The 72,089-nt window shown below is 40.4% G+C and overlaps 1 protein-coding gene across 1 annotated transcript; it reads right to left on the bottom strand.

Moving 5' to 3' along the window:
* Positions 1-12,512: 12,512 nt before the first annotated feature.
* On the bottom strand, positions 12,513-41,701 carry brinp3a.2 (bone morphogenetic protein/retinoic acid inducible neural-specific 3a, tandem duplicate 2; the record flags this gene model as incomplete). The annotated part of the gene is made up of 8 exons (XM_079158615.1): positions 12,513-13,283; positions 14,585-14,927; positions 18,375-18,597; positions 20,915-21,151; positions 21,316-21,421; positions 27,620-27,810; positions 29,588-29,778; positions 41,478-41,701. 8 exons carry the CDS (start codon positions 41,699-41,701, stop codon positions 12,513-12,515), a joined length of 2,286 nt encoding a protein of 761 aa, XP_079014741.1.
* Between the last annotated feature and the right edge of the window lie 30,388 nt (positions 41,702-72,089).

Genomic DNA, 72,089 nt, shown 5'->3' with positions numbered 1-72,089 from the left:
TTCCACTCACTCCCCTCATGGTCAAACCAATCTGGGAGAGAAACTTGCTCTGCTGCTATGTATGATAAATGTCCCAGAAACTATTTATTTCCGCCAGATACCCATAACGTCACCGTTCTGTCAAATTCATTCACTCTGATCAAGGAGCAATTTCAGCAGATACAGCGAAGGGCTTTTTTTATATAGTTTTTGACATGACATGCAATATATGCAAATTGAACCTCTCTAATAAGCATCTCCTTTGGTTCAATTGGTTCAGACTTTTCTTTCTTGCATCTGACAGTCTGCGCGTCTAATTTTTTCCTTATTATTTCCCTGATAAGGCCATGCCTATTGAGATGTGCTCTCGCAGCGCAATCACCCTATCCATTCAATTTGGATTCAAAATATCACTTGCACTTCTCGAGGGAGATTGTTACCTCTCCACAGCATGTAGGTGCATGCACAGATGCACGCGTACACACATATTGGAGCACCTCATCGTTGTCATTCCGAATAAGACTTGAATGATGGATGGTTTTGCGATGTATTCATTCAAGGCCAAATGAGAACACTGAGGTCTCTAACGCAGCTCTAGCAATTTCTTGCTCTCTGCTCTGCCAGGACGAGGAGCAAAATGTGTGTGCTTGTTGATATTTTCCTCAAATGAAGATAAGACAATAGGTGGTTTGAGTTGGGGGTCAGTGGAACTCACATTAACAACCTGTGGCAGAACAGGATCAGAGACCTATATAACTGTGCCTTATGCCCCAGGGAGGTGCTTATTCCCTCCTGCACAGTCTCTGCACTCCCTCAATGTGTGTTCTCCCCGAGTGGTTGAAAAATGAGCGCCAAAAGCAGATCTGAGGAACTGTTACCGAGCAGCTGCACTGTGAAATTGATATTAATTGAAATTGATTATTCAATCTGGGACACATGGGTCATTAATTTCTTATCTCTCCCTTCAATCAATATATTCCTCTCTCCAAAGCGTCTTGTACAGCTTTTAACTCTTGTTTATGATTACAAATGATTACAATGATAGCATTCCTTAATTAAAGCCGAAGCTACCCTGCCTCATTTGACAGATTTGAATGCCTCTGCAATAGAAACAATTGTAATTAAACTAAAACTCATAATTTGAACTCACTGTTTTGCATCAAAATGTTTATACTTTCTCAAATGCTGCTTCACCAGTTTGATTCATATTAAAGTTAGAGACACATGTGCTGTCTAATCTACTGTATGGGTCTGTATTTTTCTCATGGCATTACTGGCTTTTTTCCATCAGTGCAGCTATGGGAGGGGATAACAGTGCATGATATATAGAAGGCTGTCAGGTAATTTAACACACCCTTTGGCAACCATGTGGAGGTTTGGACAGCAAGCTTCATCAGATTTTCTGACCTACAGACTCACCACAATATGGTTCAGGTTAGCTCTGCTTTTAGTCCTTTTTGTTATTTTTAGATTATATAGACTTCCATTTCTCCTTTGGCCCTCCACAATGACACCAGACACAGTTCTTCCCAATTCCATTCTCCTTACCAGTAATATATAGTATGCACGGTATACGTATTGTCATTGTAGCTGTGTCCCAATTCCATAAAATATCAAATGAGTATACAGTAGCCACTGAACTTTTTTTCATAGCTTACTGTGTTTGCAAATTATTTAAGGAACCCATCTTTTGTATTTACAGGAAATGGCGCACCAATTGCAATGCATGTAAATCAAACTGTGACTTTAAACTTTGCAAAGAGTAAGCACGTTTTGATTTTTTTTCTCAATTAAGGCCTATTGCCATTATTGGCCCATTGTTTTTTGTTGTTGTTGTTCCAAGATCTTTATTAAGCTGTCTCAACACAATCCACCATTTGCCTAAATTACTTTTTTATATCTACTGGTAACTCATCTGTCTTTGGCACATTGTATTATGAGTTAATAGTGTCTGTCAAGAGCACGCACAAAAATCAAGCAGATCGTCTGGTTATTGACATCTTTGAGTGCACTTCATTTAGTCACTTTTCAGTGTGAGCACACCACATACTCTAAACCTTTTTAGAATGTGGCATGGAATTGGGACACAGCTGTTTTCTTGGGGGGGGGGGGGGGGGGGGGGGGTTGCACCAGTTTGGGTTTTGCTCAGCTTTTTATTTTGTATTTTTAATGTTTCTTTGAAACAGAATAGTTAACATCTTTACTGCGAGCTATGCTCTGTTTGTATCAGGAAAAGACAAAGTTCAATGTTAAAAGGTTAGCATCATTTTGTATCATTCATTTATTACAGTCAGAAAGTGAGGAACATCCGATGAGAGTAAAACACATTTTCAAAGTCTTTGGAAGAACTGTAATGGTCTTATTAAGTACTCATATTAGTAATCACTTTTGGCAAGTTCCCATATTGAAGTCGTTGTACTTGGTCCTAAAAAAGGGGGTACATCCCTATTGATAACAGTTGGTTGTTCTCCCATGATCACAACTAGGGGATTGCAGATTGACTAACAGGTCCTCCATTTGATTAGTGCATTGCATCGGTCAAATGGTTTTTTTACTTTTCTTTTTGTAACATATAATTTTCACAAGATGAACAGAATGTCACTATTAATATGTAGCCTATGAGGTCTGGGATAAAGACACCACTGAAAAAGTATACTCATTTCATGTTTGAGGTTTCTTTTGTGCAAAATACTCATTTGAATGCAGGCAACACATGTCATCCCCACCAACAAACACTTGGATACAGAAAATGAAGACAGGCTTTTTCAGGCTTTTTCAGTTGTTTGCCACAATACAGCCTGATTGTGCATTGATTATGTTTGTTGGTTCAACCGTAATTATCCCGGCTGTTTGGTACGCATCTTGTCTCTCTGATTGCTGACGCATATCACCACGAGTTTGCGAGGAACAGCATCCTGAGCGTGTCAACAGCGACATTTCAAGTGCCACTGAGGCTCCTAAGGATCATTTCCCAGCACTTCAGGCTGCTCCAAATGTATGTGTGGGTGTCATTGGATGGGGAGCTTTTTCAACAAACACACACACACAAGTATTGCTTTTTTTAATGAACTGGCCTATTCTTGAATCATCATTTTAAGTACCTGTTTCTGATTGGATTTGTTCTTTTCTTTCTTTTATTAACATACAAAATGATCTATGATCATTCACAAGCATTCATAGATGAAGATTTGGTGCACTTTAACTTGTGATATATGTTGTATTTAATTATCTGATTTATAGCAATTCAAAGAATTAATCAAAATAAAACAATCAAAACAAGCATCCTCAGACCTGTGTGATAGTTCTCCTTGTGTGCGTGTTAACCAAGTAAATTGTTGTTTATTCCCTGTGCTCCAGGATTCCTGCTTGCCTGCCAACACATCTCCGTCTACAGTAACATCACAATAAACCTGTTAAACTTCATCTACCTCCGTGTGATTGGGTCCTCCTACACCCCTCCGGCTTTTATGAGGGGAATAATACATACAAATCAACATAAATAGTGGCTCATATCATGACATGAAGTCAAGATCTGTGATAATGGACCAGAACAACTCGATACATTCATACAATCATCTCATTTGATCTTGGAATATGTTATTGATTTCTGGGGTTTTTCAATTAAACTGGTGTCAAATGAGGAGCAGGGGAGCCCAAGGAGAGATAAAACCTGCTATCTCGTAATATCATAAAGATACAATCAACATGTGGCAGTAAGCTTGATAAGTCATGAGGCATCTCCATAAGAATCACATGAAGATGACTTAGAGGGTTTTCTTGATACCATAGCTTTCAACACTTACGATTTGAACACAATACGGCATATACAGTATATTTGTACAACTAGGTACTTTAAAGCTAACCTGAAGAGTTTTCGACCACTAGTGGCACTATTGAGTGCTGATGACATATTGAGACTTCTCTGCATTTAGGTAAAGTTTGGTCAGTCTTTCCTGATGTGCACTGTGTTTGAGTTAGCAAGTCTGGCCGCACGTGCATGCGAGTCCCTGTTTGTGTTTCCTGCTGGCCAGCTAATAGCCGCCGCTAGGCTCTGTGCTCGTACGGCGGCTACAGCTGTTAACGTCCTCCCGTCCTCCTGTTTCCTGTCAGGTAAACATTGTAGGTTCTGTCAGCACTGTTGCTGTTGTTTGGCGCTGTTAGCGCCGTTAGCTGTTTGCCGCAGGGTCAGCATTGACCATACCAAGGGCAGTCAGTGTGGAGGCAATCCCTCCATCATAGATTTGCTCTGAATTCCGTAAAGAGAAACTATAAGTAGAATATGTGAAATTCCTCCTACCACAGCTATAGAAAGAAAATCACTCATCGCACAGTAACAGCCGTGACATCAGCAATTATGTAATTAAGATGAATAAAGGTAAATTAATAGGCATTTCATTTTCATCAAACTCTTTTTAAAGCTGATTTTCCCTTTCATACAATTTGGGTCTTCCGTCCTATTTTACCTTTATGAATTATTACAGGATGAGCCCAATTTAAATAATTGCATGTGAACAGAATTAGCATTATTATGTCTCGTGTTTGATGAGCATTAAGTAGGTAAGTCATATTTGATTCAAGCATCACAGCACTGCATGACCTCAGTTATCCATATAACAAATAGTGCTGATTTCAGGCTTCACTCTCTTAACACACAGACAGACTCAGTCATTGACTGTGGAGCAGCGTATTTGTAAATGTGTGACACAAATCCAAATAATTCATAAATGACCTTGTCTAGCGCCGCTGCCTCAGTCCTCTGATGAGTACATGTCACAGCAAAGGATTGTCTAATAAGTGATGCATTGGAAAGCCTGGCCAGAGGATCCCTAAAGCAATTCTTTAGTAATTGATGTTGCAGCATAAAATGGCTCTCAGTGGGCCAGGCTGATTAGGTTGTTTTTTTTTGTTGCTGTCTAGCCGCTTGCGTCTCACCAACAGTCACTCACCAGGTGGAATGACAGTTTCTCATCCAATTATCCCATTAAGCCCGGCCGCATTCCTGTGTGCCTTGTCGTTTGTCTTTCATCTCGTCTCTAAATGCGTGTTTGTAGGCCAGAGCAGTATGTGTATTAATATTAAAGTCTGGCTATTGACCATCACTTGCATTGATGCACAGCGGTGCAAACAAACACAGACAAGCTGCTTGAGTTATTCCGGGGTATTGAATGCAATCAATAATTTATCGGGATGAAAATGACGGAAAGACTCCCTTTTTCTCTCCCTCTATCCCTCCTTATTTTATTTTCTGTATTCAATGCCATGTGGACTCTGTGGACTCAATGCAAATGTCTTGGTGTTCCACTTTCTCCTCGATCCAACAGGGTTCATCAAATCTAATCAGATGTGTGCTCTGCGGATTCCCTTTCCTTGTAACAGAGGCAGAGAAAACAGCAGAAATATATGGCTCCGTGTATGCAACCTTATCATTTCTCTCCAGTTTATGAGCTTTACATGCATTGCAAACGCAATATTAGAGTGCTATGCAGTATAACACATCATGATTAAGGCTGTATGGTACATTATACATGCAGCATTGCATTAGTTTGCCATGCAGCTTCCCATTACTGTTAAACCCACCGGCCCTCGCATGCAGCTCGGCATGTAGCATATTATGGCGTCGTAATCATTAATGATAATGTTATAAAATTAGCACAAAATGTGCTTTTGATGACTTGTGAGCGGCATTGGAAGTCAAGCATGGTACAGCTGTCTGTACGGTGTCTGTTATGATGTCGTGTGGGACGGAAGCAGAGTCCAAGCCAGTCTCTCATCCTCTGTGCTGTTGATTCCATGCGGTTTCCTCCACTCTGTGTGCTTGACTTACAAGGACACTCTATTCTTGTGTTTACCGAGACACATCTTCTGTTTGCTTTAGAAAAAGGAATGGCTGAATAGAACTGAGTCATATGAAATCTCGAGGTGCACTAGATCCGTAACATGTGAAATTAGGGTGCATGGTTGCTGTTTAATACTTGAATAATAATATATAGGTTATTTTCATATTGTTTTTCCTGTGGTGGTCTGTGCTGTTTAATTAGCTTCAACATTGAAATGCTGGAGTGATCCAACACTATAAGATACTTTATACTGTATACTGCCAAAAATGCACACACAAAACATTTCAAACCATCTCTCTCTCTCTCTCTCTCTCTCTCTCTCTCTCTCTCTCTCTCTTAAGCTCTCGCTCTCTCTAAATTTCTACATATCCACAGTCGATGCAGCCTTACTTCCTAATGGATGGCATTCATCTGGCACCCTTAGTAATGTCATTTTACAATGCATCATAGTAGCTAATAAACTCAGGATTGATTTGTGCTTATACAAAAACACATCAGGCGGAAACCATCACATCAGTAATAAATTGATGCTGATCTGGTCGTGGGGACGGAGCAGCCAAATGCCAGGAGAATTATATTTATTCACATTTTTAGTTATCGGAGGCTCCTCGGAGCTGCAATCGATCTTGGAGCAGAGCCTTTTGTTCTCTGAAGTAATAAAGCAGCATATTGATTTATTGGCAGGCGACGGTTACCTTTTGCCTCCTGTTCTCCGCTTCGTTCCACTGTCGGGTCCCCAGGGAGGAAAAGTTTGGTCTGTTTTGGAAACTGCAGCCTTACACTTTGCTAGCATACTATAAACATCAATACTGACATTGACATTTGAGCTCCTTGCAAAAATACAATGCAAAAGGTGTAGATTATATATATATATATATATATATATATATATATATATATATATCTGGACAGCTGATTTTTTTTTTTTACAATGGGTGTTACTTAGATCATCATGTACACATATGTGTGTTGGTTTCTGATTGTCAAATGACAAAACAGGCCTAGTTCTAATATCCACTCAGAGATTAATGGTCTCTTCAAGTCGTTATAATAATCGTGAGCATCCATAATTGTGCAAATGTGAGCAGGAAAACAAAGTGACAGATGTGAGAGGAGAAGCAACTGCACAGAGCGGCACCAAGAGGACACATGTCACAATCAAACCCTTTGCTTTGACATAAACTGTAATTATGAAGGGGGTAGTTTCTAAGATGCCATTTAGAAGAATCCTGCTAATTTCCGTATCTATTTTCCCCAATTAGTTCATTTCCATCATTCAGATACACTGTGGAAAATGACAGTGTGGTTACATGGAGCCCTGGAGTTTCAAAGAGAGCGCATTGATTGAATCATTGATGGAATGTGCCAAATGTTCACACAGGTTCCAAGGACCCCTGGAAATGCGTTGACCAACTCAATGCATGGATGTAATCAAGTGGCTTGAGGCAAACTTGTCTATTAGTCTTTTTTCTAACCTTTACCAACTTGTATGTCTAAACCTAACCATAACATGTTGTATCATGCCACAGTTGCTAGAAGGGAAAAATTGTAGGAAAACAATAGCCATATGTCATCAGCAAATATTTACTGGTACACCAAGCTTCTAAAGTTTGTGGCTTAGCTGCAACACATATTTTTTTGTTGATTACAATTTATCAAGTTTCTTATTCTCTTATTTTGTTGCATATTGCAAATTAGTAGTACCGTATATAAATGTAGTTTCTCCAATGACACACAGTGTTGCCCAAGGATGGAATTCAACTACAAAGTTCTTGCAGATAATAAAGAGTTACTGACAAATGTGTTCAGTCAACTCTTTTAACTGAGAAGGAGCCATACATCATGCAAACTGTTAGCCCCTTGTCATCTCTTTATTTAGTAAGGTATTATCTGATGGTTCCTTTTGAAGATTAAACTAACGATGTTTTTTTGGTGACAAATATAAGAACCTGAAAACGAGTGCTTATATTTGCTCTTTGTTCTAATGAAGTGAAACCCAAATCATACCAATTGCTGTTGTCATGCATTCAGATCTAAAATTACATCAAGACAATAACGGCTTATTATACATTTAATATTTAGCACGATTCAGACAAGTTCAAACAAGTAACTGAAAAACTAATGCAAGCCTTGAAGTGAGCCTTTCACAGATCAGCTCTGGATTACAGTCTGTCAAGGAATAGATTTTAAAATGTGGCTTTTCATTTCTCAAAAGACTGAACTACATCTCAGATCTCCTGGAGGAATATGAACTCAGCAGACCTCTGAGGTCAGAGGGCACAGGTCTCTCGGTTGTTCATCGAATTCGATAAAGTGCTTTGAGCAACAATGCTTAACAGATATTTTTCAAACTTCCAGGTGGTGTAAGTTTGTTTCAACGTGTTTGCAATTGCTTCCAAGTCTTGCTTATTTTCTTCACTTTTTCTTTTAGTCAGTTATGTGAAATGTTCTCCGGTGTTCTATGATTTAACTTGTCTGACCTTGTCTGTTTTCCAACTTTGAATGAGAGTTGTTCATTTCCATGAATGTTGATTTAAGCTGTCCAAGGTCATCATCAGTATAAATATATTCTGCCTTTGGGTAACATTTACCTTAAGGCTCACTCAAAGCTGAAAGACTAAAACCAACAACAACCAAGTAACAGAAATCACAAACAGAGAAATGAATCAAACAGGATTACAGTGAATGGGATGGGCTTTTTTTTTTTTTGCCTCTGATGCCTTTGATTGACAGAACTTCTCTAATCAGAGCTCGCCTCTCGCCACCCACTAACACTGTCACAAGGGTGGCAGCATTGAAACACAGGTGGAATGAAACAGTTAGCTATTTATAAGCTCACAGTAATGCATTATGGCTAGCCGGGTCTGGTTATTGCATGATGAGTAGAGTGCTGTTAAACATAATTATGAGTATGCTTCCTTGGGATTTTTAGGTTTTGTGCTGGAGGAGGAACAGGAACAGGAGGAATGTACGGAGGGCAGACTTTTTTTTCAGTCCTTCCATAATTACTCAGACTGTGCAGATGTATAATTATTATTCTTTTTTCATGTGAAGATGAGTAATTGTATTCGTGTTTCAATCCTGCAGTTTCCTGTTGTGCGATCTGTTCACCGTTTGTGCACAAAATTATTAAAAGTTTTGCTAACCAGCCTTGAGAGACTGTTTTTTGGACATTTAGTGACCTTAAAGTTGGAACAAAGTCATCAAAAACGTACAAACATAACATGTCGCTCATTCTTTCTGACATGCTCTTTTCATGCTTTGGTGAAGCACTCATTTCCCTCGTTGTAACTGACACGGCTGTAACCAGGAGAAGACGTGCTGACATTTGGCAATACATTCTAGCACTCGCACATCTCATCAAACACTACTCATCCATGTACAGCCCATCGCTAACGTAGCTTTTGACATAAGTTGGTCGTTGATAGGAGGAACAGACAAATTGAGGTGATGACTGTTAACCTTCACAAGACATGTGCATGTTAACAGATCAGATGTGGCATCTTATATATCACATTAACAATGCAGATATAACCGTTGACCTTCAGTACAGAGGCACATAGTGTTTGATCAGTGGCTATCTCTTTAACATCAATAAATCATTGTTAATCTAGTGACATTAGTATAATTAATGTGAGGAAAAGCCTGAGCCTGCCCATGAGTGAAACTGAACCTACACAGCTGAGTTAAACCTTATACCCTTACCCAATTATCCAACACATTCTCACTCCCAGCTCATCAAATTCTGACGCTTGGGCATTGGCTCTAAGCTTCAAACTATGTCGCTCTGGCTACCTTCTCTAGCATTAGTTTTGGATGCGTCAGTGTCAGTTTCCACTCGTTACATGCATAGTGTCTTTTCAAAATAAGCTTCCATCATCTCCGCAAGTGAGGTTCAGGCAACAAAATGACTTAGAAAGTTTTAAGAATAGAGCGTGGTTGAACTTGACTGACTGACGCCTCACATGAGTCAAATGAATAACGACTGAAGTATAAAAATGTCAGCGTAAACTTTTTGTATCTCACGGGACACAAACAGTGGTCCCTTGGACAAAAGTCCTGTGTTTGTTAGATCCATTCATCTCCCCTCCCGGCAGCCCTGTGTGGACTATCGTTCGCTTAGTACTCGTTGGTCTGAGCGTTGAATAATAATAGATAGGTCAATGTCCAATAGCAGACGCAGGGGGTTCAATTTACCGGGTTCAATTCACAGTATGCTGCAATCACTTCCCAAACATTTAACAGTCAAGCTAAACTCTGGATTGATATTTTGTAAAGTTCATTGGCAACATTTAGCAGTAGCAGGAGGTCATAACAATAGCCTCCCAAAGTGATTCAAGGGAATAACTTCCAAGTGCACTATTTACAGACATCACAGCCCACACTAAAAGTCTGGCTTGAGCACTGAGCTAGCTAAATAGCTTGTTTGCTAGTGGAATTATACACCACATTACATTTTTTTTTTTTATTATCTTTTGCTACCAATAATGGTGTCATTCGAAACACATCAACCTCTTCATCTACTCAGCGGTTCAGGAGTGTAACCAGTGAAGCATTGTGTCTCATCCCTTAACACTGGTACTGTATACCGCCATTCTTTTTTAATTGAATTGAGTGTGTGATGACATGTGTGTGCACCAAAATGAGATGGATTTCAGCTTAAGATGATGTCAACCTGTCTTGATGCACCTCAGTCATTGGTTATCCCTCACGATATAGGTGCATGGCAACTACAGTGCTATAAAGTTATGGTTAAGTTTACACGTCCACTCCAGCAAAGATTGTAGACAACGGCAAATAAACTGTAACCTATAGTCAGTGTTATTGAGGGTATTGAGGAAATGATTGTGATCATGCTTAAATATTAGAAACACAAAATGGCCTCTGATGTTAAAAGTAAAGCTCTTGTTTGCTTCTTCTTCTTCTTAACAGAGTGCCTCCCACACACTGACACAAACACACGCACTGTCTTGCTGGTACAGTTTAACAATAGTGTTGAGCTGCTATGCACTTAGGTTGGACAAAAAGTGCTGCCTGAGCTTAATTGGTCGTTGGTCCCATTACCTTGTCTGAAGCAGCACAATAGCAGCAGCTGCTGTCCTCTCTCAGAGTCTACTCTGGACCCGTTCAGCCCCAGTACTGCTATGCACTCAATATGTGTTTGACAGATCTCTCAGCCCAATACACAAGCATATCTGTTTCTGTAAGGGATTTAAAAAAAACTAAAATGTTGAAATAAATGTCAAAAGGTTCCTGGTTGCAGTTACTAATATGAGTTGATTTAATATGCAGCTGGTTAATGTGAGTGAGGCAGGAGCCACAGCAGGGCTGATGTAGTCAGCTGCACTGGTTAAAATGCAATGCATCTGTTCCATCACGCAACACAATCGGTGTAGGATGTTACTTGCAAAATACTTAAAAACCTGGGGTCAAATCATGTACCGTATGACGTCTGCCCTATACCCGCTTCCTAGCTGCATTTTGAATTGTGCAACACTGTATTAGATTCCGCTGAGAATGAACCGGAGGTTACAGAACTGGTAAGTCAAACTGTAAATAACACACAACTCCTTTTTACTATTCAAACGGCATAGTTTCAACTTAACACTATTCCGCCTCATTGGATTTCACCTTAAGCAACGGCTGTTTTCTCTTCAAGAGAGGGGGAAGAATATAGCCTAATAGTGTCCATAGGAAGTGTAGTCTTAAGGTGCTCAATACGAAATTCAGGGTAAGCAACTTAATTTTTCTTTTCAGGTAGACACTGCGCCATTACATATTTATATTGCCAATAGTTTGTATGCTTTATTAATGCTTTGAATACTGTTCAGAGAACCTTCATTTTGAATAGGTTAGGGTTTGCCATTGTATCCACCATTTTTACAGTAACCCTACCAAGATGAGAGCAGTTTATTGATTGACGTTTGATGTTTGTGCTTGGAGCAGATTCTCCTTGGTGAATTTCTGTTCAGTGAAGTAAGCAGCAAATGTTTTGACACATTGAAGTAATTGCAGAAACAAATTATCCAAAGATCACTCGATGGACGTTACAACCACTTCATCCAATTAATTTACCCCAATTCTAAATTTGTCTTAAGTGAATTTTAGAATGATAAGAACGCTAGTGAAAAGAATATCACGAAAAAAACATTCCAACAGCTGTAATCTGTTATAACATGATGTTTTAATATCAATTTATCTACAAAATCTTGACTGACACCACTGTATTCTGGTCTTCATGGAAAGTGCACTGTTACTGAAGCAAAGGAACATATAAAAGTTACAAACAAACAGACTTAACCATTTTTACCATAAACTGTCCATTCATTTGGCATTGGTACTTACAGTATAAATGAGCAGAGTCATATTGAAACAGGATGGTTCATCTTTAATGTATTTTAGCTGTATAATTATTTTTCGTATAGATTGTTCTTGTGAAACAATTGTGCGTTTTCTCGCTGGTCCACCTCATTCTTTATGATCTAGCACTGAAGGGTAGTTGCCACAAAACAGAAACCAAAACAGCCAGATGAGTACATTCTTCAGCTGTCCACAACTGGTTCTCTCCTGTTTTACCATACAATTTGGTAATCGATAGAGACAGAGCACAACTGTAAGCATCTGCACCACAATGGGGAACCTTCTGGTGCCCAGGAGTGCAGTACAGGCTGGTCCAATTCTTCCTTCAAGCAGCTGTTAACTGCACAACTTGGTGGTCTCGTAATCCATCGAATTGGGCAGACGTGAGCTGAAGGCCTGTAAGGAGGCATGAATGCGAACCACCTCGCTGGCAGTAAGTTTGAGACGGTGTCGCAGAAGACAAGCAAACAGATCCAACCTCTGTTGTCCCGGAGGGGACAGCCGGTTCACCCGGTCTCGTATTTCCAAGAGCTGAAGCATGGCAGTGTCCTGGGACCCTTGGGTGTACGGGTAGTCCAGCTGCAGGATCAAGTCGCGGATTGCCTCTGGGTCAAAGTGCATGCTGTAGCCAAAGACCTGGATGCTGTTGATCTTCATGTAGCCCAGGTTCCGAGCAGGATCCGTTACTTCTAAAGGCTCGTAATATATGCTGTCATTCACGCCATCTTGAGTCTTTATCCTGCTCCGAAGGTAGATGTGGATGGTTTCAAAGAAGGTTTTCCACCTGTTGCCCAGCGTCAGAGTCCAGTTATAGCACTCGAAGGGCAGGTCCAGCTTGGTGGACTGCCAGTCTGGAAACTTGTTCTCATTCACAGGGATGAACCAGCTCTCTGAGTGGCTCCCTCCAAAGGGGTTGATGTAGAGAGTAAGGACAGGCTCCAGGGTGCTGTTCTTGGTAAGGCAGATCTGGAGGGATACTCCCAGCAGCATGTGGACCATGTTGGACTTGTACTTGTTGCTCTTCAGAGTCAGCAGCATCCTCTTTCTCCACGAAGGGTCAAACCAGCTGTTGAGTCGCATGTCATTGCTGATGAATATTGCGTGGACCTACCGGACACACAGATGAAAACAGTATAGATTCATGAACACACCGCATACATGCAGTGAAAAATTGGAATTGTTAGAACCTAAAATCAAGATCACAATCAATTGTTTGAGTTTTAATAAGTGGCTATGGAATAATCATAGACTCGGGGATTTTCACAGAAAGGGATAACATGCTACTAAAGTGCCTGCCTCAAGCGGAAACAGGCACATTGTGGCACAGTATAAATCTTAGACAACATGCAATTGTAGTTGCGGGCCATGTGACACGCTTGAGTCCAAAAGGACTGTTTTTAAAGAAGCAGCTGTTAAAAAATGAAGACTGTCTGAGCACTACAAACACTCTAACGTTCGTATGCTTTGGGCCCAGAAAGCAAAAGCCTGACGAACGTTTTGGTTCCCAGAGAGCAACTTCCATTGCAATGATTGTAACATGCCATGCTGTTCTCTTAAAACACCCATGGGCCAAATGGAAGCACAATGATGTTGTCGAGCCAACATTCACTTAAAAGGTAAAGCAATTTTCATAATTTTGTTGAAATTCTCATTATATCCTTATGTCCAACGAATCAAATGCTCTGCCAAAGAAAGAATAACTTAATTTGGTCTAAATGAAATAATCGGACTGGCTGCCTGTGCGTAATCTGCCCCTTGTACTTATTGCTCAAAGGCAACAAAATAGGTATTAGTTTACTTCTTTATTTTGTATCTTCCTCATTACTCCAACATACAACAACACACAGTCCACCTTGATTGTTTTTTTTCAAAGCATTCCACCACATCCAGTGGCCTTAGAGAAACTCCATCTACTAAGGAGCCGTCTTTTCCGAGGTTTTCTTTTCCCAGCTAACCTATTTTTTTTATTTATATAAAGTATTATTATGTTGAGGCAAAAATAGGTTACATCTGGTTTTAGTCTGAAACACTGCTGGACCAGGTGTTGTCAAACAATGCCTGTGTAATATTAAAATAAATCTAAACTAACTGTTTCTGGCATTAACTACCTCATCATATATCATTGTCTACAGATCAAATCACTACCAAACTTGAATTGGTTTTCTTTATTATTTTCTATTTTAGTCAAAGAACCCCAAGTTCCCTCAGATGAGCACAACATAAAAAACTTGTCTCAACAAATACAATGACAAACATGAGGACATCATGACGTTACTCAGTAGCCCGAAGGGCAAGACTTTGTAATGCTGAGTGGCTCCCATGAGTGAGTCCCTTTCCCAGGATACTGCTTTGAAAGACAGCTCAGCCCTCGGTCATGCATTAAACAAAAGGCTAACGGAAAAATATACCTCTAGCCTGCGGTCACTTCTCTGCAGTAGGTAGCCCAGCTCCAGATCCTGGAGGTCCGTCTCGAATCCCAGGTAGTTCTCCGTAGAGTCCGCCACCATGGACCTGCAGGCCCCCTGCATCAGGGCGAAGCCCGGGTTGCAGCTCCCACAGCGGGTGTGGTTGTCTGGTGCACAGGCCACGCAGGCCGAGCCCTCCCCGACAGAGCAGGGCGGCGGCAGCTGACAGGGGCTGTGGTCGTATCGGCAGCTGCAGCTGTGGAGCTCCTCGGAGAACTCACCAAGCTGGTTGTTCTCTGAGCAATACAGGAGGGACTGCAAGTGACTCAGCCAGTAGGACTGAGGCCTGCACCAGGGAAGACAGAGAGGCAGAAGGAGGATGAGAGAGAGAGAGAGAGAGAGAGAGAGAGAGGTTGATGAACAGGGCTTATAGGATGAGCTGGTTTAATAGCTAGCTGCTTTATTAGGACTGGGGCACCTGGCTGGGTGTACAGACAGCTTGCTCATTAAAAAATAGAAGGCATAATCAGTATGATATAAGGTGGGCAAACAGGCCTGAGAGGATTCAAGTAAGCACGGTTGAGGTGAGGTCAATATCGAAGTTACATAAATCATTATTTCAGCAGCAATAATTGAATTCTTTATATTGCATTGTACACTTTGCACTACACAAATATATAACACACATATGTCCAAAACACTCTTCAACCAAATGAGGTCACTCCTCCAATCCTTCTAGGATTCATGAGCATAAAAAAGGTTTCGAGTTTTATTCCAATTTCACAGCCACAAACTCTTGCTTGTCAAACAAACCAACAGTCTTCCCTTTGCCAGTTGGATATTTTCAGCAGGATAATGACCTTAAGATCGCACGGAAGTGTTTGCAGAAATATCATGAAGTGCCCATTGAGTGTAGGTTACATATGCAAAGAAACATGGGTGTTTGAAAAGGAAAAGAAGACAGTAGAGAGAGAGAAAGTTATCTTTGATCAGTCTGTGACATAAATATTAGAAGTGCGCTGCAGCCTTAGGGTGTCAGACTCTCAGACATACATATAATTCCCCCGTGTGGGCCAGAGTTTGATTCCCGTCTGTAGCACTTTCTTGACTGTGATCCCTTTATGCCTCTCATCCTCTTTGCTCGCTGACGAGAAGGGATGCACGGTACATACCGCCGGCTTTCCTTACGGAAAAAAAGAAGCCTTTTTCTTTGATGAGGGTGTATTGTGGTAAACTTTATGCTAATCTGAAAATGTTTGCCGGATTACATTTGGGGCATCTTTCCTCTGTATCCCAATCTCATTGTATGTTTGGCAGTTGGAAGCAAGTCTAAGTTCAGAAAATCACTGATTTGAATATCAAAAGCCCCTAATGGAAAAAGCGGTCATGGGAAATGATCCGAAAGGGCTCTTCCTTTCCATCACGCGCTACCTGTGGGCAAGGCATTTCACCTCCGACAGCTTCGGCAGAGCAAAGCAGTCCCCAATACAAGACTGCAGCTGCACTGTTAGTTCCCTGGTGTGATCATGTACGGCCTTCCTGCTCCCTGCAACTCTTTCTCCCGCTTGGATCACAACGTGTTCGAACTTCTGCGCTGCTTTAAAAGGAGCAGGCATCATTTTTGGCCATATAAGGTACGAACAAACTTGAGTTCAACCTGAACTTACTGTTGTAATTATCACATTGTAATTTACCTTTCTGTCTTTTTATATTCTTCTATAAAATGTTTTCACATTGGTTTGCTTCTGCCTTGCATTCCTTCCTCCATTGTTATCTGTTTTGTGCATTAGATGGTGAAAAATATCAATGAATGAATAGTAAAAACTTTTACTACTAATCATTTTCTTGTCAGACTCGTATTCATCTACTGTCAGAGGTACAGTATGCATGTTACTGACAGAAATGTGCCCAACCAGTCAATTTGTAAATAAAAATGTATCAATGTGGACAATGTAAGTTAAGGAAACACCAGTGTCATCATTTCCGTGCCTTCAGGACATTTTTCCTCGCTGTGAATTCATGTACTGTACTGTAATTGAAACAGTGTGAGGCCGCAAAGATGAAATTGGTCTGATCTACTGAATCCCTTGACAAGTTAATTAAAAAACTATTCAACATTTCCAGAGTCAAATCTTAATTGCACTCTCTTAGTAGTCAAACAAAGATGAGAGGACTCGCCGTATAAAAATCCGGCACCTTTTCTGTTTAAAGCCTATGGGCACAACAAAGGAATTTTCCCAGCAGATAAAAGCAGGAGTACTGAAAGAATCACTTGAATGACAATGTGCATCATTATGCCTAATGCCAAAAGTTTGAGCAAGTGTGCAGTGCAGTCTTATCATTACCCGCCTAATAAAAGCCAAGCTGACTGCTGCTTTGACTGGATTATTCGCTCATAATTGTCAGCGCAGGAAAAAAAAAGTAGGCCCCAGGACGCAAAATCAATCACATCGCTCTCATCTATCTCAAGTGCCTTAAACAGGATGTTAAAAGGAAGAGTGAAGGCTTTTTCAAGAGCTTCCGTTTCTCTCCCAGGCAAAACTGACAAACATCCCATTCTCCATCTCCCTCCACTGAGTATGGAGATTTCTGTGAAGAGAGAAAAGAAAGGGAAGGCTTCTTCGTTGATGCGGCATTAATAACATAGATAAACACTGCCTGGATGAGGGCGATGATGCTCCCGCTCCTTTTCCTGGCAAGTGGGTGGGAATATCAGCTGCATCAGTGATTCATGTGTCTGTTGGCAATGTTGTGGAGAGGGCGACACAGATTCGTGCTGAGACAGTGAAGAGAAAGAAGAAGAAAAGAATTCGAGAGAGAGAGAGAGAGAGAGAGAGAGAGAGAGAGAGAGAGAGAGAGAGAGAGAGAGAGAGAGAGAGACTGGACATTGAACAAAATGCACTGTATAGATTAATCTGCCGGTTGATTTATGTGTTGTGCTCTCTAGCATCGCCACCATTACTGTGAAAGCGCGGTCCATCTGAGAGCAGTGTGACTGACAGTAATGGCTGGATTCATCACCTTAGACAATCAACCCCTCTGACGGAGGAAGGTAGCCTGATGTGAATGTGAATCTTATGCGGTCTTAAAACACGGACTTGAAATTCGGAAACTGTCCTCACCACCATTGGTCAAACACTTAAAATGACCTGTGTGTGTGTGTGCTGGCATGGGAAGAAATGATTGGCCTCTCTCAGCAGCAAAGGCTGAGGAAAGTAGAATTTCTTTTTTTCTTTGTGGCCAGGAAACCAATGCGGGTTTCAGAGCGGTTTCATGAGGATGAAGTCCAATGAAATGAAAGATGAAGATTTCATGATTTCATGAAGATTTCATGAAGCCCAATACATTTTTAATGGAGCAGAGACTTTTTAAAAGTTGAAGTTTTCTGTTTGAGCAGCCGAAACAAGCAAAGTAAGCCAGGTATAAGGTTACTTATGTTGATCTGCAAAATTAAAACAAATGTACGTGTATAAAAACTGGGCCACATTTCTCTTGCAGTAGATGTCTGGCTTGTTTTATTGGTATTTCACTGCATTTCAGTAGGATGTTATACAAAAGAGATGTACTGTGATTGGATTAATCTTTAGACTGTGTCACACTGTGACTCAATGTACATTAGCTTTGGGCAAACAAATCCCAGAACCTCATGGATGTATAAATCAACAGAAATGGAGGGATTAAGAGATAACTACATTGCAAAAAGACACAGCTTTAATTAAAAAATGTTCTCTGCAGGAGGGTTACACAGGACTTAACATACACATGCGATGTGTGTTCTAGCGGCTGGGCTCACCGTTCTCTTGGTAGGCGCACTTGGGGCTGTCGATGACATCTTTTACTGAGACTGAAGAGCTTGAAGATGACTCTCTGGGCTCGACTGGCAAGGACCCGCATGCTGTTCTCTAACTGCTCATATCGCCACTGGAACAATTTGTCCATCGACCACAAGTGTTGGATGCCTGACACGTTCAGGAAATAGTTCTGGGGGAGCCTCGCATAGAACGCCTTGAATTCATCTGGAACCACAGACAAGACACGGGGACATCTTAACATTTCATCATCAACACAGTTGTTAGCATCTACTATCGTCTATACCAGTTATGTTAAAAGGTTGGGTCCGGAGACACAGGTGGGTCGCAGGATATTTGAATAGGGTTGTATACATTTATATCTGCAATAGACCTTTGAGCCACATTAGGGAACCTGAATGTTTGTATTGTTCCGATATCTGTAGCATTGAGTCTAATGAGTCTAATAAGTCTAGCGTACATTCTGTTTTTCCAACTGATGAGAGTAAATGAAAAGCGTGAGATAGCCTGGTAACTCCACCGTAATGCATTTATTTGGTCTCATTTATGAAGTGCTTAAGATAAGTATATGTTTTCATGAACACATGCATAAAACTAAGTTGTTGTAATCAAAAGGTATACATATCTTTGAAATGGCTGGTAAACCTTTTCATGATAATTTAAGGTGATGGAAATGGCAGTGATGATGCAAATCGTCAGGAACGTTCAATAATGCACAAATCAAGGGCTTTTGAGAATTTGGTTGATTGTTTGTCGATTTTAAAAAAAGTTTAGGAGACACTGGTCTGTACTGCATGCAACATTAAGTATTATGATGGCTACATTGATGCCAGATAAGACAGTATGAATTATGACATTTTACTTATACATATGGACAACCGGCAAACAGTGTGTACCATGTTACCAGTAAATATATCTACGTGGCCTTACTTTGATTTTTCTGAGCTGGGTTTACAACATGTTTTGGAACTCATTTTAAGTTCATGCTTGGCCTCAATTCTTAATGTCATCATATAACATATTTACAAGCCAATGATATAACAGCTCATAAATACAATGTGGTCACGTGATTTTACAACTTGACAAGGATCACCTCAGCGCTCCATTAAACAGACCAGTGCTCATTGGATTGTGGGTTGCTATAAAAACACAGGATGCAGCAGTTGTTTCCTCCTCTTTGAGTCGAAAGATGGCTGTATTTTTCAGTGGCTTTTGAAGGGGCCTTTGAAATTGGACATACCTTGGCAGCCTGTTCTATTTGGGTGGGCTAAAAATTATGGAGTACCTTACATTTGGACAGAGCATCTGGCATGTGGTGCTTTGAAAAGTCAGCTCACACACACAACATTTTGATCGTGTTCGGTAAAGCAAAAAGGAAACCTCCAGACTGACACTAAAGATAATGAAAGACACGATAGGGCCACTTTGAAGCAGAGAGCAAGAGGTTTAATGAGATCTTTGGTTTTATGATACAGAGTGAGATTTGCAAATGTATGAAAATGAATTCAACCATAACCTATTGTTGTTAAAATGCTAAATATAACCTCCCTGATACAGTACTGTCCTCCTTTTGACATTGCACCATTATGTTTTGTATGTGTTATATGTCTGTTATATTTGAGTTTAAAAACGTTAAAATATGTTGATTGATGAGGTTTTGTCACATTCATCATTTTCACCTCATCGTCTGAAAGCCACATATTGTAACAATGAGCTAAGCCCTGCCTAAAACAATAGAAGACTGTTTGGATTTCTGATTCCGTCATGTCCTGTTTTGGCACCATTTGGTTGAAGGTCACCAATAGCATTGGTCCCTTTCTGATCTTACGGTTAGACCGTTTCCTGACATCTTCCCCTACTGATAAAGCAGCCAGCTAGGAATGTGCGGTAGCCCTCGCTGAAGGACACATTTATGATTCTGGGCACGCTCGAGCCCTCACTTCACACCCAGCTATTAAAACATAAACTTTAAAAGTAATTGCACTTAGGGATATTTAAGCCAAATCTGAGGAGCGGAGAAAAAAAAAAAAAATTAAAAAAAGACAGCCATTTTGATTTCATTTGAGTAATAATGACCAAGACAGGGTGACCGAGCACAGCAATAATAACCAAACATTATGCTAAGAGCGTCCGCTGAAACTCTGTTTCCCCGGTGATATGAAAAGCAGGTCTGGCAATGAATGGCTTTTATAGCTGATTAATCTGCTCTAGGCATTGTAAACTACCGAACGCTGTTGATTTTGAAATAATCCGGTCCTGTTGCACTGTTAATTTCCTTTCTGCAGATAGTGTTCCAGGACAGGATTCATAACCAGCTATTACAGACCGCCTATGAATCATAGAATGGGGAGGAACATGTATATATGAACCTCACTCCGATTTAACGGTGCATATAAAGCAGTGGAATTCATCCTTCCTCCCTCTAATGATTTATATTCTAAAAGTTTGATTTCTCTGCATTTAGTATGAGGCATGCAACGTGAAACACTGCAAAAATCCATAACTTTCTAGACGGCTTTCCTACCGGATTCCTCAAACTCTTTATAGAGCATCCCCCATGTCTCTGTGATCCTCTCCAGGCTCTCCTCCATGGCTTGGATGTCCATATAGGGGCAGTTGCACTCTGGGAACTTGGGGTCACAATGGCACCAGCAGTCGTTGTCCTTGCAGACAAATTCACCCTCTCCATTGCAGGCGATGTAGCTCAGAGCAGCCTGCACAAAGCCTTCTCGCAAGTAGTCTGGAAGGATCACCTGCAAGCCTGTAAACCAAGACGGTGCAAGTGGAATCACTGTAGTCATGTATTAGGGCTGAGCTTATCATTTACTTAATACAATATATATATAAACCTGAAGATCATATCATGTGCAAATACTTTTTAGTTTGACTTTTAAAAACTTTGAAAATCACAAAAATCAGACAAACCTTGCAGCTGGACTTTATTTTCAGGGCTCTGAACCAGCACAGAGCTAACAGAGTCAAGGTTGTCATAGTTACTACATCCAAGAGGACCCGTGCGGGTCTCTGTCACCTGGGCAACGACAAATAAAAAGATGATTTATATAATCTTGTTAGTTTGAGGGTGTCTTAAATGTGCCTTGTGTAACATAACTGGCACCCTCTGTTTAAAAAGTACTTTCTACACAACGGATTGAACTTGTGAATGTGACAGAAAGGGAGAACGGGTGTAAGCTCATTTAGATTCCTCTAAGTTGGTGTGTAGGAGTCGTTCCCTGAACTCATTTATCTGCATGTTTCCTTCTCCGTCTGGTCACTGATTGAAGACATTTCGATTGACCTTTGCCACAAAAGCAGCTCCAGCAAAGCGTCCTCTTTCACTTAATTTGCAAGAAGAGCTCTTATTTCGACGCTCTCCTTTTTTTCTTGCTGTGACACAGCCACGAGCATCTAACCGATTCTCATTTTTCTCTCTTTGTGGTTCTGGGACACCATATTTCGTTCAGCGATTTGTCCTGGTCAGGCTTGTCAGAGGACAGTTGGTGTAAAGTGACAGATGGATGAGGCGAGACAATGAGGGTCAGTCGATCAGTAACACAATCAGAGGGCGGAAGGGCTTGGTCTCTCATATGAGGCCGGTGCTCCAGGGAAGGGAAAACTCAGTGTGGGGCTTTTTAATACCAAGCCTAATCCGGAGGAAAAGGGGTTTGTGAGAGGAAGAATAAATATCCTCTGTGAATGAGAAAAGGAAAATGAAGATAATTTGAGTGCAATTCCTTGACAATGATATCCGTATCACACTATAAATCCCTTGTTTCCTTCATAAGGGATTTTAATGCCGATATGAATGTGAGGAAATGAGACACAGCCCTGGGTTTCAGACCACGTGAATAGTGAATCTTTCTAAGGAATTATTTGATATGCCATATGATATGCCATACGGCAAAACATTGACTGATGAGCAGAGCATTCAATTTCCGCTTTGCATAGCAGCTGCTATTCACTGTAGATACATTCTGGTATATTAAAAATACTTAATAGGACATTATTGGCCACCTGTATCTTGGCACATGGCCGTGTAAAGGAATGAAGCAAAAGCTTGAGCTTTTGTGGTATATTTTCATTATTGTTTCATTATGTGGGCTTCGAGTCCAGGTACTGCAGTGTTAAAAGTATGCCACTGACTCATTCAAGCAGCAGAGTGGGAGCAAGAGAAGCGGAAGAAGAAGAAAGTTTTGATCACTGCCTCATACAGCAGATGAGAAAGTCTAAAGACGGGAATATTCTGAATTACCACAAACCTTTCGCACATACTGGAAAACAACGAGAAAAACTTTCAGAGGGAGTTGAGATGGGCTCCTACTTCATGGAGTGCAGTAAATGGTTTGGTGCCACTAGCGGGCAGTCGACACGATGACAGCTCATGTTTTATTACAAGCGTACTTATTTTAAGCCGGACCATGATGTTTTTCTAACCCTAACACAATCTGTTGCCCTAACCTAACCGCCACCTTGTTGTTAAATTTACTGCGACTGTTTCACAATGTCAACCACGTGCGAACCTTCAGCGTCGAGATTCTACGCAAAGGGTTTCTGCCCTGGTGGCAAAGTATGAGGAGGAGGGATGAGATCACATTGAAAATAATTACGGATTAACAGATTTGCAAAGCGGGAGGAGTCATTTGAGATATCTGAGTGGGCATGAAACTCTTCAAGTGAATCATTAGCACAAAACTTAATAAAAAAAAAAACTCCCAAAGTGCATTTTGGTAAGAAACATCCAATCACAGTGCTTAAAACTCATGTTTTAAGTGGCATGTTATGTTAGAAAATACATTTTCTTTCAGATTCTGGGTACATTTTGGAACAAAAGTACTAGAACTGGAACTAGTTTTGAGTTTTGATTCCCACCAACAATGAAGACATAACTACAGCTCTTACCTGTTGTATTATCTGGGGGACTACAATGTTTCTATCTAAAAGAATAGTGATACCATTAAAATAACATTTTGAAATAGGAATTAGAAAAAAACACCAAATAACACTTTGAAAACTTGAAGCCACTTGAACTCCTAAATTGCTATGTACACATCCAGCAGTTATATAGCAACAATAGCTATTTGTGTCCACTTGATGAATGTAAGTCCAATATCTAATCTCTGTTTCAGAAATCATGTTTAACAAACTCGGAGATTATAACTCTAAAACTCTGAGTAGACTAACCCTGAGAAACTCTGAGTTGACGGTTCCAGAACATCTGATCAGAGTTTGTTCAATTTGAGTTAAGAGTGTGTGGTGATATAGGCAGAGCCTCTATTTTAATTCAGTCAATAAAGAGATATTAATGTATGTAAGCTATGTATGGAGCCAGCACATAAAGTATATCTTTAAAGTATAGCTTTAAACAAGTTAACAAGTTTTATCCAGTGTTGTCCATTAATTCATCTTTTATCAGACTTACATTTCCTTAAAGGATGATTCAGTGGTGAAATGTGACTGTGGCCTACATTACATTTTAAATATATTTGTTCAGCTTTCATCTGATGGGGACAAAATACAGAGCCCAGCAATTGAAGATGAAACATATAGTTGAAGATTTGAATAAATATGTATGGATGAAAGACAGAGGCTTGATTGCAAGCTCGCTGATCCAGCAATAAGGTTTGATTTGCACTTAAAAAGGTGTTAAGGTTACATACAGCAGATTTTAAATTTGAGACAAATTTTATATATAAACATAATTCAGTGGTTTTATTTATATAACACGTCCACTGCAGCGCTGTTAAAAACATGTTCAGACTATATGCCGCCTATTTAAAAAACTCACTTTCAAACTCCATTCTGTAGCTGCTCCAGGATCCTACTCACTCAGAAATATTAACATATAATCTCCAATATTATAGGAATTATGTTCCATCAGTGACAGCTAACATCAACTGTCACAGCTATACATACATATATATAGATATATGAAAAATTCCCCTCGCAAAAGAAGACAGGCGGTTTTATTTTGAGCTGAGGGTGACTTGACGCTGTGGAATATTTCAATGTGATGGTTAAAAGAAGTGACTGACAACACAAAAAAGCAGTAACTTCCAATTACAAAAAAAATGATATCCAACCAGGATTTATATTTGTAAATATAGTAAACCTCCACTACTTAATGCGCTTTGGGGACAGGTGAGTGATGAGCAGAGCCGGGAGCGAGGAAAAGGAAGGCCACGCCCACACAAGAAAAAACGTGGTTGGCGATAATCACTGCAAGCAACCCACATTGTCATTTGATTCAATGTTTAATGCAGCCTTGAGTCTTGAATTGATTTAGTTTATGAGTATGTCAGTATGTGGAGGTGTTGTTTTCCTCCCTGAAGTGTATTGCTCTGCCAGTAGAACTAAAGTTTAGTTTTATTGTGATCTACTCTGTGATAGCCCAGACAATAATTGATCGAGTCAGTCGGCTCGTCAAGCTGTGTGCAGACAGATAGGCAAACACGGCCGGGGTCAGGTGGGGATATCGCAATCGAGTCCATGAAATTCTCAAATCGTAGCAAAAGTAATCCCTGACGCTCTCGAACAACTGGAGTCATTACTCATTGTACAAACAAGCCGCCCTGAACACAGTTTGCTTCTGGGCCGGGACTTCTTTGAGAGAGCCCAAATTTCCGCAGCCAATCCCCAGCACACCGCAAGAGTAACAGGCTTTTCCCCCAAAATGAGCTTCAATTTCCCCTTTGCATGGAGACAGCGGGGGGGGCGGGGGGTCTTTGCCTCGCCAGCCCTCTCTCATTCATTCCTCAACTTGTTTGATTTTGAATTCATGCAGAGGAGTGCTTAGTTGTATCTGTTCCGGTGCCGTGTGGGTCAACGCCCTGTGGAAATGATGCACAAGTGTGGAGGAATATATCGCTCCTTTGACTCACTCTCTACCAGTGATGGAGGTGAATCATACCTCTTTCTACTTTCTACCTGTCAGTCACGCCAGATGACTACCTTTGGAGCATGAAAGCACACTTTCTCTTATTCTCTTCCTCGCGGCAGCTACAGAAAAAAAAAAAACTTGATTCCCAAGAAATGAAACAGACAAAAGTATCTGCCTCTGCACCTCTGATGCACCCACCTTAGCAGCAAAAGAAATACCTAACCCTCCCTGAACACAATGTAGTGAGAGGACAGAGCTTTGATACGAGTACAAGGAGTCTGATTCATGCTCTGCTACAGCAGAGGAAGCTACACTTCACAAGGCGACCACCGCTGTGTTCCGAGGAATGAAAGCGAGGCAGAAAGGAGAGTCATCCTATGCTCCGTGACCCTATTAACCCCATGCTGCCTGAAGGTGACAACTGGAGGCAGAAACCTGTCACGAGCCGTTTCTCACAAGATTCATTTATCTTCCCCTCACCATATGCACTCATCACCCAGCTTCCTCCAGACTCGATGTGCTCGGGGTAGCTGAAGATCATATCTCATCACAAGCAGCGTGATAAAATACATCATCTCCCCATTTGATTGGCATTTTATTGGCATTTCCATTCTATAAAGGCATGGGAATCATTCACATATTGCTTTGAGAGATGAGGCTTTCTACTTTGCAAATGACACCTGAAAGCAACAAACACATTTCATATTCAAATTAAAGTAAAAATTTGAATCTGTGACTTTTTCCAATCGGTCACAGTGTCTACGTCTTTTTAAACGCACCTATCAGCAATGTATCCTTAAGCAACAGTTTCTATGATAGATTACGAAAAGTCACTCCTGACAGTAGGCAACACGTATGACTTTAAGCCTACTTTCACATTGAACATCTGTCATCACAGAAATCAACAATTTAGGTTTAGGCAACCAAACTACTTTGTTCAGTTGGAGGAAAAGATTATGAACTGCTGAATTAGTTTTAGGATATGATCGTCGTCTGGGTTGAAATAATGAAGGAAGGGCCACTTCTGAAGTATGCAATTAGGTGACGAATAAATCAAGGTTGACTCCTCCTCTACCACGGAGAACGAACAGCAGTCTCCTGGGTAGAAGATCACTTTTTATTTTACCGTCACACTGCCTCTTTTGTCTGCCCGGTGTGGGCTTTTGCGGTCTGTATCATGATTATGTGGATAACAGACGATTTGATGTTTCGAGATATCTACGAATTACAGCGCATTACTCTCCGTAGGTATAGCTACGAACACTGGATGAGAAGAGCCTGACCTATGTATTTTAAGACTCTTTATTTATTTAGTATTTATTTATTTTGTATTCTTTGATGATATGTATATTTTTTAGTCTTCTTTCATTCATTGGCGGTCTTTCTTGTTATTTGATTAGTATATTTTGAGCTCTTATAATTAATATCTGTAGGCATTGTATTGCAATTTTGTTATCGGAGTCAAAAACAAAAAGGGTCTATCCTTCGGTATTGTCTTTTTGTTCATACAATTCCCAATGGAATGCGGTGAAAAACTAAATTTGGTGCATGGTTGTTCCCCCTACTCGGCTATTTATGAATTTAGCAATGAATTCAATGTTTCTGATATATATATATATATATAATTGTGGTATGGGAAAAAAATATCACATCATATAACTGGTGATTGTGATATGCTTTCATCCAAAGATGAGTTTCATTCGAAGCTTCTCTGGGCATTTCAGCAACTCCAGTTGGCAGTGAGAGGTAAATCTCAAATCCTTAAACCCAGAAATCATGTACCGTGTTTTTTATGCAGGCTCATGTTGACAATCATAGCCGGTCTGCGGCTTTAGAACAATGGATGAAAAAGAGACAGGAACACAAGGTCTTATGTTTGCGATACATGGCTTCTTAGAATAGAGCGCTTGTTCTCTGCTTTATTATATACCAATGTTGCCTAAATTAGCTAATTTGCCTATTTAAAGTTGATTTGAAGGTTACTTTAAAAGTGTGTTGGCCACATGTTTTAATGATGATCTTAGGTTGGCATGGTAATAACATAACATCATTTGCAAAATGAGTATGTAAACACAGGGAAACAAGTTTAGAAATATTGTTTTGTACATGCTGTATATGAGAGAAAATGCGGTTGGAAGAAAGTCGTCAGAAAGTTTCCAAAGAGGTAGATAAGACAGTAATCTTCCAAGACTACCAGCCTTCTAGCTTTTTACCATTTCAGCTTATTGTCATGTGTAATGATATTGACTTGGGTTTGGGCTGACGGAAGATTAAAAACGATTGAATCTTTGTTAAGGCATTAGTCTGTGGATGTGCCCGAAGAACTCAACAATAGAGACACGGAGGCGTTACCTTGATGGCAGTGGAGGCGATCTGGATGTGGTGCAGCTTGCGCAAAGTGCTCTCCCTGTCGATGAAGTAGGAGGCAGCCAGCTGGTGCAGAGCTTCCAGAGTCACAGTGGAGGAGTTACTCGAGTAATCGCTCACCTCTGCCTTCTTACTCAGTTTCCTCTTGTCCACAAATATCGTTAAGGCCTCTTCTCCTGCAAAGAAACATAACATTTAAAGAAGAAAATGTCATTTCATCTTTTTTACTTTCAGGATTAGAGGTGAACTTCTCCGATAGAAAAATCAAAGAGTAAATAGCGTAAGTGTTTAAGTGTTTTTTTGGTGTTTGTCTTATATTTGGTGCTAAGCGCTCACGGTTAAGGTTTGTATGTGCAACCGCCGCAAATCAATAGTCAATCAAAAAGTGTGCCAACTATATCGGGCTTTTTCACTTGGACCTTCTGGTAATGAGATTCGAGTGTCTGCGGTTGGCAACTCTTTTCATGACAGCTCATGGTGACTTTTTTGTTTGGAATTCAAGCCAATTATTTTTACTTTTACAGTCATTTCAAAACCTGCCACATTCTCTGCTCCAGGAGACACACACACACACACAATATTCCAGGTGGTTAAGTTCAGAGAAAAGGAGCAACGAGGGGCCTCTGAAGTACAAAGACACTTGACCACCATTAGTATATGCCACCCTGTATAGCAACGGATCAGAGCAATCAACTCTCTCTAAGTCTAGGGGCCATGGTGCAGGGCACTCTTTCCTTGAGAGTCCCCTAAGACACTGCCCATCATATTCCTATCATAATGCAGTGTTAATGTCTCAGGGCCCTTTTACTGCCCACTGCTTTCCTTGCTCAGCTGATGAAGGGCACCCTCTTGATATCACAATCTATTTATTAATTTCATTAGGTCCATATGTTTCTGGACACAGAGGCAATCTATTCAGAACCACAGAGGCATATCTCTGGCAACAATCCAAGGCAAACTCCTCATTCTCCTCTCTTCATACCACTAAGTGCTGGCTGGGAGCCAGAGTTGTGAGCTGCATCAGCTCAGGCAGCTGGTAGCGTTGCATTGAATGCAGCCACTCACAACAGTGACCTTTCCTAAGCAAGGAATCAGGTCTAAAATAATTGACAAGTGTTGCTCTGTAAAAGCAAATTGGTTTCGCTAGACTGGCTTGGACTTCTCTGGCATCTTGAATTCTTTTTTTTTTTTCTTCACTCAGAGGACCATTAATGCTTGTCATCAAACTGCAGAAAACCAAAAGTGGGGTGACTGTGACTGGCAGTGGAGTGTTTATAGTACACAGGCTTTTACATGTATTCATACAGTACATCTCTGAAGAGCCATTTCTGTGCTGCCAGTGGCATACTATTTTGCTGTGATGTGTTATTCAGTTACTTACTGTGACTGAGTTATTGTGCCATGTCCATCTGTTTTCCATATGCAACGCCTGAGGGAGCAAACTCTAAAAGCTTTTATCAACACAAATACTTCACTACAGCCGACATCATCTGAGAGCGGAGTAATACGTTTGTTCTATACCATAATGGAGAAAAGTTATTCCTAAAAACACATTTCCCCATACTGCGTTACTGCAATAGTCGCCCTAATTAGCTCAATACTGGAACACAACAACAATGCCTCTCCTTAATTTCTGTGTCTTCTACATGACCTATCAGCTGACTTTATCCAGACCCTATAACTCAAGATTCAATCTTGTTGGCATACTTCCTGGAAGGTGATGACAAGGCTGATCAAATCTGCCGTTAATGGTAACCATTTTATCCAGCAAAATTGTAGGCTGCTCACTAGCAATGAGAATGATCTAAGTCTGGTGGAAAATCAGGGACCCATTGTTTCAAGGATGATTTTTAGAATGTGTCTCATTTGTTATTGGAAATTGCATTCAAGTTGAGCTAGAAGGCCATGCTTGAAATAAAAAAAAAAAAAAAAAACACTCAAACAACTGTTTACCTCCCAGTGTAGCTGACAACAGAAAGTGAGTCCCATACTTCCGGATCAGATTGTCAGTTATCATCTGGGTGGTGGGCCTGCGGCCCAACATTCGGATGTTCCTGATGAACTCAGGAGTCAGAGGTAACGAAGACTCTAAGAAATCCCTCCTTTCCACTGCCAAGTTGTTCACCTTCCATCTCCCAAACTCCCTGGAAAAAAAGCAAAACAAAACAACAGTAGTGGAGTCCGGTTAAGAGCGGAGGAATATTTGCTGCTTTCTCTTACTTTCATCATAACATGTATATCTTTGGGTTTGGACTGTTGGTTGAACTAAACAAAGTATTTTAAAATCATAATTGGACATTGTACAAACTAAATAATTCAGTAATAGATAGTAAAATAAATAATCAAGAGATTAATTCATAATGAAAACAGTCATTATGGCATCAGTAGTGCCGAGGTAAAGAAGGTGAGCCTGCAGAGGACAAATTCACCTTCTGTGCCTTCTCTGCTTCTTATATAGCGACATCATATAGGGCCATCATTTGCCTAAAGCCGAGTACGTAGGCAGAATAAATTGCCAGAGGAGAGAGAGAGGAGCGAATTTAATTCCTTATGTCGCTCAGTGCTTTTGCAATGTAAGGAATCCCTCGACCATGCCGACACAGCCTAAACCAAAGTGAAAGAGAATTGATGGAGGAAGAAAGAGAGAATGAGAGAAATCTAGTGCGAGAACAGGAAAAAAATGAAAACATCCAGACTAAAACCTGGTTTCATTTGAAACTATGATTGTCACCTGGGACGGATATGTGCTCCTACACAGCTGACAGATGTATCCCTTAATAGCCCATCATGGCAAAGATATACATCGAAATGAATGAAGCACAAGGTGGTACAAGAGAGCCCCATTCGCTCAAATATAAAAATGTCTTCTGTTCTGAGAGAGAGACAAAGTGGGAGCAAAACTGCCATAAAAATGAAAGCAGTGTGACCTAAAGACTGTGAGCCTTTGTTGCCTTTTCAAGTCCTTCTCTTTCCCTCTGACAACGATGTCCGACCTCAACCATAAATGTAGCTTATAATACTTATATACATCTGGACATGTCCATATGGGATTGCATAGCCTGTTTGACAGCCTCACGATGATGATGCAACACATTCTCACTCCTGTCGTTAGTTACGGTGCGTCAGCTTCCGCTCATTACATGCAAACAGTTTATTTTCAAAATAAAGCTCCGACATAGATTGATGAAGTTATTAGTTTTACTTGCGCAACAAAACTAATTGGTTAGGTAAGTATTTGGTTAATGCTTGACTAGAACAAGAAAATCGTGGTTTAGGTTAGAATAAGTACGTTTGTTATGTAACTGCATGCTGTTGGTAAAGTACGTAAGGAAACAAAACTGATATTCTTATAACTTCATATTTCCTACTTCATTTGTGCAATTAGGCAAACCCAACCATTCAGTATGGTTTTATCATGTTTGAGTTTTTGCTGATTTCTACGTTTCACTTATTTATTATAGCTTTACTGTCTGTCTATTATAGGTGTTTTGTTTTTATTTGACTGATTCTCTTGTCTGTGCACTGTCCATTTTGCTGCTGTAATCCTGCAAATATCCCAGCTGTGGGAATAATAAGGGATTATCTTTTCTTATCTTACCTTATAAATCAACATTGACTTGGTTTCATAAGGGACGAGGACAGCTGGGTCCTGTGTCAGTTTGAACCACCCAACCCACCCTACGTGGACTTTCTCGCTCGTTATACTACGTAAGTTGTTGTGACGGTTAATAATAGGAGTTAGTTGAAAGCCTGCTGCATCTCATGAAGACTCTAAAGGGTGCCTTGGTGCCTCAGACGCAGAGGACCACTGACCAATAGTCGGTATTTGACGAGTCGCGTGTAAAAACGGGTTGGATAAAACGAGGCAAGTCCCAGAAGCAGGGAGGGAGCGAATCTGAATAAAGCTTTGTAGCCTGGTAAGGCAGGACTTTCTTTTCTGACTATCTCACTCTTACAGCTTTTAAGCTACTGTGACTTTCCACTTCCATGTGCAAACCTAAGGTATACATTGTAAGAAGGATAAAAAAAAAAGAAAATGGATATAGAAAAGGCAGCATGGTAAGCTGAACTGGTGCAAAACTCAATGAACCGAAGGATACGGATGTTCCCTCAATAAAGACCAACCTGGCACCCTGCACGCATTCTCTCTAGTATTTTTTTGTCGAACATTTGCCCAAGGGCGAGCTCTTTGAACTGATGCTGCATTTGGCAGTGCCTTGATTCATATACAAAGTTATTGTACTTCCAGAAATGCCATGCAAAGTGTCCTTTTGGGTACTGCTTGACTTGCAGTTCCACACACACAACAGAGGGAGCATACGAATTGAAAATTAGACTTCCATGTGTTTTGTTTGTTTGACATTTGGCAAAACAGAACACATGTTAGGCTTAGAATCGTGTTCTGAGGACAGAGGTCTGCATAGTATCCTTCATCCGAATAGCTCTGCAAAGTCAAATCTGAGAAAAAATAAGCCACATCACTGTTTTAGAATCTCAAAAGAAATATCTTCCTCAAGTTTCATTTCAGATTTAATTTCCGCCGAGATTTAATGTGTGTTCAAGTGTATACATGAACACACAAAGATGGCCATAAGTATTGATTATGCATTTGTTTTGTTGTATGCAATAAGTGCCTGTGAACATCCAGTCCAAATTGGTGACATTATTTTCAGAGATATATTTGATATATATATATATATATATATATATATATATATATATATATAAGTTATGAAAAAATCATGGTTGTACTTTGTTCTACACAGGGTAGGGGGTATCCCAACTTTTATGTCCCAAGAGATGTTTTGTTCCAAAAAGTTTTTTTTTTCTATCTAGAAAGTAATATGTACTAAAAAAAATCTTTTTTTAAGCAAAGGAAGTGATCACTCATCCATATCCTAATCAAAAGAACAGCAGGGTTGATCCACTGAAATGTAAAGGCAATTCATTTGTGTGTGGGGTGTTATTAACGTTAACTCATGCATCAGTTGGAAAATTAACAAAACATATAAGAAAACCACCAACAGAGAAATAGCCTGTTTCAGCATCTGTAACAAGAACTAATTAAATATTTACTTGCAAAATCAAAGACACTGTTTGAAGAACACAATCATCTTTGATGTTTCAAAAAAAGTACAACTCTGATATTAGGCCATAGACTAGATTAACGCAACACTGTATTCATTTTTGCAAGCACTTTCCCCGCCATCACAAATCTGCGCAGCAATGGATGTATCAACAGGCAGTTATGAAGTCACAAACAGATATCACAACTGTAATTATAACAGATGAGGCTTCAGGACTGCCGTGCCAACTTTTACTATCCGACTGGCACGGCTCCAAAATTACTCCCATAATCATGCTTATATGAGAAGGAAAAAAAGGTTCCTCTAAGAGCCGTCTGCCTTATTAGAGAGCACTTTGTTTCCTTTCGAGGCGCTTTTTTCAAGAAAAAAAACGTACCTCCTCCAACCACAAAGGAACCACGCAGACATGAACATGATTAATTGTCTTGACCGAGGGATTGTTTTTGTCAGATTACTTTGTGAGAGAAGAAGAATAAACAGTCCGTGAATTTATGTAGCAGCATTATCAGTCAAATGTTGCACTACTCTCTCTTCAAAATAAAAGCTTGACTGCTGTAATCAGAACGGGTTGAACAACCTTGGCTGCCGATGATGGATGTAGGGAGTGTGGCCTTTTGAAAGGGTATACATCACATTAAACCAGGAGTAATGAGGAAAGCGCAAACACCCAGATGTTTGAATGATACAAAGTGTAAATCCCTGAGAATTCAAACTGCTGCCCACACAGGTTTTTTTTGCAAAAGACATCAATTTTAATGTCTGTTATATAATCACGGAACAAGACACTGATTCACACAATATTAAGCAGAAAGCGTAGGCAGAGTGTGGGAAGTAAACATAATGGTGTTAAATGGATATGTGGTAACCGCTGACCTTTTCACTGACACTGCAGTGTTCAGACAAAGCCTTTGACGAATCTCTTGCTCAGATACATCGAGTGTAGCTATTAATCTTCACCTGATTTCATGCCATACAAATAAATGACCTCTTCAAATGGGACGCAGTGTCTCTTGAGTTGTGCTTTGCAGCTTGGAAGCACTAGTTCAAAGCCGCAGCACGTTCTGTGGAAAAGCGGGAGCGCAGGAGAGAGATGGGGGGGGGGGGGGGGGGGGGGGGGGGGGGGGTGTACAGAAAGAGTATTCGAAAAATCCCCGCTGTCGTTCGTTTCTTCAGTTATCGCTGACTGCGATAAGCTAGCCTCGTCTTATCTTAAACCCCCGATGGGCCGAATGGTTCGTCCTGCAGGGAGAGGAGGAAATTAAATGGGTTTCACCACAGAGTCAACTTTAGGGGCTGCAATCCCCCTTACAAGCTGCTAAGTCATTACTATTATCAATTCTGTTGCTCCTTTTCGCAAAGGTGCATCAGTTTTGGACGCTATCACAGCCAAGCTGTTTGAGTTGTTGAACTTTCTCCAAATTCAAAGAGGCCCCCTTTTTATTTGCCATCTTGTCTGCATCTACAATGGTGGACAGTAACTAAGTTGATTGACTTAAGTACTGTACTGTAAGTAAAGAACAAGTACAAAATTGAACTTGAGTACTTGTGTATTTTCAATTTCTTTTTTACAACTTCCACTCCACCACACCAGAGGGAAATATTCTACTTTTTGTATCACTGTATTATTTTCACAGCTAGTTACTAACATCTTATAAGTGTATAAGATTGGCTATAATAAAAAATGTAACCAGTGGTTGCTAACAGGGGTGGACAAAATTGGCATTTTGACCCAAACCGGCCCATCAACAATCCTTCACACGCCAGCCGTCTTCTAAATACCTTCCAAAAGTGGTGTTTAAAGATCACATACTCCACTGTGATTGTCTGGGCTTTCCACAAATATATGGAGTAGCCAGCTAGAGGTGGTGGTGGGGGGGGGGGGGGGCGCGGGTTAATGCATTCACTCTCGGGGAAAACGTTTGGCTGTAAAAGCCCAAATACGGTGGCTTCTGGCATATTCTACAGCAGCTATTCCATCATGTACACTTATCTTAATGATTGTATATTTTAATGAGTTTGCCTACCCATTTGTAAACGTATAGATAATTATTGTAAAGGAGAATTAAGCTTCTTGGGTGTTTTAGCCCACACAATCTGTAAGTCTGTAAGTTTCTTTATTTAAACACACGACACTTTTAACATTTCACTTGTCTTACAGTCCTGTATCTGTTTTGTTGCACACTTTATTCTATATTTTATTGTAAATTTCAAGAAATTGCACTGTGTTGACTGTTGTTGATTATTGTTAAATGTTACGCACCACCCGCCACGACAAATTCCTTGTTGGTGCAAACGTCCTTGGCAATAAATGGTTCTGATTCTGATTCTGAAATAGCTATAAATATTTAAAACCACACTTATTGCTGACTGATCAACACTTTTGTAATTAAGTCACCTTCACTGTTGGGTTGACAGGGCCAATGATGGTTAGCAATTCATGAATTATCTAAGCCTATAAAAGTCTGTGTGGCGTTATATGAAGAATCCATAGCTTTCCAATGCTTACGGCACAGTCCTCAAGCTGCTGTCACCAGTGCTTTCCAAAGAAGCCTGAGTTTGATGAGGATGTCTCAATAATTTTGTTCTAATATTTGTCAAACACCGAAGACAACTCTCCGCTCTCCATCTCGGCAGAACACAAGCTCTCAGCTGAGCGTGTGCACACACACACACACACACACACACACACACACACACACACATATTCATAAAGAGCATGTGGAGATTAGAATGATATAGACGGAAAGACACGTTTCCCTAACCGAGTGTCGGTTAAATAAAAGACAAAACAAAAACAACAATGTGCCAATTTAGGCTACCCTATTATTATTATTATTATTATTATTATTATAAAATGGCAAGTTGTGCACGTTGGCCCACTGTGAAAGTGCCCGGTCTGCCAGATGGCCAGTGCACCGCTGGTTGCCAACCTACAGTTCATGGTTCATGATCCCTTAAAAAAAAGCAGCGGAATCATTTGTCCAGTGTCAGATTGCCATTGAGTTGTTAGCACACAGAATGATTTCCCCTTCTCAGACGGTTTGATTTAAATAATGTTAAAGACTCTTATGTATACGGGATTCAAAGCATTAATATGGGAGCAAACACACTTCATCTGTGTGTGTGTTATAAATATGAGCTTCTCTGAACTCTGAACGGCTAGCAAATGGCCGATGCTCTGCCTAGTGCCCGGCCTCCGGTTTCCCACCAGGTTAACAATGTTCGCTCTGTTGCTGCTGTTTGCACTGTTCATGCTGATAGCACCGTTAGCTGGTAGCCACTGGCACAGCCGTCGCCATGTTGAGAGCTGCATGGAGGCAATGCCACATGTAGTATAAAAATGTAGCTAAACCTAAAACAGCTACAAGGGGACGCTTATGCATTGATGCATTAGTAACCATCTAGTAATGTTATATGTTACAGAGGCCATTTTTCTAAAAACTTAAGTACGATTTTGAATGCAGAACTTGTGATTGAATATTTTTAGACTATTTCTTTCACCACCGTGCTTCTGTTATTTGTTATATACACATTTATTCGCTGGCATGCAGCCCAATCTTTAAGCAGTTTAATATTTAATGATCATAGTGAATTTTCCACAGTTCAAAGATGTGTATAATTAAATCTTATCCCATAAAAAATAATCACATGCATTAACCAATGCAATATGTTCAGGACGGGGCCAAAAACACGTGAAGACACACTGCCTTCACCATGCGGAACATAGCTGCTCTCCCTTGGCAATGTTTCCTGTGGACAGATGGCTAAGGCGGAAGGCCCACATTGTGTTTGCACTGGAAGCAATGGGTATGCTCCACCGTGAGTCGCCAAAACACACACACACACACAAAAACACAAACACTCTTCCAGTTCAATCAGTAAGAGAGGCGGGGAATTAAGTGTGAATTCATTACTCCATCAATCCTGATGTAGCTCAAACACTGTAGCTCGAAGCACCAATTCTGGTGATCCATCTTCTCCTGTCATTAAGTAATTTATTAGGATTAAGCAGAGATATGGACAATATGCATAAGGAAGACTGGAACAGAGTCACTTTTTATCACCTCTGCCCTCTTTTTTTGCACAAAGTGATGTGCCTCTCAACCAGAAATGGACAGTCAAAAATGATATTTTACAACAAAAACAAGCTTAGGATGAATCTGTCCATCTTACTTTTGTTTGATCTGCACAATGGCCACTGACACTTTTTGATTTAAGTTCCTCAGATTCTCAGAAATACAACATGCAGTGTATCGCATAGAAACCAGTTGTAGTAACAGGTGCTACATGTTTGTCTTCATACCTTTTGTTGGCTCCATTACTGTAGTTTATAACATAATGTGGGCCAGAAAAGCTTTATATTTTCATTTCTTAAATTTGTATCTAAATCTGCAGTCACACAGCCATTCATACCAGTTTAAGGAAATATAAAAGTGAAATCAATACTGGAATGAAATTTCATGGCAATCTATCTAATATTCTCTATGTCGAAGCATTTCACTCACAACCACGAATCACAACCTTGTGGTGATGCTAGGAGAAAAGTCAGCGGATCACAAAAGTCAGTAGGATTAACCCTGTGGGTACAATGGACGTCTGTATAAAATGTAATGGCAATCTATCCTATATTTGTTGAGATATTTCAGTCTGGACCAAATTGATAGACCATCCCACAGGTTGACACTGCCATCCATCCATCCTGCTAGTGTGTCTAAAAACCTAAAGCGAGGATAAAACGGGGAACCATAATGAGGCTTCCCTCACCCCTCGTTTTACACTTTCACTCTCTTTATTGAATACAACTTTAGAAAGACAGCTTAACTAGAGAGAAATTGCCTTCAGCTGCCTGCCGTATTAACAAATTAAATAACAGTAAAAGCTAAAGTAAAAGCTGAGCAATTAATGGGGCTGATTCAAGGGAAAGTGTCTAATGTTGTGTCTTATGAATCGTGCAAAGCTCAATCGTATTTTTTCTAATGTATTAAATAGCAGCTTCTTAAACACAAGGAGCTACTTGCCAGAACCTCTGAGAGAGGTGAGGAGACAAGGCAAAGAACATCAGTAAGAATGTAGCTGTGGGATGCTGAGGAGCAGCGCTGAGGGAGTTTGCTCTAAAACACCCCCCCCCCCCCCCCCCCCCCCTCAACCCCCTTCAGAGCACCTGCAGACTCCCCCGTGGTTTAGGAAGTCTGCTGTTCATTGTGCTTGAAGTGGCTCTTACATCCAACAGGAAGCAGCTTTCTTTTGATCAAGTTAAACTCAACGGGTGGGCGTGTCCTACATGCTCCGATTTGCAGAATAAACTAATTGCAGATACTCCTCGTTTGAATTAATTACGTGTTGATGCACAGTAATGACTATTGACACAGTGACACTATCTGTACTGTAATTTACTCATTTCTGAACCCCCCAGGGATATTTTCTGCAGTAGTTTTAAGGATAAAGCAATTACTTGACTGCAGCTTCAGGAACTCTTACTCCCTTTACACCTCAAAAGGCCTTTTGGGTGATGGGATTGCAATCGTATAATGGATTAATAAAAATATACCCAAAACAGGTGCAGGGATGTGACCACATTGAACACAAGTGTAAATGCCGTTGCATTTACAATTAGGTGAGATCCTAATCAGATTTGAATGGGGACACAGGAGACTCATTAATACCAGGCATACAGTTTATCAGGTTAAATTATATCTCGATACAATCTGGATATGAGACACAATTAAATGCAACTTAAATTTGAAGTTTTCATGCTGCAAAAGGTCCATATAAACTTCTCAAAGTTGTAGTGATAAATCCTTTAATTTAGTGCTAGTTTAAGTGTATCAAATTGCTTACTTTATCCCATCAATGCGTCCACTGTCTGTACATCACCATGTAGATTTAAGTTGATTGAGAAATACAAACAAATATCAGTGATTTTTTTAATAATTAACCAAAGTAACATTTATTCATTTATTCTTTAAACGTTCTATATTTGTAGAAAGTACAAACATATTGTTCTGCAATTATTCAAATGAAACAGCCTGAGCTGTGAGCAGTTCAACCAAATACTAATGTTTCCCTATCAGACCCAGTTTTTACCTGTGGTGAGCAGTGGCAAGTATTCATTTACCTTTTAAAAGACAGAGAGGTTGTTGGGAATCGCTGCCACATAGATTCACTTCCTACTTTTGTTTGTACACAAGGGTTAAAGCTTGATTTAAAAACCTGAGAACTTCTGTTAATTAAACAGCAGATACGTTTGGGGCCCTTGGGAGAATATTGCAGTGGGCACACTTTCTTAACTAAAACAACCCTACTAAAAGGTGTGAGCCCCCAAAACCATCACCAAATTTCACCCCACCATGACGGGCATTGCAAGAGAGCTATCATTTGCCGAAACAGAAAGATACACAGGCTTTTACCCACAGCTGTATCCCGCCTGTTTTCTTTAGATTTCTTACCGAAATCGAATGGGACTGAATCCAAGTGAATTCAATTTAGAAAGATTTACAAGCTATTTACTTTTTAGGTTAGTTTTTCCTTTTAATACCATCTCTATTAATCAATGCCACATTGTGGTAATCTAGAGAGCCTCAAACACAACCTTGCAGTTGACAGAAGCCTCTCAGGGGATTCTGTGATAATGCAGAGTAATAAGTACTAAGAGCTCACTAATCACTTGGCCACATGATAAGACTATTAATCTTGCCGCCCATGCAGCTCAGCTCCAACAAATGGCTGGCTTTTGCCAGAGAAGGAAATATTAAAAAGCTCCAAAGCTGCAAACGATCACCGGAGCTATAAAGCATCCTCGCACCGATCCATAGATGTCAGGAATCTTGTTCGTCTATTTCCAGAAACCTGGACAACATCCTCATAAATGACGACGGATATGATTCATGACACAATCTCCACTAATTCGGTCGCACGCCGGTACCTCAGACCGTGCTGCTGTCATGACAAATCATCATTTTTCCCCAGTGCTAATCAACATATTTCAGTTGACCACCCGATCAGGTGACCCCCTGAGGGTTTGGAAGACAGCCGAATGTGATGCACAGCCAGCAGATAGCAACGTGCCCACATTAAATACATCATGATGATTCTGTCTCGGCATGTGCTAGATATCTTGTGAACATCGACTGTGAGAAACCTTTTCTGCATGACAAGCAGGCCAAATAATATCTGACTGAATAACTGTGAATTGGGTTTTCATAAAGCATATTGTCCACTGTGTGAACTAATATCACAAAATGCAGTTGTATTATATTCTTCCTTATATAATTTTGATGTTACAATGGAAAAGTTAGGAAGGAAAAGGAAATGTAATACTAATAAAGACCCTCTGCAGCTGCAGCTGTGAACACTACAGTAGGGTTGAGATAACCTCATCACATATGTTGTTAGGATAAAACACACTTGGAATGACCTTGTCCTCAACTTTAATCTTCACCAACATATTCCAGCTGATTTACATTTGCCAGTTAATTCAACCAAGACAGATGGAGGTTCACTCCCTTCCGTGTCTCTATCAATTTACCTAACTTCAACTGATTTAACTGCAGTGCATTTCATTGCAAGCACTATAGTTTCCCGTAGAGTGCCTTAATGAAGCCGGGTCAGGTAAGGACATGTGGGCTTGAGGTTACTGAAGTTCACATTAATTATGAAAGACACCTCTCTTAATCTATATTTTTCTCTTACTTCAGGTATCAAAATATGCAACATCTGACTGTCAATACGTGTTTGCTACTTACATGAAATAGTCAGCGTTAACATGCAGTTCTCTCCTCTAACAGTCAAGAATGACGCTTTTAGGTTGATACTGTTAAACCCCCTCAACAAAATACGTTTCCCCAACCAACATATGGGCGTATACACAATGATAACTAGACTGGAGGTCCTCAGCATTTGGACAGCTGTGGTTGTGAACTGCGTCATGGCTACGCAAACTGCATTGAAAGGAATAGTTTGACTTTTTAGGAAATATGTCTGTATGCTAAAGTTGTGTAATTCATAGGAAAAATGTGTAAATGATTGTGGTTATACTCAGGGTTGTGTGTCTGAATATTTACATGAGATATTAAACAAACAAGAAAGAGCCTCTTAATTAAAGAGCTTTAGCGGCAGATAGCCATTAGCTTTCAACCGAGCTAAGTCATGCTAGTCTCCCAATGTCAAAGTGAAATGGCTAGAGGCTGTAGCTTAATAATTACTGTATAGACACAACAGTGGCAGGGAAGCTAATTAGCTGAGTGTATTTTCCAAAATGTTGAACTATTCCTTTAATTAACGGACGTGGCTTATACGTTTGATCATGTGATCAGTTAGCGATGTCAGCGTGCTAGCAAAAAGTAGTATCTGGTCAGCTAGCATTTCTGTCTTCTTCTAACGTAGCATGCTAACTCACAAAACTAGAGTGACTAATCCAATTTTAGCACTGACTGCTGGCATCTTCATATGACCACAAAAGCTTTTGCTAATGCTTTAAATCAACAATGATCTGTTTGCTCATGGTAAATAAGCCAGATCGTACAGCTCTAATTGCCGTTGAGTACAGGCTGTGGCTCGTGACTTTGTGAGTTATACTAATCTAAATATGCAAACACATCATATACTCTTGTTATATATGTGGCCTTTATTTACACACAGCTGATCCTTTAAAGGACAACCATAGGGGACCGTTTGATTCGGCTGCTGGGAGACTTGCCAATGCGTATTATAGGAGTAGTGACAGCAGAAGTAAACAGTGTAAAGCTGCCCTGACTCACCTGTATATCTTGTATCTGGTGGAGAAGCCTTGCCGGTTCTTCTCCAGAAAGTCAATGTACTCTGGGGAGTGGTGGAAAGGCCCTTTATCAGACAGGAGCCAGTCCAGGGGGCCCCCAGGCTTGTCATTGGGGAGGCTGGCAGTTGCTACCGCTGCTGCTGTTACCGCAGAATGTAAACACACCCAGCAGTGAAGGCTGAGGCTGACGACGCCCCATAGAGCCATCAGAGATGGAGGGAGCGAGGAAGGGATGAGGGTGGTGATGGTGGGAGGGGGTGCGTTCAGCAGCCAAAGCCACTCGTTGTTAGCTGGCTCCTCCACTGGGATGACCGGGGGACATGCATCACCTCAACGCCCCCCGAACACCTACAGAAAACACACAGATAAGGATAAAAATAAACACCCATGTCCAACATAAAAGCCTTTCAATATTTCAAACTTTAACAGCTCCTTTTGGCAGCTAAATGCTTGAATTGAACATTGTTTGAAAGGGGTTTTATTACATGACCAGTTTATTGTCAACAATGTTGATACAAAAATGTAGTATTTGAGTAATTTTTCTACGAAAGATGGCAAGCATTTACAAGCAGAAGCTTCTTAAATGTTAGGATTTTTGTTTTTGACATTGTTGTATTTGAAAACTGTACTTGTTTTTGATCATCTTTGGAACCAAACACTGAACTTGAAGCTGACGAGTTAACCTTGAGTCAACCTTTAAACACAATTCACACTTTTTAAAATACGTCATCTTCTTTTTTACTTGTAACTGTATTTTCATGTTACCATGCCATGAAAGTTCTGGTCTACTAATTGAAAGCAAATTGGGGTTTAGTGTCTTGATCAAAGATTCCTAATGCGGACAGGAAAAGCCAAGGCTCAAGCCACAAAGCCCCTGACTCCTGGACGGCCTCACAGTCACACATGTGGCGAATGATGCAATATTTGTGCTCCATGTGGGCAGTGGCAAGTGGTGTCAACCACACAGATTCCTTTGCTATTGGTCAAAATTCACAAATGTTGAACCCCACAATTTGAAGATTTGCGAATTGTGCGCATGTGTGGCCATGCCCTTAAGTTCTGAAATTGGGGAGAATGTCATCAATTGTGAGTGCAACTGTGACTCACAATCCGACCACATTAACTGTCAATAACTAATTAAGGCAACAGTGAATGTGTGGAAACAGCTGAAATACTGTAGAACAGGATGTAGAACAGAATTACACCTTGGGCAATGAAAGAAATCAGATCTCATGTAATGACAAATCATCATTCTTCTCTGATAACAATTAACATATTACTGTTGACCAACTGTTTACGTGACTGCATAACCATAAATAGGATATTTATTAAGAACGGTCTCCACTATGTGCACTGAAATCAGAAATGCAGGTGTATTACATTTACCCTTTACATCATTTTGATGTTACAATAACAAAAAGTTGGGAAGGAAATACAAATGTACTCCGAATAAAACCCTGAACACTACTGTCGCACTACAATAGTGCTCAGATAACCTCATCACAGATGTTTTTAGGATAAAACGCCGTTGGAATGACCTTGTCCTCAACTTTATAATGTTCCTACACAAACATATAACAGATGTACATTTGCAAGTTAATTCAACCAAGACAGATGCAAGTTCACTCCCTTCCTTCCTTGTCTCTATCAATTAAATCAACTTCTCCTGATTTAACTGCAGTGCATTTCATTGCAAGCACTATAACTTTCACTAGAGTGCTTTAATTAGGATGGTGTGGGACATGGCCACACTTTAGGTGGACTTGAGGTTGCTGAAATAAATGCCACCTCTCTAAATCTCTAAACAGTAGAAATATTGTACTAAAGAACATGATGTAAAAACATAGTAACCCCAACAACAACGCAAGAAATCAATGGGTTTGATGCTGGGAGGTTTCATGCCTTTGGACGCTGCAATGTTGATCTATTTAAACTAGAAATAGTTGGTTGACTCTAGTAACAACTTTTAATATCCGTCCTCCACTGTCAACTTAATCTGTTCCAAACAAGAATCAACCTTTTGATAAAACTGTCAAATGAAACATACAAGACTATAATTAAAGAATGATGTCATGTATGTTATTGTTGTAAAATAAACAAACTAAATTAAATGAACACTGGTAAATTGTGATGGGTATGTTTTCACACATGTTATAGTCCTCAGTGATTTGCAAAAATGAATGAAATATTGATCAATAATAAAAGCCCTACACTATACTTAAAACCGTTTTTTTCCCCGGGGTAAGGAAATACTGTAAGTCATCAAATCAAAAGGAAATCACAGCGAATCAACCTTCCTTTGGGGAGAGAACAATTTAGCTCCTTTTTTAGAAGAAAGTATTTCACTTTCGTAATTGCTCTCTGTTCCTTTACGAGACAAGACCTTTACTTGGGTAAAGAGGGAGAAGTTTGACTTGATTGGTAATACAACACATTTCTGTTGCAGCCTCCCTTTGTGGTATTCTGACATAAAAGTATTGCCCCGCACAACTGCTTCTAAACTGGCAGTTATGATTCTAATTGTGAATACAGCGTATAATTGCTCTGCTGCTGTTTTCAAAATTGCCTCATCATACTTCAACAGTCACTTTGTCGTAATACTGCAACTATTAAGAGTTGTGCTCACATGCAAATAAAGGAAGGAATGCACTCACGCTCACACGCACTTTTGTTGCTAAATACAAAGCAACCTGCTGTTCAGACTGTTGTCCAGGGCTCACATTGGTCTCCGTCACCATCTTGAGACCCGTCAATCATCTCCCCCACAGTGACACACTCCTTTGCTGTGTGTGTGTGTGGGTGTGTGTGTGTCTTGGAGTGTAGGGGGGGTTTGAGTCCCATTACGGTATTCTGATGACAGTCTGTCAAGCTAACTCAGCTATATGACCGGGTGTGTGGGTGTGCGCACATATGCGTGGGTTTCAAAAACCATTACTCTCAGACAACACAGCAGACAGCATGGGAAGAGCGCACAACAGCTGGAGGTGGAGAGGAAGCAGATTTGAAATGTAGTATTAAATAGTATCGTACGTTCCTCCTGCATGCTTACATATACAATAATCAACCCTTAACTCTTCCTGTGGATGGTTTTAATGTAGCAGTGTTAATAAGACGAAAGGAGCTTGCGTTTTGGAAATAGATTTCAGTCTGACATCGCTGTCGTTGTGCACCAGACTTGGCCTGCATGTCCCCGGTGTGCTTGAGAGTGCGTGTACGTGTGTGTGTGTTCATACACACTCTATGTCTCAGTGGGCTATCATGATAATGCAATGCAAATGTATGTCGTCTTTTTTTCTTAGAAGGCCAGTATATTCACCTCAGCTGTTTTTTCTGTGTTTTATTTTCTTTTGGGTCTAGTTTAGTTTTAACATTGTTGGACTTGTAAAATAAAGGAATAAACACAATCTTGCAAGCCTCCCTTGTTCCAGAATTGGACGTACATTAAAAATGGTTTGTTTCTATGCTTTACCAGACCAAAGACGCAGCATAAATGAATCCTCATAAGAATTCCCACTCATAGCACTCCATTACTTCACCATTTGCATTGCCGGCTTTTTATACCTTGGTCCTGATTCCAGTTGTAAAAATGACTCATTTCAAATCATGTTATTGGGAGGAACGGGCAGAGACTTGACCAGAAGGCCAATGATTATCATAACAAATTTGAATCACACACTGTCACCACCCACGGGTCCAGACTGTGATGGTCCAACATGTTTATGATGCCAAATCATCATCGGCACCATAGTCTTGCAGAGAAAAAAGGTCTGGCTCCACACATTATCATTCTGGTATGGGAGGGAAACATTTTTTGTATTTCTTTCAATCAATCACAATTGTTTTTGGTGGTGTTAAGCACAGGATGCAGCGACGGGGCCATGCAAAATAGATATCGCAGACAGCAGACACGGAGTTGAATGCCAGCCGAAATATGAGGCCAATGGCAGGCTTACGACCACAGTCTGCATCCGGTGAGTCAGACTATCGGTGAAATAATCACAATGTGTAAGTCTGACTCGGGTCAAAAGTTTCCGGTTTCAAGTCTGCAGTTCTTACGCTCTATATTATGTATAGCTTGGAGTGCTGGCATAGACCTGCACAGCACTGCTACTAACAGTAAATAGAGGCAGCGATATCGTAACCCGACACTGAAACTGAGCAAATTCTTCCCAATTCTCTCTCAACTTTTTTTGTTTGTTGTCGATGCAGTTAAACTTTGAACAAATGCTGAATAGTTTATTCACACAGAGACGGAGGCATCTTCCCGGGTTTTCTGTTATCTTCTGCCATGCTCTATGTTCGAACTCAAGCATTGCACTATTCTCTCTATTCCTACAGGGCCACACAGTGAGCGGGGGGGGGGGGGGGGGGGCTGGCACGAAAGTTGTGGCTTGTTATCATAAAGCATCAGGGTTGGGAATACGTTGCAGTATGATAATGTATGACGACGTGTCTATCTATACGCTGCAATCGAATTGGCCTCCAAACAGCTGCATGTGCATCTTTTGTGAGCTAAATCCAAAACAGACCTTTGCCTCCAATTTGACTAGACATTATAGGTGAGGCACAACCTTGCTTTACATGGTGCATGTTGTGTATCGAGTGACCTATCTCACTCCGTGGTGTGTTAATAGCAAAATAGAGCACAGAGGTCATATTAAAGAACTCTTTAATCCTATCATCCGACAGGCAGCTGTCCAAAAAGCTGATGCAGGAGAACACTCTCTGTTCCCCGTTGCTCTCTTTTCCTTCATCTCACACTTCTTTGTCTTTTGCTGTTGTCTCTCCTTCCGCAAACAACCCACTCTCGTCCTCCTCTGCATTCTCAAATACCTCTAAAACCTACTTTTTTTTTTTTTCCTCCACACACTTGCTATGACAAGTCCTGTCCGTAAACATTCATTGTTTTCAGACAGGTCTGCGCCAGCCTTATAATCACGTTATCGCCCCAAACAAAGCCATCCACTAAGCCTTTGTTATCAGCTGCCTGGAAGATATCAGATACATGCCATTTCCACTTACAAGGGCATTATGTCACATTTCCAGCCTCATGCAAACACTGCTTTTCATCAAACAACGTTAGAAAATGCTCCTCCTTGAGGCAGGAAGCCCTCACATAATCTAGAAACAACAAATCAAATGCCGGGTGATACGACAAGGAATTTTCAATTCAAGCGGGAGGCAAGCAGCCATGCTGCAGTGGATCCACTCAAATATGATTTTGCACAACGTGGGCCACCAATAACCCGGGGCTGTTTGGAACCTCTGTATAAAATGAAGGCTGTGTTTGTTCCTGTGAGGTCCTCTCAATGGAATTGTGAGCGGAGTGCAAATGATCGGGGAATAGATTTTCCCCACACGTGAATGTAATGAGGACCTTCAATCCCTGAACAGCCAAATGCCAAGAATAATATCGGTGAAAGGCACGACGTGGCATCATACGAATACAGCCCTTTAATTATCCTTGTTGATTTTATTTATTGAGTTTCTCCCGCAGCACCAAGGTAATCATAATGGTATGAGCTGTCAGGAGTATTTGTATCCCGCTTTTGAAAACATCCGTAATGGGGGTTAAGAAATGTATCTCTGCAGGCGGGGGCAAATGCTGACTCTTTATTTCGCCAATCGCCTCCTCCACAATTTCTCTTTCATACGTTTTAAAAAATATCCCACACATTTGCACAGGAACGACGGTACCACCTTTGTTTGAGTAAAAAGACAGTACAGACAATCAGTATTTATCTTTTAAATGACACCTACAAGGTCCTGTTTATTTCTGCAGGGAAGAACTATCCGTTTGGAAGTCATTTATGTTCTGCCAGTTGGAAAGAGAAAGGAGGGTGTTAAACAAATGGCCATTCGAGTGAGGCACAGCCAACAGTGGATCAAACTCGACAACATTTTTACGCCCACTGAACGTCATAATGACTGGCCATATTCAGTAAGCACCACTGAATATAAAATACTTCAGCGGCAAAAATACTTAACAAGTCGGCTGGGATGAATCCTGTCATCTGCAAAGGCTTAATGTCTCGTCATTACTTGACCTAAACGCTCAGCAGTTCAATAACAGTGAAAAGAGTGCTGTGTTTCCCTGGTATTTATATAGTACATACTTGTCAACTGTTTTAAAGTAATGTTCTCTGAGGGGGATTTCAGACAGTCTCTATAAACCACAACAAAAAGATAACTCCATAATGTCTACAAAAGAGATATGGAAAACTTTACACAATCAATTCATCCAAGGAACCGAAGCAACTATCAGATTGAAAAAACAGTGTTGGAAGACCACCAGTCAAGCAAAAAGGAAAACATGCTCACAATTTACTCATATCTCGAAATGTTCTTTCCTGGGGCATGATGAGATAGTGAGTCAAAGACATTTTTCATTACAAGCACTACTGGTGGTTACATTAAGGTAAGACGTACACAGTGTAGGCCTGGCGTGTCCTGCGGCTATTTGGAACGTTCTTTGTTTTTCCACTTTTTCTCTGATATATATCTATATCTATATATAGATATATATCAGATCTATATATATATATATATATATATCAGATCTATATATATATATATATATATAGATATATCTATATCTATATATAGATATAGATATATAGAGAGAGATTTGAAATCCTGTAAATTAGCAGCCTCAGGAAAAGTAAATACATTTTTTGCAAATGTGCCATTCAGTAAAGGAGATACTTTCATCGAAGCTATGATTGTTGATATTATTCAAGAAATTACGTGATTGATTCACAGACTTCTTTGGCTGAATTAACTAAATTGCCAGTCTTGCCACATTGAGTTAATATCTCAATGGAGTTTGCTAAAGTAAACATCAGAAACGCACTCATTTATTGGCCTTCCCTTCCAATATGTGGCATTATGGAGAATGATGAATAGATTCATGTGTCTTCACAAGATTCTTTCGAGCACATCTTTCAGGCTGTTCTGCAGCACTTCCTGTTCATTTTGTGTGACTGCCAGAATTACATGTTCCCTCCAGAGTTATACTGGCTATTCACTGCAGTGTTGGATCTTGACTCTCACCCTGTCTTTGGGAGGATACAGTTAGCTTGATGAGGTGTGGGAACTCCCAAGTCTAATCTTTGTTGAGGATTTCAGCAGCTGATTTCGTTGGAGACCGGGACAAAACGGAGCATTCAGGCCCTAAACATCTGCTCGCTTATTGCAGGATGCTAGAGCTGTAACGGTCACCTCCCTGAGCCTTGTGTGTGTGTGTGTATGTTTGTGTGGTTTCTTGCAGTGTGTGTCCATATCCATGATTGGAACACTCACCGCAGCAGATCCTCTTTGTTGTCACTGCAAGTATGCAAATTGAAAATATTCATTTTTTTGGTGATACCTCACACTTTGAACACGTTTGAAGGAGAACAATGGTAGAACAAGAGATGAAGGGACGTGCATGCTTTGCGGGGTGGGCGGCGGGGATAGGAGGGGGGGGTTTGATTAAAACATTTCATTAGAATTAGGATCCACTTTGTAACTTGTCTGCGAGCCAACCCCAAAACCATCCTCAAAGTAGGGAAACAGGAACTGATAAACTTTACATCTTCCTCTCAGTGCTGACTAATGAGGTTTTTTGGCCCTAATTAACCCAGTTATCTTCCCTCCTACAACTGTCAACAATACCTCTCATACCAGCGCCACGGGTAAAACACAGCCTTTGTGAAATTAGAATATGACTGCCAGTTGCACTCATCCGGCTGTCTTACGAACAAATACAAAGGATGAGCTCCCGTGGTGTCCTAGGAAGACGACATCAAAGACAAAAAGTAGTCACTTTGTAAGTGCTTACATGCACAATCATGAATACATAGATGTAAAGATCTACAAACATGCATGTATAATATAAGTGTGAGACTCAAAGCAACAGGACATGAACAACAACACTAGGCTGTTGGAATCAAATGAAAGAGTGATTTCAGTGTTGGTATGTGAGCGTGTGTGTTTTCTTTGTTTGTTTCAGCGCAAACTGTTGTGTAGGTGTTGAATTAACTTTTCAGCCTCTGGAGATGCTATGGATCTAATTTGATGATGGAAGGTTCTGAAAAGAAAAGGAAAAAAAACACTTTCTTTCAACCGCCCTAGACCTATTTCTTAACTATGGTCATCAAGTCTAAATTGAGATTTAGTAAGTGGACACACTGAACCATAATTTCATGCACATTAACTCAAGTATTTTTCATAATTCCTCCTTTTTATCACTGTACATTCTGATTTAAACTATGATGATTTACATAATGACTGCAATATGCTGTATCTCTTGTAATCCTCTTTGTATGTAAATGAGTTTTAGTGAAGCCACAGTAAAGAAAAAAAAACGTATTTGCATTTCTTATTTACAATGCCTTCTGCTACACTGATGTAGACTACTGTATATGGATAAACTGTAAATGTATAACATATTTTCAATGGAAAGAAAACACAAACTGTAGCATTCTTTAAACGTACTCTTTCTATAGGGTCCCTTCATCCTGATCTCATGGGAATTTGTCATTTCCGCATATGCGGTATTGTTTAGGCAACAAAACTACAGTTACAGGCGCTGTTAGGTTTCGATAAAGACATCATGGGCATTGGGCTTAAAATCACTTAAGCTAAGTAAAAGCCGTGAGGAAGAGAATGCAACAGGGAAACATGTCACTAAAAGAACACCGGTTTTCTGGCTGCAAGTCCTGTTTGTTTGACCTCCTCTCCCACAAACCATTAGTCTCTCTCACATTTTATACTACGTCACATGTTCAGAATGTAGCTTATTCACAGGGATAAGTTTACAAAGCAGTTAGTTCACACTACATGGCATTGAAATGGCTCGCGAAGAAGCAGGATAGGCGTTGTTATCGCACGCAAAATGACTTACAAATTGTTATGTGATTCGTGTGCCAATTGGTGCGAGTGAGCTGGGACCCTCAGACCCTGTTGCAGCATGCTTGAAATATGAAATTAACTACATTTTCAGCTTGAAATATTTCTTTGAACAGACACTATTAAAACCCAGTAGGTAACAACTAATTGAAGGGGTAATCATTCTCTTTGCCACAAGCTGGGCTTGCACTTTGTTAGAGAGACTATCCTCCAAGAAGTATGACAGCATCGTTTCATCAAGTGACCCAGAAAGACATGTGTTTACATTTGAGTGACTAAAAGCCCTCTAGCAGCCGTAGTACTAAGGACAGGAAGAAAGGCGGAAGCAAGGTGACATTGTTATACAGTTTCAAAGTCTGCGTAGGGAGGTGGTCAACCTTAACTATGCTGTTATTTTAACCCTAACCATAGCGTTGTCACATCATGACACATTCTTTTTTCCACCGGTGATTTGTAACAATTTTGGAAAGCGGATGATGATAAGAATACGATCAGAAACACAGAAATTACCATAAAGTTATTGCTGCGAATAAGATCACAAATCACGTGTCTCGTGTTATACGGTCTATTCATCAGCAGTTTGTTTGCCAAATGTCATCTACAAACAAACCCGTTATCCTACATAGTGACATGTCTGATGTTATAGGCCCCAGAGAGCTCTGACTTGACGTTACGACTCTTCTGAAGAAATTATAAAAAAAAAAAAAAAAAAACGTAGATAAAAGAAATCAAAATAGACTAATTGGGGACTTGGGAGGGATACTGCTGCGTATAAAAGTACTGCTAACATCAATCACCGTTATAGAGCAGATAAAAATCCATTGTACAAACCTTGCTTTACAGCTGAAGCGTCTCAGACCCCAAAGACAAGTGTCATCAGTCATCCAGTTTAAAATGTCTTAGTTTTTTTCCATATGAGCAGCTCATCAACAGGGCATTCAGATAGCAGATAAACCAGCCAGTGTTAGTGCCACAAATGTGCTGTGGGACTTTACAGTGGTACAGTTAGTTACGATGTGTGTCGATCTATTTAAGAAGCATGGGTGTACGTCGCATCAGAGACCTTGTCTTTGCAAAAATCCCATTTCATCTTTCTAAGGCTGTTTACAAAATAAGACAGTAGTATATTAAGGCGAACGAAATACAGCAGACATCTTCTAGGGCAGCATGGAAACCGATCAGGCCAAAACATCCTTCATCTAAACAGACGCAAGATGGAAATTTTGCCGGAGGAAGAGGCAATAAACTGGCAACAAACACAGCAAAACCTGTTTCTAATCCAGCTACCATTCATTTGGGAAGACGGGCACCTCACACACTGTGTGTACATGTGTAGCTTTTAACAAGTTTAAATGAAGTGTGCCATTTGTAATCTGCAAGGCTATTGCAGTAAATCATTTTAAGCTATTGTGCATAACAATAAAAATAAAAAAAGTTAAAAGTTTACAGGGGAAAAGTCACCTTAGTAATTGCTACCTAGACTGTAAACTTCTCACTTGACCTGTTTTATGTGGTTGCATACTGTATCACAGAGTGGGCAAGAACATACAGATTGCGAGGCCTCTATGAACAGTAAAACGCACATAAACCTCTTCTGCTGATGGCCTTGTACAAACACGGGCAAAGGTTGCTCTTAAATTAAAAAGGGACGGTTTCCAGTCATACTTTTCTCCCTGGCTTTTGCCGTCTTCTTCTGTCTTCTACTGCTACACTGGCTTCTTGCATGTACACAAATTGAGGAGCAAATTAGACACCTTTATTCTATTCTTATGTCACTTCTATTCGCTATAGAAGAGAGTTAGCATGAAATGTATTCAAACTGTAGTTCAACTTTTGAACTTTTGGCAGTTTTTGTGGTATAGGTCTGAGAAATGAAATTTCCATGTAAAAATCCTCCACGATGACAATATATTTATGAAATGTATATCCGATAAAGTTACCTTTAAATTTGCTTTCCTCTGACTACAGAAACACCAGACGAACAGCGGAGTCGTAGGATCCACTGTAGCGGACGCAGCCCTCTCAGACGTTATTTTTGAGCGTCACAAACTCCACAAAATAACTTGTTTCACCATCACATTATGGTCTGAAAACATTTGGAAAGTCTAGAAAAGACACTATTTAATTATTAAATAGGCTAAAAGGGGAGTGGACAGTCTCGGCCGAGAGGTCTTCTTCTTTTGGGATTTGGCTAGTGGGCAGCAATACGCTATTGCAATCTAGTCTGTTTGTTATCGACAATCGTTTTAACAGTTATCAATATTTATGTTTGTAGTTAAATATTGTGCAGATATTCCACTTGTTTCTTAATTTTAGTCCAGTTCCGGCGGAAGTCTGTGGTGCACATGCCCAAATGGAGTGTGCAGCAGTGAGATGGGCAACAATATATATATATATATATATATACACATATTATATATTAAATTGCTGGTTTATATAAGATTCTGTCCAAAGGAGAATCATCTTGAAACTCTAAATTGAGCATACTTATTATCATTAAATATATAGTGTTAATTATTTATATTGATAAAAAAACAAAAAAAATATGATAATATTTTTGTCCATATCTTCCATCCCTATTTCATGCCACAAAATAGGGATGGTATGTATAGGAATTACAAAATTAAGCATTGTCATTTTTTTAAAAGGAAAGGTCATTTGTTTTCTACTCTCACCACTTAAACCAACGGATCCCTGACTTTTTATGTTGAAAATACAACCACCCAAGTTCCTTTCAAAAGCAGCAATAACTATGATTTGTCGTGACAATAATTTGCTCCATCGAGTTATTTCAGGCATATTTACATGGTGAGTCATTTTCGACATGTGTCGTGTATGGTTTTGTCCCTGGTTGAATGCCTGTCGCATGCCTGCCTTCGTGAGAAGTCTGCACTTGATTTGTAAAACATAGTATTTAATAGAGTATTATTTTTGAGTATCTTTTTGTGACTTACTGCAAATTTGCTGTAAGAGCAGTGTCTAGTCTGTCCATTAGCTTTGTGTGTCTTCTTTTACATAATATGTTCGGACTCAACATTCAATTACCAGTTGCCTCTGAGAGAGATTTTTGGTTTAATACCACAGTTGTTCCTAATCTGAGAGATTCTACTTTAACGCTGTTGTCAGTCTCAAATCCCTCAATGAGACATTCTTTTCCCCACTTTTTCAGATTTTATCCTCTTTTGATTTCTTCTCATCGTCTCATCTCTCCTACTATTTTATTCTCTCCCTCCAAACGCTCTTCTCCATAAATTTAGATTGAAGTCAAACTCGTCGGTTTGCTCATTATCATAAAATAATGGGCTGTGGATATTGAGGAGATCTTGGCAAAACTTGATCCCGAAATACCACCAAAATCTGCATAGTCAATCATTTTCTTCTTTTCATACTTATTCCTTTCTTCCCTCTTTTCTTTCAACCCCTTATCTTCTTATTTCAGACTTCATTTTTACCCGACTCTTCCAACTCCCGCTTCGCGGCAAAAACATGTGATTATCAAATATACTGCTGTGATAATTCACACAGCAAAGGCCCTCATTCATTAAGTCTGACACTTGTTAGCTTCCAACCCACCCACTACCCAAAGCTAAGCAATGGAGACCCATTTTGCATCAAACTGAAACTGCGCAGAGTCTTTTCATTCCCTTGTGGTGTGTTTACAGTGGCTGTGAGCCGGGGGGGGGGGGGGGGGGGACACACAGATTTTCTCCCATTCTCTCCTCAGCCATCACACCTACGGATGATGCCTCATCCAGTCCAATCAGGCATCCAACACTAAACTGTAAGAACAAGGAGCCCTCTCAGGCTTATAATTCCTCCTGCTGGCAATAGTCTAAGAGCCCATAGGTGGCTCTCTGCTCAGTCACAGTTGCCATGTAAAAGTGTTTTCCAAGCTCAATTTGTCTCTCCTCTCAAGTATATGCCCATCACTGGCAGCTGGTCTTATCATCAACCCTTTGACAAACAAGCATACAAATCAGAGACACACAAACACCCAGCCTGGCTGGACAACCTAACAAGGAGAAATTGGGTTGTATTTGTTGAGCTGGCCACTTTTTGTGGGGCAGGTGAGCAATACAAGGAGAGAAATCACTCTTTTCATAGGAGGAGACAGTGTGCCTTTCAGGCCTAGACACGGTCGGGTTCACCAGTCTCCCAGGATAGATGAGGACACTGCTGAACAGTGGCCCTGTTGTGGCCCTATAAAAAGTCACAGGCTTTGGCACTCCTGCCTAACACTGGCAAGTGGCAATGAGAATTACAGCAGTGATTCACTGTTTTCTTTTTCTTCCACCATAAAGCTCAGCCACAAAACCTGCCACTGCAGTGGGATAATCTCTCTAAAATACTGGTTTAGCATAGAGTTGAATTTAAAATACTACATCAACACCTATGCAAACCTGCCCTTGGACCGGTATGATAGCATTTAAAATGTTATTTGATTTGTTCTAGGGCATTTGGCTCATTATCAGAGCCTCCACCTACAATCCCACGAGGCTGCCGTGACTCATGTGCCTTCTTTGAGGGTGATGCTCGAGGGTGAAATGTATAATTATGAAATCATTAAGACTGTTCTTTCTTCTTTTTTTTTTTTTTTCCAGCCCGAGAGTCAGCTGGGTTTTTTCTGCATCGCTGGTGCTTGGCAAACCCTGCTCCGTGCACACATCACTGTTAGAGATCTGATCCTCTACAGGCGAGAATGCCAATACACCCTAAGGAATATAGATTAGAGATGTTTGCAGGAGAGGTAGATAAAGGGTGGCAGTGTTAGGGGGAGCTGGGGGGGGGGGGGGGGGGGGGGTTGGTGTTGAGATGGTCCTGATTGCGCTCATGTATATGTGACAAGGCATGAAAAGCACTATTTTGTAAGCATTCCTGAAAGTGGCGCTAGATTGTCTGTGTGTGTTCGCAGGTGTGAGTCAAATTGTCATGTTTGTCTCGATAAGTGTTGTTTGTTTGTTTGTGCTTGCATTGTGGTCAGGCCTCAGAAAGCATTTCACACAAGTCACAGCAGAACAGATTTAAGAGTGCTATCCAGGTCAAATACACTGCTGGTATGTTGTTATTTTCCAGCGGGGTGGGGGGGAAATATCCACAGGTAGGCTGTTTAGACTTTTGGGGATTTCTACTTTGTATCCACACAGCCAAATTCGACAAAAAAAAACAAATGCATACAAAATGTGAAGAACTCACCGCGGTTTGGAACAGCAGATAAAGTTTAAATCAGTATTTCCCATTCTCTTGCTGAATCTCGGTGGCGCTCAACTCCCGATATCGTAAACTCATGTCACAGTTTGTCAGGGTTGAAAAGCAAACTCCGCGGAGAAAAAATAAAAAGACAGCACTCCAAAAACCTCTAGTACACACTCGAGGATCCGAAAAGAGGTAAAACATAAAAAAGTGATCGGCAAGGATGACTGCTCCGGACCAATCCGCCGCACGGTTCTACACCAGTGAGAAACTTTGACTTTCTGCTGGGGGGTGAAAAGTCGGCTTATCCCAGTGTAATTCAGTTCCTAGAAGCAGAGGCTCTGACCTTTCTGTGGATAATGACTTAACAAAATGAAATCATCCAGCAGGAGATGTAGTCAAGAGCAGACACGAGTAGAGGAGGAGGAGGAGGAGAGAGACTCAAGGAGCGCAAAGGGGCTGTCGATTAGGAGATTAAAAAGACGCGTTTGCGCATTCGTTTCAGCCCAGAAACCGGCAGGGGGTCCAGCGTCGGACAGATGCGACGGAATGCGGCTACCGGGACGCGGACAGCCGTCCCACGAAGACGGTTAAATATCCCGTCATGAATTCCACCCCAGCGCCGTTTTTTTCCCTATACTTGACCCGCCTACTCCGCATCGCCGTGTGGAGGAGCGCGGGAGCCAGAATAAACTGTAGGTAGGCGCCCAGCGGCAAATAGCGGGCATGGGCGCTTGAGCTCTCCCTTGTGCCCCTCTCTCACTAAGTCACATGTTTAAGGCACAAGTAACCCTCTGTAATAACTGCCAAAGGAGCTTAGGTATAGGCGACGTGGCGAGAATGATAACACGCGTTTTGTTAACAGTCGCCCTCTCCCCTCGTCACTTTAAATGAAAAGCACTGGTGCGCACTAAGCGGAATGACAGTCTTGTCAATAACTCCAAACCCTAATATACTTCTTTTAATGTCGCAGTTATTTATGAAGGGCGCAATGGGAGTAATTGGATATCCCCATAATTGCTTGACTGGTCCAGTTCAAAAAACGCCTCCGGAGTGGACGTCAACATTTAAGTCTTTATCTGTCTGAGCTAGCACATTAGTAAGAGGAGAGCGAAGGTGTTGAGCATAATGCCTAATCCTCTTTGGTTTGTGGAGCATGTCCATGCATGAACCATGAGTCATTAAAGTGACACTGCAAAGGCAGCTCTGCCAAAATCACCATGCAGGAGAGACTATGGCCACTGAGTGAATGAATAGATGCTGGCATTTTCATAATGACCATGACAGCACACATTATAGGAACAGGGATCAGCGCTGTTTAATGCAAAGGTACCTGATTTAATTTCAGATTGTTGTGATCAGAACCAGCGCCGGAGCGTGTAAGATTTGAACTGGTCAGGAAGGCAGATTATGTTGTCTGAATTATACAATCTAAATCCCTCAGTGATATGGAAACTCTTCATTCACTTTAAACCCATGATGAAGTGAATTCGGAATAGCTAGTGAGAACATTACTGCAAAAATGCTGTATTTGTGTTCATGTGACTGAAGTATGTTAGGAAGACTGTTGAACACAAACTAAGGTGAAGGTGCTGCATCATATGCAGAACCATGTGGGTGGTGTCCGTGGGTCATTTGTTAATTCTGCTGGGGCTACAGAAGAGAAACTCATTCTGCCCAGAAACGGCAGAAATTAATCTGTGAAAGCAATCAGGTCTACGGGCGCAGCAGCCTCAGTGTGCTGCTAATTAACCCAGTTCCCTGTGTATTTCAGTGTCCATTTAGTATGCTGCGATGTGCTGTAGCTGTCCGCGGTTCTGAAGTTGATTTATGTCGGGTCCCAGCAGAGCTTTCTGCCAGATTCGTTGTGTCACAGACTCTGTTCTATATTCCTACTGTCAATTCTGATCAGGACATTGCCGCAAAAACTGACAACGTATAAGAAAAATGTCATTAATTTATCCATTTCCTTAAGTGTATTCACCGATCTGTGTGCTACGCTAGGAAAAATGACAGCGTTGTGTTTCCATCCCAATCCATTTGTCATTCATATGAAACCTTTTCCAGCTCCGTGGTTGTTGTTGTTGCAGATGATACGCTTGTGGACGGGGTGCTGTCCATGGTGCTGAATCACCAGCTTCACACTGTTTGGAGCCCCTGGGATCATTGAAGTTTCACTCTCTGGATAAAAAACACTTAAATCAGTAATTCAGAGTATTTATACAAGCAAAGCCCTATGAAGAGTGCTCTGCTTACATAACAGCAAACAAACTTAATTACTAACCACTTTAGGTGATTGTGTTTTGTTTGACAAAAACACTTCAACAGAACCAACATTTCACCGGGAATATATATATATATATATTCTTTTCTCAAAATGGCTCCTTGTCGGTGTCCCTTTCTTCTTGGCCACGAACGGCTTAGTACTGTAATTCCATTAATTTAGCTATCAACCATTAATGACTACCATTAGCATATTAATGAGTGATGTTCATGAAATGGATCTCCATCATGTCTGGTGGAACTTGAGCAACCCAGTGGATTTGCCGCTCCAGCGTCTGTGATGAGCAAGGCTGTGTAACTAATTTACACCTTAAGCACAGTCTCATCTGAGGACCCGGGTGTGTCTGGAGAGCATCACATATATTTAAAGCTCCGTCACTGTCTGCAGAATGTGTTCCCCTATAGGGAGAGGGGTGTCACCGGTAACATTTCGCCTTTTTTACTATCTTTATTCATGCGTTCTGTTCAAAAGGGAGTTCATGTCCATGTCAGAGATAAGTCAGTCCTGAATCAGAGATTTTTGTTTCTTGTGGTGGTGGTTAGGGTTCACCAGCTCAACAAGCTTGCATGCTTGTTTTGATTTTACGTGTTTTACAATTGCGACTTGAATGCACAGCAGGATTTCTGTTTTCAACCCGTTCTGGGCCCCATCTTAGTCACTGTAGCAGAATGCCTGAAAGACCGGCGCCTGCAAACTCTTAAGGCAATTCCTCCACAGTCGCATACAAGCTGAACTCCCCTATAATTTGACCTTAGCCGTCTCCAACATCCCTCCGGCAGCCATGGAGGACAGTTGATTCAAATAACTCCATTCCACTAGGCCTGTAAAATGAATTTAGGTCTGTTCAACTAAGGGCCCATTCATTTTGTTTCCATTTCACCGTCTATCATTTCCCCAGAATACCATCAGACCAGCAGTTATCTATTCTATATTTAAAACAGCTAGGATTATTTGGTGCAGGGGATGAATATACTTCATACTTCATACAGATTACCCCAAGCTATCTTGTGTTACCTTCTATCTATTGCTGCACTACAGATTCAGTATTAGAATATAAGCCAGCGCCGACAGTATCATACCCTGTTTATTATGGAGCATGCTTATCACCGCATACCCAGGACAAAAGGTGCATGAAAAGAGAAACTTTTAAACGGCTCATAGGGGGATATTCAACTTTTGTCTCATCACACAGCAAATCCTGTTTCTTCCCCTCTTGACTTTTTAAGAAAACGAGTAGCAATCATCATCATTTACCCTTTGTTGAACACAGACACCTCAAGAACAAGCCATTGAAAAATACTTAATGGTACTCAGGGTTAATGTTTTCATCTACCGAACTTCTCCTAATATCATATCCAGTTCCCAAATGCACGATACTGTTGTACTTATTATACCATAAACAACACTTTGTGTAATTGCCAATATGAGGCTTAATGATGACCCTGATGAGAGGAGGAATTAAGTTGATACCAGAGGCAGTGTTATAAAAAGGTGAGATAACCTTGTTTTCGACTGAAAGGAACAACAGTAACACTGTGATAGTAATCAGTGTTTTCATTCACGATATTTATCATGGTATGACAGCTTCAGTGCTTAAACAGTGTGGCTGCTAATTCAGTGGCATTGCAGGACTGATAAAGAGTGGAGGGGGATGAGAAAGGTAAGCTGCTTTGTCTACCCTTTGAGTAAAAACAGATCACATTCGCCATCTCATACAGCGATTCTTCCCGTCCATGTGATGCTAAAGAACTGCAGGTTTAGAGTGCTTTAGTGAGGTTTTGAGTCATAACTGCAAACTGTATTGTCTTATTGCGGCTAGAGAAGTAAACTCATGAGCAAGACAAATTTGTTGGCACAAATCCCTGGACAGACCATAAAAAAAAAAGTTAAACATCAACTACAGTCAAAGTGCCCTTAGGTTAGGCACTGAACTTACAACCACCCCTGCTAAGCTGTTCATTGGCCAACAAAACAGAGCTGTAATACACATTCAACACATAATTCCCACTGCAACCACTCTTGGTGTTGCTGTAATGTATTCTTTTTTTTTCTTTTTTTCTTTAGTATAAATGTTTAACTCATTAAAAAAACCCAGAATAAACTAAATTGTAATTGTGATCTGCAGCCCATCGTTCTTTGCTTTCTTTGTCGTTGCACATTTCAGCAGTGCAGACACCATCAGTCAGTTCTCTGAGTGGCAAACCGTGATATGGATAAACCAGTGTGCGTTCATACCTAGAGTATGCTGCCATGGAGAAAGCCTATCATTGAAACCCAATGAACAGATAGCTTTGAGATTTATCGGAAATGATATAGTGTTGTGAATGAGTAGGCCATGGCTTCTCCGTTACCCATCCATCACCGATGATGTATTGCAGATAAAGTACTAGGCAGCAACAAGCTCTTGCTGAGAGGCTGACCTCGTTGATGAAAGCAAAATCTCCCCCATGGCCATCCCGGCATACACAGCCTCCTCTTTGCAATACAACAGTCAGAGCTTGTCTCTGTACAAGGGAACTCATATCAACACTATTACTTGTTGGGGGTGGTGTGTGCGCACTGACAGAAAAGAACAAACCCACAATTTATCTTCAGACATGGGATGGAAAGTCCCCCCCTCTTCAACATCACGTTGAAGTCAGAAGGCACTGGGAAGCTGATGTGTCTTCACCTCCAGCGCACTGATTAGCCCAGCACGCTGTCGCACTAAACACGTGATTAACGCTGTGAATTCAAGCAAAGCACTTAGTTAGGTTTAGGAAAAATATCATGCTTGGGCTTAAAAGGTGCGGTGTGTAGAATTTGTCGTTATCTAGCGGTGAGGTTTCTATTGAAACCAACTGAAACTTCTCCCGTATGCCATGTGTAGTAGAGCTACAGTGGCCGAAGGCAAAAAACAGCAACATAAAAATGCAAATGGCACTATTAAGAGCCAGTAAGAGTAGCATTCATTCAGAGAATAGTAAAGCCAGTGTGTGTGTGTGTGTGTGTGTGTGTGAGCGAACGAGTTGGCAGCAGGGTAGAAGAGAGTTTAGTTTAGCGGTGAGGATTTGAAATGAATCCTCAGTTGACAGTTTGTGCACGGGAAAGAGGTTTCCTGGGTTTTATTTTCTGGCCCTGGAGACCAAACCAACAGTTTCCCCCCTGTGTTCTAAATCACCTCTGGCCAAATCATTCACACAAATATAACACAGCGACACTGTTGTGTGGTTAAATCTTTGCACCACTGTTTAGTTAGTTAATTTAATATTATTCGATTTCATTGTATATATTGTGCATTTGATATTTACAATTTTTACTCAAAAACACGAAAATATGTCCCCTGCCGGGATTAATAAAGTGACTATCTATCTATCTATCTATCTATCTATCTATCTATCTATCTATCTATCTATCTATCTATCTATCTATCTATCTATCTATCTATCTTTTATGGTCGGGAAGCTGAAGCAAGTTGATCTGTCCATTCTGGGTTACTGTAGAAACCAGGCGGTAACCTTTGGTTCTGTAAAGTGAAGCCAATGAGAAGGTGCCTTGAACTTGCATAATCTCTACTGGCCATCAGGGGGCGACTCCTCTGGTTGCAAAATCAAGTCAGAAGTCTATTAGAAATTGACCAAACTTCTCGCTTGATTTATTACCTCAGTGAACTCTTTCGGCGCAGGCTGAAAACTCACCTCTTCAAGAAGTACTACCCTGAGCCTTCCACTTAGCTCTTATTGTATTCGGATTAGTTTGTTTCTGCACTTTGGCTCTGGTTTATGCTCTTAGATGTTTGTTTAACAAAGGAGATGCACTTATGACTTCTGGTGACTAGTAGTTCTCTTGAATACCTATGTTGAATACACTTATTGTGAGTCTCTTTGGATAAAAGCATCTGCTAAATGACTAATGTAATGTAGAGAACATGAGTTTATGGTCTCAATCGCTAGTTTCAAGTCTTCTTCAACACAGCGTGATGTTGATTTAGTCAACTATGGTCCCATTAGGGTGTGGCTACCTTGTGATCGACCAAAGGCCTATACTGGGTCTCTACCACGGCTTCACTCCTCAGCAGTCCAAAATATGGTCACTTCTGTTCCCTGGTTGCAAAAAACCCAGATGGCGTTGGCCAAAATGCTGAACTCACGCTCCACAATCCAATGGTTGATGTCACAGCGATTACGTTATCTTCTTATATACAGACTATGGTGTGACAGCTGGCTATGTGAAGAGGACCCATTCCGTATGTAGTGTGATGTCATGAGAGGGAGGGTCATCAATGGGAGATACATCCCCTCCCAGTGGTTGCAGCAAAGACTACAACCCATCATGGTATCTGGGTAACTGACTACAATTCCCATAGTCAGCAGGGCAGCTGGGGCCAAGGCTGTGGCCCAGCTGAAAGAGAGGTGCTGATTACCCTGGGGAGGTTGGTGTGGGGACAAAGGAGAGAATGTTTGGCGAGAGAGAGGAGAACTGGAGCGGACGAAGAGAGAAAGAGTTTTATTTTACATTAAAGACAATGAACCAGAAGACAACTGAAGATACTTATGTTTGTTTTTTGTAGCAGCTTTCGGCTGGAATTAAGTTTACCTTTTGCCTAAAGACTCAAAATATATTATTTTGAATTAGAACACAACCGCTTGTCGTCTTCATTTGTGCACCCACGCTTCACAAGCTGATCCCGACCTCTCAAGACAACGCAGTAGATATGAACAGCTCATTATAAAAAGGTAACCATTTTTATTTTGAGGTGATTATAGACAAAAACAATACAAACCTATTAATACTATATTCCATTTCTGCCAATACTTCTCCCCTAAATGTTACAAACGGTTCCTTTAAAATAAGTAAACTTGGGTTTCGGCAACAAAACCAGAAAAACATCAATCTTAGGCTTAAAATGCTGCATAGCATTGCATAATGCCTGCATTAAAGTAAATAAGCCAATTTCTATATCTTTAAATGTTTAGTTAATAATGTCCCCTGCACTAAATAAATATAGCTTATCTTACAGGTTTCCAATAAGATGTGATAAAGTATCCTTTGGCATTTTGTATGATATGGGAGAATAGTGTCACTTACTCTCTTAGTCTCTTAGAAATACAACCAATTTACAAAAGTGTATTAACTTAGTACCTAACATTAGTGCATATCTAAATCATATGTATAAATGCATGAATAATGAACATCTAAATCATTTCTTAATCATTTACTTACACTTTATAAAGGATCTTATTAATCATCTACAACTCCTCAATAATTGGTTTGTAATATATATAATACTTAATTGACAAATGGGGAATCCAACATTTACAAAGTATGAAAACACAATCACGAAACACATAATAGACGAGCGCATTAATCAAGAATAAAACATGTATAACTGTTTATGAATTGCATACTAATGAGTGTTAATGTAGGAACGATGCTTCATAAATTATAAAGTGTTTACTCATATTTAACTAATGCTTCATAGCGTATAAAGTGTCACCTTTTTATTTTTAATGAGCTCAAGGAGCTCCACCATTAGTAATGCAGAAATGAATTAATCACTGACTGGAACCATCTTTTGTGTAATTGCATGCCCTGACCAACCATTAAGTGTCATTTTTTATAACAAAAAGAGACCAAATCCCTCACTGGCTTCCCACTCTTGAAGACAGCCGACTGTTATTGTTGGAACCCGTGACCAAGCTGCTTAGTCAACAATGCTATTCTAAAACATGTTTTTTGCGTTTGTTGTGTTGACATAACACCAGGCCAATGTCAATCGAATAATATGGCCCACAATGTGGTATTGGCATCTAGTTCTGCTTAGGTCCCCCCAAAAAAAGCCTTGGGCCAGCCTTAGAAATGATATAAGAATGAGATCTCATGTTTCTGATTTGTCTTTTCCTGAGGGAAGAGTGACCTTAACATACGACAGTATTTTATTTGGCAAGCAGAATAAATCTGTGATATCTAACAGCAGCATCACTTCATGATTTAGGCTGGGGAGGTGGGTTTTACATGTTAAAACGTTCTTACTGCAGCAGAGGAGTGTTGGAAAATTGAATGCGTTTCTTGTTTCTCCCCCCCTATGTATTCTTCTTATCCAACCTTTTTGCTCCAGCCAGAATAGAGTAAATGTATGACACAAAGCTGAGTGGAAGTTGTGCCGATAAATTCTCAACCTGTGGTTTTGCAGAGGATTGAGCGTTAGAAGAAAGGACAAGTTAAGGCATGTGAAGTGACCCGGTCCACATTACCCCTGTCACTATCTGTATTTCCCAGCTTGGCCTGATAGATCCATGGGCCCTCTGCTGACTGAGATAATAGAAGTCAGCAAGAAAGACTGTTTTGTGACAGCGTTGGGAAAAGCGGAGAGGAGTCCGGAAAAGCAGAGAAGGGGGGAAAGTGCATGACTCAGCGGAAGGTTTCGCACCATTAAAATTAAATCTGCAGCTGGTTTCAGACAAATCTGTAAGCTTTGTAGCAGTAGGCAGAGGTGGCTGGGCATTTGGAGGACATTACAAATTGACACCCTACTTCTCAGGACTACTGAATCATTTATTACACCTACCTCTACTTAAGCTGTCGAAGCAGTGATGGGTTTGGCACTGTGTTGTCCACAGTTAATTTATCAGGGATGAGGCGGCTGGTGCACTGTCTGCCCAGTCGGCCGTTGAATCTTCCTCGGTCATTAAAACTCCCTAGCCTTCATTATTATCAGCAAAGCTAAAAAGGAGACGACGCCATGAATGTGCTTGCTAAAGTATGTTCAGGAAGACGTTTATATGGCTACTGATTTGAATAATCAATATCATAATGTGCCACAGCCACCGCTGCTTAGGTACTCAATTGTGTCACGGTGAAGTCGTAACAACGTCAACAGTTATGGTTAAGGTGGGGCTTTAATTTGTCCAACAGTGAGGCAAATACCAGGTGATATTTCTTTGAGTCCCTGCCGGGCACGAGTGTGAGTTTTAAGTCCACCTGAGCTGTACTATTTTGCGATGAGGAGCATTTGTTATTCTAGAAAAGGGAATTTTTAAGTATCCAAAAGCAGCAGTGCACAAAACCATGGATAGAACTGATGAATTCCTTCTGTGGACTATGAGCCCCGATTAAACACACAAATTAAAAGCATATCTAAAACCTGGCTTTCCCCACTGAAGTATTACTAAAACCAGCGCTTATAACATTATGCAGAGAAATTGATTTCTTTTTTTAGACATTACCATAATACCCTTATATCTGTCTTCCCAAATTAATTACTTCAATTACAGTGAAGCTTAGCAGAATGGATTTGTATTTTTTGGCTATAGAGTAAAAGCCAGTCTCTCCTATTGTGACTATGCTTCAGTCATGGACACCAGGCGAAAGAAACGCCATTTGGGTTTACTGTGCTTTAATGCTTATTTTTAGACTTTCATCTCATTAAATGTCTTCTCAAAAATTTACTTGTGATTTGGTAAATTAATTTTTTGTAGTCAAAACATATTTTAAACAACAGCTCTTGTCGACCCATGCTGTTACTTACTTTCCTTGTCATGTAATGATATTTGCACTGTAGCTTCACATAAAAGTCACGTAATTTAGCTCATGAATATCATAACACATTTCTTGCTGCACTGTTTTCTCTAGCCAAGTGAATACACCGTGTCTAATTATGCCAGATCATTGCCTTGCAACACCAATCTGGAAGTACATTCGTGGATTACACATGTAGAAATGATATGGTTATTAAGGAAATGGATTGAAAACAAATTAATGAAAAATGTTGTTAAATATGCCACAAATTGCAGCGTAAGCTGGGAAAGACTTTTTTTTTCTCGATGTTATTTTTGGATGTGAAAAGTGTTTTTCCTCCAAGCCTCTGCGTGGGCAGACCAGTGAACATGTTTGACAGATTCTCTAACTTTAGAATAGCTCTCTTTCTCATTGACATTCATATCATTCTTATTCAGTAAATATTAATGCGTTTGTAAACACTCTCCAGGAGAGCTGACTGAAGATTTTAGCCGTTTAGTTTCTAATGTGTTGCTGTTGTTGCCAGTTAAGTTGATGGTTGTCCCAGTAAGTGTTTGGGGGACATGAAGTGGTAGTGGAGTAAAATGAGGTGAAGCAGCAGCAGGTCAAACTTGGTTTTCCATACTTTCCAGGCATGTCAATGTTATCATGACTGCAAGTTAAAACATCATAATAAGTTAATACTGTATTACTTTTCTGAGGGTTCCTCCAGCGACCCCTGTCCCGCTGTTTTCACATATTGCCTGGAAAGACTTGGTAACCTTCACATGCGTTAAGTTTAATGAACTGCCGATCAATCAAATCCTCACAGTACATATAACTTGAAATAGAATATTTAAAAAATGCATGGTGATAAACCTGAAAACAATGAAAGGTCACTGCTTGAAGCCTTTTTTTTTTTTTTGCACCAGTGAACTGTTAAGTCCAAACTCAAAGTCAGTTTCCTATTATAACAAACTGCCTGGGATGTTTCTATTTCACACATACAGTAGATATGTGATTATACTGAGACACTGAAACATGGCCATTTGGCTTACTTTCAAAACAAACTTTCTGCCATCGCCAAGTATTTTGGTTTTGAATGTTGGACATCTGCTTTTTCAGGATTTTGGAGAACGTTTCCTGAAAAACAAAGCTGTCGCCAATCTCTGGCGTTGTTGTGTTATCCCCACTACAGACAAGGGATTTAGGGGCCCTTTAGAAACAGTGATTGACAGCCGTGTTAAATTACATAGCGCTTCCAGAAGAGGCTTCTTCCCTTGTGGTTTGACCGTCTGTAATTTTCCCTGAATCTGGTGCAGGCATTCCCATGTTCCCGAGGCCTAATTTAAAACAGCCCTAAATCACCCCAGTGCAGTCGGTGCAGAACAAAAACCAAACGTTGACTGCCAAGTTAATTAATAGAACCCCAGCTGCCTGGGCCTCATAATGGCATACAATGCCGAGGAGAAAATATTCTGCTGTGTACATGTCTATTCTGACAATAATGCTTTGGTGTCAGGGGGACATGCCCTTATTGGCCCTCTCATCTGCTTTGTTAATTTTGTTTACGGAGCCACTGCTTTCCAAAAAAATGCTGTGATTAATTTCCGTACCAAGGCTCTTGGGGCTTCCATGAGCTGTCGGATCCGAAAATAAGTTGGTGCTTTCATACAAGTGGATAGTTTTCACTCAACACCCTGCTTAAATTGTATCTTTTGGAATCCAATTTGTCATTTTTTTGACAAGAAATTTCAGTGTTTGTAATGATTACCTGCTCTTTGTTATAAGCTCCTTTTTCAAAAAATAATTTGATCTAATCTATAATAGTTTCAAAAGTTATATTGTTTATTTACTACTATCTTTAACAAAACACACACACACACACACACACAACCTACATTAAGCTTTAATCGTTTTACATTTTAAAGTAACTTGGGAACTACTGGATGGGGAAAACACCTATGATGTGTTTGTTTTGCTGAAATTATTTAAGGAAACATTTCTTAGATAGGAAACCAGTTACACCTGTGAGGACAGGGTCATTTCCACAAAACTGAATGTGACACAAAATATAAAAGACATTTAAATATATATAAAATGAAGTTCATGAATAATTGAAAATGTAAAAGAAAAACTAAACATGTATCTTTGACTTAAAGCAAAATTGTGCATATCAACATCCAGAGTGAATGCCTAAAACAGAAATGTATGGGTGAACATTTTAAATGAAGAAAAAAGACGTGTGACAATAAATGAGTGCCTCTTTTGAGATAATCACTGTATTTAAAAGAACACTCTTTATCCTTCACTTACAAAGTAGTTCTAAACCCTCACTCCCTCTTTTCAAATGTAATCCCTCCTCCAGTTCATCAAGGGACCGGGGTAATTGAAAGGATAGATAACATGTTTCCATTGGGTGCAAAGCGTTATCTAATTCAGTTTTGAGGGAAGATAATGAAAGGTCAAATGACTGACCAAGGTAGTGCCTTCATTTGCAATGTTGTCCCCTCTGATAAAACACCATGTCATCCAGCCATTTAATTGACTTTGCTTTACATATTGCAATCTCAGAAATGGAGAGCGATATATACGATTGGGGGCGGTAAGGTCATAAATCATCTGGCCTGCCTGTAAACACCATCACTTAAAAAAAGGGATTATAGAGATTAGTGGACGCTGTGAACAAATCTCCTTTGACCCGAGAAACAGTCCGGCCTGGACCCTTTTAGCAGGAGCGGTACTCATGCACTTTTGCATTCTGTAGCTTTGATTTTTCATATAACTCATGGGACGAAGAGGCAGGTTAAATTGAGAAACATTGCCTTGAGTATGGTAACTGTGGTCAGTTAATGGCCCTGAAATATGTGGGCATTTTCTCCCCGTCAGAGGCATGCACCCTATTGATTCCTTTGGGGCGCCATCAATCGTGGCGATAACTTCACCGTCACATAAGTTACTGAGAGCCATCGCTCAGGCCTGAGGCTGAGGGAGGACAAGACAGGAAGGGACAGAAATTTATGGGCCCTTTATCTTCCTCGGTTGTTAAATTCTTGCAGGTGTCAGTGTATGATGTCATTAGAGCAAATTAATAGGCTGACACAAACACTTTCCTCCTAATTCTCTTGTTTATCAGTTATCGTAACCTCTCAGGTCTTTGGGATTCATATGATTGTGTTTAGTACCCTTAATGTTCAGTCCTTCTTTTGAAAGTAGGAAACACTGTGGTGGAAGCACGCTACTAAATTACATATAAGCCTTTTTAATTTGCTCAAAGCTTCACTGATCAATATTTTCTATATTGCTTTTTTATACTCATGATTAATATGCTTATTTAAGAGCAACAATTCCGGTAAACAGTTTTTTTTTCAGAGAATTAGACAACAGATTTAATAGGCTAAGCTAATATGGAGCCTCAATTACAATCAAAACGTAATGAACAATTAATCAAATGGCCATGTGTAATGTGAAAGGTGTTGCCGATGCTGAATTGTTGTGGTCGTTGGTTTACGGCTGACAATTATTGTCATCATCAATTAATCTTTCAGTTATATTTTCTATTGGCTAGTTTATTTTATTTGTTTAGTATAAAATTGATTGTTGATTTTAGAAAAAAGGAGACAAAGACAAACATCCCTGTCTACATCAATGGAGCTGAGGTGGAGCAAATAAGCAGCTTTTAAGTTGCTGGAAGTCAGCATCACAAACAACCTGACATGGTCCTCACACATCTCCATCCTGGTGAAGAAAGATCATAAAGAGAAGAGTGAGAAGAGGAACCTGCGCAGAGCTGAGGGGATATTAAAAGACAAAAGCCCGCCCCAGCAACAACCTGTTCACCCTGCTGCTGTCTGGAAAGAGATACAGAAGTCTCAGCTACCAAACAACCAGACTTCAAAACAGCTTCTTTCCTCTGGCTGTGAGACTCTTCAATTCATCCTCCACCCTCCATATTTAATACAGTTTTATTTTTGGTTTATTTTATTTTATTTGTAGAAAATTGGGACTACAATCTCAATTTTGTTGTGCAACCTTAAAATGGTAGTGAATAGTAAAAACTCACAACTGATTATTCATCAATTGTGGGTTCATTTTCTGTGGATCTATATCGATTAATGAACTCATTCTTTCAGGACAATATAGCTTACAAACTTATTTCGAGCTTCAGTCTGTCATCAACCTCAGTTCCAGCAGCAGGGAGCAGTTTTCAGATGAGCTCTGATAAACCCAGTTAACGCTACCTGCGCAGCACCATAGACCAGACCAACGTGATCGCAAAGAAATACATGAGACGCCCACGACCTCTTAACTGCGCACAGTGTGCTTGAGTGGCGTGTAATGTGTCAAATTACGTGCCACAACCACGAAAACAATTTGACGTTGTAGGGTTAGGCAACAAAACCAAAGTTAGGTGTGGGCAACGAAAAACAACGCGACTGGTTCAGGAAAAGCTTCAGGGTTGGGCTTAAAATTAGTATTCAAACTAAATAACATGAGCAAACACGTGACAAACGAGATTTTGGAATAACTCGACAACATTTCGGGTGTCAGGTCTCGACCACTGTTCTTCTGGTTAAAAATCCTGTTTGTTTGACCCATCCACCTCCTCCAGCTCCCGCCTAATATTAGCTTATTTCACATTGTTTATACGTCACTAGCTCTGAGCATATTCTCATGGATGTGTTTAATTTGTGGGTCCACCATGAAAAAGTATCACACTTGACTTCCCATTGGCATTGATTGGCTGACACGTAACTTTGACACGTTACCACCATGCAATGTGCTAAGAGGTCTTGGAAAATTGGAAAATGTGGAAAATGTTTCCAGAGAGCGCCAGATCTTTATCCTCCGGTGTTGTTTAGGCCAAAGCAGATCTCAAATGAGAGGGAATCTGCTTTTTTCTCATCTGGTCGACAGAAATGGAACTTCAAATGTATGCTAATTTTAGACAGTTTCCTATTTATACATCTAACAGATGCAATTTGCTAACACATTTACCATAATAACATCATTTATTTATCAGGGCTGGGTGAGTGTTGTTGAGTAGTTCTCCTCACAAGTGAACAAAAACAAATATTCCGATTTCAAAAGTAGTGTAAGGACATTGTCGTCAAAATGTATCTGTGCCTTGTATCCACCTTGACCAAAAGCACAATTCTACGAAAACAATGACCACCAATTTTGGTAAATGAAAAGTCTCAGTCCTAAAATATCCACATCGATATCCAGTCATCCAGGTCCCAATACTCTGTTTGTTTTCAAGTGCCATAATGTTTGTTGGCCATAGATCAATGCAATTACTTTTTCTCTGACAGTAACAGGAATGTATGTAAAAGTCAATCGAGAGTATTTCTGTCTGGCTGACAACCTGTCGACTTTGCTGACACAGCCTTAATTGTTCTGGTGCGGTAAATCCCTGCCATCATGTACTGCACACCGATTAAACCAGAGATTGATTAGCAAGTCTTTGACCCGGGCCTTACTCGCAAACACTGTGCAAGTCACTCACACTCGCTGCCCGCTTGAGCAAAGAGAGCGGCAAAGGCAGCAGGGTGAAATATTTATTCGAAAAATGATTTCGATGGGTATACAAAAGGGTCTGTTCTTTCTCTTCTTGCAGCCAGCTGTGAGTAAACAAGTGGCTGGTGGCTGATTGCTTTGTTGTTGTTGTTGATGTCAAAGCTTTCCCATGGGACTGACATAACATATGCGTCAGGCATGTCTTGAAATGCATGTAAAGCCATAGCGAGCGAGTGAGTTGCAGAGGAGTTGCACTGTATTAGATCGTGTGAAGTGAGGAACAACACAGGAGTGTTTTTAACCCCTCTGCGGCACACTGGGTTAAGAGTGTTGTCTGGTAACCGCGAGGTCGACGGTTCGATTCTTTGCTGGGACGTGTCATGTGTCGGCAGCCCACTGCTCCCTAGGGATGGGTCAAATTTCGTGTATGTGTATACGACAATAAAAAGGCATTATCATTATCATGTGAAAAGGCCCCCACAGGTGTTTCCAGTTCAGGCTGATTTGACCAAGGCTCAGGCTCATGTTTGGTGTGAGGACACATTAAGAAAGTAATAAGGTGGTATTAAAGTAATGACAAAAGTATTCACACAATACTTTAACTACTTCAGGAGAGTGTATGTACCCTGTTGTAAACTGGACACACTTAAATGTCTAGGTTTTCCTAAACGCGTCCTGTAAAGTACCACACCATTTGAGCGCCAGTTGAATATACAAAAATGTCATCTGCAAACGTTCAACGAAAAGTAGCATCGCTGCGAGTTAGTCCAGTACAGTCTGTGCTCTGCACACAGCTCTGTGGGCTCTAATCAAACAAGTGAGAAGTCCTGTGTGTGTGAAGAGGCTTTAAACATAAGCACTTGTTGTTGATTAGAGCCTCCGACACATACCAACCTTTCTTCCAGCCTTTAAAATGTTCTCTTAAATGTCGCACAGGAGGGTGGTGTTTTTGGAGCGCTCTCTCACCGGATCGACTTCATCCCTCAGAGCTCAAGGGAAGTGAATTGTTATCTCACCAATTAGGCTACGTTCTCATTACAAGCAAATGTTGCCTGAATCCCATTTGTTTGCTCTCGTGTTCAAGGGTGTAAGGATCATTTACTGTCATTCTAAAACACAGGTAGTCTAATTATGCTACGCAAGAAAAACATTACTAAACAAAAAGAAAAAAGGTAATGCAATTATTCATTTATTTTTGCATCTAGATGAATGAAAACCCGACACGGATTTTTA

Source organism: Pholis gunnellus (genome assembly GCF_910591455.1).
Source record: "Pholis gunnellus genome assembly, chromosome: 4".
Taxonomy (NCBI): Eukaryota; Metazoa; Chordata; class Actinopteri; order Perciformes; family Pholidae; genus Pholis; species Pholis gunnellus.
Note: the sequence above shows the minus strand (reverse complement) of the source record. Positions and strands in the feature narration are given on the sequence as shown.